Genomic DNA, 72,089 nt, shown 5'->3' with positions numbered 1-72,089 from the left:
CATTGGCTATAGTTTTAAACTAAAGAGAAAACACATCCACATGTTATGGATTGATATTTTGCCTCTCACCATAATTAATAAACTATGTACGAGGCTGTGATCTCAGAAAACTAGACTGAGACCAAGGAAGTATTACCCTTATGCAGCCTACCGCTAAGTGCCTCGTGTACAGTTTATAAATGATGCTGAGAAGCAATAGATCAATGCATGTACATGTAGGATCCATACTGTTAACTGAATATCGTGGCTCGTCAAGTCCCCAATATACTCAGAGGTTCACACTCCATATCATAAATACTTTTCTAATTTCTAATCTATTTCTATTTTATGTCTAAAAACTTCTAAAATAGCATTACTGTAATATTGTCATAAAAACCACAGTCCATGTGATTTGCCAAGCGACCAAGATCCTTACAATTATATGGCGGCATTCTCGGGCATTCTCCGTGCACTCCACTTGTCGTCTCCATCTCAGGACATGTTCTCAAGCTCAAGCACCACCACTCAACGTTCCGAGGGCACATCCTCTTTCTCAAATGTTTTGTGCCCTTGAAAAACAATGAATTTGCATGAGGACTATCGATAGCAGTAGCCATCAGTCCTCATACAGTGGAGGTGATTACTTTATGTAAATGCAGCTCTTCACCTTCACTAATGAGCAGGCAATTGTCCGGAAGGAATCACTCTTTGCCTTGCCAATTATTGTTTTATAGTCGGCACAGTGCAAATGCGTCCTTAAGCCACCCTATAATCTCGGTTGGTTTATCTTACGGTAATTAGACAGCTCCTAAATACTAATCACGTTACCTTCACACATTCCTGCAGCATCCATCTACCGTATGATGTTCAGAAGACAACATACAGTACTTTATAGACAAGAAAGCCCCCTCTGAATTACAGGCCATGACTGTGTCACTGTCTCTGAGGGAAATCTGCACACATTCAAGTCAGAAACTTTAAGCTGTCTTAAAAAGTTAAAGAGAAAACTTTAAATTGTCAAGGGAGTTTCAGATTTTACAGTACAGTATCTAATCCTTACTTTAGAAAAATAGATTTATTGCTTTTATTCCTTTCTATTTTAAACATCTCTATTAGTGGCTGTGAACACAGGGGGTCATTTATTAAGGCCTCATTTACACGGGCAAGATTTTCGCGCTGGTGCAATGCATGAGGTGAACGCATTGCACCCGCATTGAATACTGACCCATTCATTTCTATGGGGCTGTGCACATAAGCGGTGATTTTCACGTATCACTTGTGCGTTGCGTGAAAATTGCAGCATGCTCTACTTTGTGCGTTTTTCACGCAACGCAGGCCCCATAGAAGTGAATGGGGCTGTGTGAAAATCGCAAGCAAGTCCGCAGATGCAGGTGCGATTTTCACGCACGGTTGCTATGAGACGATCGGGATGGGGACCCGATCATTATTATTTTCCCTTATAACATGGTTATAAGGAAAAATAATAGCATTCTTAATACAGAATGCTTAGTAAAGTAGGGCTGGAGGGGTTAAAAAAAAAAAAAAATTATTTAATTCACCTTAATCCACTTATTCACGCAGCCCGGCTTCTCTTCTGTCTTCATCTTTGCTGTGCAGTAGGAAAAGGACCTGTGGTGACATCACTGCGCTCATCACATTGTCCGTCACATGATCCATCACTATGGTGATGGATCATGTGATGGACCATGTTATGAGCGCAGTGATGTCATCAAAGGTTCTTTACCCAGGTCCTGAAGAGAGAATAGAAGCCGGACTGTGCGAACAAATGGATTAAGGTGAGTTAAATTTTTTAATTTTTTTTAACCCCTCCAGCCCTATTGTACTATGCATTCTGTATTAAGAATGCTACTATTTTCCCTTATAACCATGTTATAAGGGAAAATAATACAATCTACACAACACCGATCCCAAACCCGAAGTTCTGTGAAGAAGTTTGGGTTTGGATACCAAACAGTGCGATTTTTCTCACGCGCGTGCAAAACGCATTTTCCCGCGACGCACCCACATCTTATCCGACCCAAAAACCATGACGCCCGTGTGAAAGAGGCCTTAAGACCGGCGTTTTAGATTCTGGTTTTAATAACCCAATAACCCCTATAGCTGGCAGTGGATCCGCTCAAGTCGTGAAGAGGCGCCGGCTTCAACATAACTTTGACACACCCAGCGCCAGTTCTTAATGTAAAACAGTTTCCTTGCTGTCTTACATTTAGACCTTTTTTTACGCCTAAAACAGAAAATGATGAATAAGACGGGCCTGCCGGCCCTTCCACGCCACGCCCACATCTTTAGACCTGTTGTGAGCGGGGAGAAGTCGTAGATATTGGCATAATGGCGCAATGATATCTACGCCTAATTTAGGAGTATTTCAGTATAAAAAATGACCCCCAAAATGTGTAAAGGCACATTCTACCATTATCCAAAAAAAAAAGAAACTAAATGGATCCTGCACTTCAGTTATGCACATTTGACATCTGTTTTAGCCATTTCCGCCTGAGATCCATTCTTTTAGATGTCCTGCATGCAGTATTTTTTTTTCCTTGTAAATTTTTTTTAATCTCAGACAGAAATGACTAAAACGGATGTCAAATGCCCATAACTGATGCACAGGGTCTGTTTTTAAAAAAAAAAAATTTTTGTTGCAGGATCCGTTGTTTTTTTTTTTTTTAAAGGATCCTGTTTTTTTTTCTTTTCTTTTGATGCTCAGAATAGCAGAAAATGAAACGGGATGAAAACTCTCCCTTAGGGCTCATTCAGACAGCCGTATTCTGTCTGCAAAAATGCAGATCCGTTTTTTTGTGGACCCATAGACTTCAATGGGGCCACTTCCTGTTTTTCAAGTATAGGACATGTTTTATTTGTTTTGCGGAGCCACAGAACAGAAGAAAAGGACTCCATAGAAGTGAATGGGTCCGCATCTAAGGCTACTTTCACACTTGCGTTCGGAGCGGATCCGTCTGGTATTTGTACAGACGGATCCGCTCCTATAATGCAAACGATGGTATCCGTTCAGACGGAACCGTCTGCATTATATTTTACTAAAAAAGTCTAAGTACAATTTGTATTCAGACGGATCCGTCCAGACTTTACATTGAAAGTCAATGGGGGGCGGATCCGTTTGAAAAATGCACCATATTGTGTCACCTTCGAACGGATCAGCCCCCATTGACTTCCATTGTAACTCTGGACGGATCCGTTTGCCTCCGCACGGCCAGGCGGACACCCGAACGCTGCAAGCAGCGCTCGGGTGTCCGCCTGCTGAGTGGAGCGGAGGACAGACGGTGCCAGACTGAGGCATTCTGAGCGGATCCGCATCCACTCAGAATGCATTAGGGCTGGACGGATCCGTTCGGGCCGCTTGTGAGAGCCTTCAAACGGAACTCACAAGCGGAGCCCCGAACACTAGTGTGAAAGTAGCCTAATCCGCAAAGAAACGGATCCGCAAGTCAAATTCTCAAGTCGCATGAGCAGGATTCAGATGCTTTATTACATTTAGAAAGGGATTTGTGATATACAGTACGGGGACGAGCAATGGCTACTGTCACATTTAGGCCTCTTGCACACGACTGTATGCCCTCCGAGACATACGGTCTGTGAGCGGGCCATATGTCCCAAAGCGGCATTGATCGTGTGCACGGGAGTACACAGCCTCATAAATGCTGTGCACGTCGGGCCGCCCGCGGGGCTATTGTTCCGTACTCATATTATCTTATGAGTGTGGGACAATAGAAAATTTGTCAGAGTATTCCGACAGGTCTTTGAGTATTATGCCTCATTCACATGTCAGTGTTCGGTCAGTGATTTCCATCAGTGATTTTGAGCCAAAACCAAGTGCAGCTCTAAACTCAGAACAGGTGCAGTTCTTTCCCTTATACCTTATGTCTGTGGAGGCTCCAGTCCTGGTTTTGGCTCCCAATCAGTGGCGTACCTAGAGAAGTAAGGGCCCCATAGCAAGAATCAAACCAGGCCCCCCACACAGGACAGAAGGGTTTCTGTCTAAACCCTTTTCAATGACTCTTGGGCCATTTTCCCACTGCCTCATTTGCTAAAAGTTGATCCTTTAGAGGGTAGAGTGCTGACCAACTAAGACTGGTCTCCCTCTTGCCCTGGGCCCCATAGCAGTCGCATGGTCTGCTGCTATGGCAGTTACGCCCCTGCTCACAATCACTGATGGAAATCACTGATCACAACACTGATGTGTGAATGAGCCTTTTATCATGTTGAGATTTTAATCAAGCCTTTACCTATGCCTCCAGAGATGTTGTTGCAGTGAGCACAGGTATGTTGCATGTGGGATGCTATATGGGTGTGGTACTACAGTTCTGCTTAGCACTATTACTATTGTCATTATGTGGCACTATTCCTTTTTTATCAGACTTTTTGCAGCAGACGTGTTTATATTTACTTGAAGCGTTGTCTGACTTCTTAGTTATACAGAGGTTCAAGAGCATGAGGACAGAAAAGCAAAAAGAGGAAGAAGTATAATCAGGCTTGTTTATACTGGTTTATAACATTAACCCTTCCTCTTCCTTTTTTTCCATTCTTCTCTGTGAATATGTGTAATTTTAATTTCCAGCAAAGCAGATACTCAATGAAGTCTGATGTTTCTATTAACACAAGTGCACATATAAATGTGTTCAATAATTTTATACTGTAGAAAGTGTGTGCGTGTGCTTAATGGAGACTGTGATCCTGCTTTCATTTACACCTTACCCGGCTGCTCTCTGCCCCCTGCAGAGACATTGAAGCTGGTGTAAATTAGAACTGACTTAGTTGACCATAGCAACCAATCAGATTCCACCTTTCATTTTTCAAAGCTCCAGTGTAAAATCAAAGGTGGACTCTGATTGGTTGCTATGGGCAACTAAGCCAGTTCTACTTTACACCAGATAAATGACCCCCTTAGTGGAAAATTTTGGTGGGTAAAATGGAACCCATGGCTCTTTGACATGTCAATCTAACTCTTCCCTATTCACTGTCCCCGCTAATTCAGAATCATTCCTGTGAACCTGATCTATCAGTATCCACCACACCCCAAACACTCAGAAGAACTACAGATATCGGCTGATGACTGTCTCATGCAGTCTTATATCTACTCCCCTATTGTGTTAAGAAGGCCGGGCCATTGTACAAAACAAGCACTTGTTACCTTTTGCCTTACCCCTACTCCTCATAGATTGTAAGCTCTTGCAAGCAGGGCTCTCATTCCTCTTGTTTTAATTGTCAATCTGTTTGCTGCTATGTTATTTATGACCCTGTTTGTACTTCAACCTCCTGATTGTAAAGAGCTGCTAAATATGTTGGTGCTATAAATATATATATATATATATATATATATATATATATAGTACAGACCAAAAGTTTGGACACACCTTCTCATTCAAAGAGTTTTATTTATTTTCATGAATCTGAAAATTGTAGATTCACACTGAAGGCATCAAAACTATGAATTAACACATGTGGAATTATATACATAACAAAAAAGTGTGAAACAACTGAAAATATGTCATATTCTAGGTTCTTCAAAGTATCCACCTTTTGCTTTGATTACTGCTTTGCACACTCTTGGCATTCTCTTGATGAGCTTCAAGAGGTAGTCACCTGAAATGGTCTTCCAACAGTCTTGAAGGAGTTCCCAGAGATGCTTAGCACTTGTTGGCCCTTTTGCCTTCACTCTGCGGTCCAGCTCACCCCAAACCATCTTGATTGGGTTCAGGTCCGGTGACTGTGGAGGCCAGGTCATCTGGCGCAGCACCCCATCACTCTCCTTCATGGTCAAATAGCCCTTACACAGCCTGGAGGTGTGTTTGGGGTCATTGTCCTGTTGAAAAATAAATGATGGTCCAACTAAACGCAAACTGGATGGAATAGCATGCCGCTGCAAGATGCTGTGGTAGCCATGCTGGTTCAGTATGCCTTCAATTTTGAATAAATCCCCAACAGTGTCACCAGCAAAGCACCCCCACACCATCACACCTCCTCCTCCATGCTTCACGGTGGGAACCAGGCATGTAGAGTCCATCCATTCACCTTTTCTGCGTCGCACAAAGACACGGTGGTTGGAACCAAAGATCTCAAATTTGGACTCATCAGACCAAAGCACAGATTTCCACTGGTCTAATGTCCATTCCTTGTGTTCTTTAGCCCAAACAAGTCTCTTCTGCTTGTTGCCTGTCCTTAGCAGTGGTTTCCTAGCAGATATTCTACTATGAAGGCCTGATTCACAGTCTCCTCTTAACAGTTGCTTTAGAGATGTGTCTGCTGCTAGAACTCTGTGTGGCATAGACCTGGTCTCTAATCTGAGCTGCTGTTAACCTGCGATTTCTGAGGCTGGTGACTCGGATGAACTTATCCTCCGAAGCCCGGATGACTCTTGGTCTTCCTTTCCTGGGGCGGTCCGCATGTGAGCCAGTTTCTTTGTAGCGCTTGATGTTTTTTTTGAAGAACCTAGAAAATGACATATTTTCAGTTGTTTCACACTTTTTTGTTATGTATATAATTCCACATGTGTTAATTCATAGTTGTGATGCCTTCAGTGTGAATCTACAATTTTCATAGTCATGAAAATAAAGAAAACTCTTTGAATGAGAAGGTATGTCCAAACTTTTGGTCTGTACTGTATATATATACAGTACAGACCAAAAGTTTGGACACACCTTCTCATTCAAAGAGTTTTCTTTATTTTTTTATGACTATGCACATTGTAGATTCACACTGAAGGCATCAAAACTATGAATTAACACATGTAGAATTATATACATAACAAAAAAGTGTGAAACAACTGAAAATATGTCATTTTCTAGGTTCTTCAAAGTAGCCACCTTTTGCTTTTATTACTGCTTTGCACACTCTTGGCATTCTCTTGATGAGCTTCAAGAGGTAGTCACCTGAAATGGTTTTCACTTCACAGGTGTGCCCTGTCAGGTTTAATAAGTGGGATTTCTTACCTTATAAATGGGGTTGGGACCATCAGTTGCGTTGTGGAGAAGTCAGGTGGATACACAGCTGATAGTCCTACTGAATAGACTGTTAGAATTTGTATTATGGCAAGAAAAAAGCAGCTAAGTAAAGAAAAACGAGTGGCCATCATTACTTTAAGAAATGAAGGTCAGTCAGTCCGAAAAATTGGGAAAACTTTGAAAGTGTCCCCAAGTGCAGTCACAAAAACCATCAAGCGCAACTAAGAAACTGGCTCAAATGCGGACTGCCCCAGGAAAGGAAGACCAAGAGTCACCTCTGCTGCAGAGGATAAGTTCATCCGAGTCACCAGCCTCAGAAATCGCAGGTTAACAGCAGCTCAGATTAACCAGGTCAATGCCACACAGAGTTCTAGCAGCAGACACATCTCTAGAACAACTGTTAAGAGGAGACTGTGTGAATCAGGCCTTCATGGTAGAATATCTGCTAGGAAACCACTGCTAAGGACAGGCAACAAGCAGAAGAGACTTGTTTGGGCTAAAGAACACAAGGAATGGACATTAGACCAGTGGAAATCTGTGCTTTGGTCTGATGAGTCCAAATTTGAGATCTTTGGTTCCAACCACTGTGTCTTTGTGCGACGCAGAAAAGGTGAACAGATGGACTCTATATGCCTGGTTCCCACCGTGAAGCATGGAGGAGGAGGTGTGATGGTGTGGGGGTGCTTTGCTGGTGACACTGTTGGCGATTTATTCAAAATTGAAGGCATACTGAACCAGCATGGCTACCACAGCATCTTGCAGCGGCATGCTTTTCCATCCGGTTTGCGTTTAGTTGGACCATCATTTATTTTTCAACAGGACAATGACCCCAAACACACCTCCAGGCTGTGTAAGGGCTATTTGACCATGAAGGAGAGTGATGGGGTGCTGCGCCAGATGACCTAAACTTCACAGTCACTGGACCTGAAACCAATCGAGATGGTTTGGGGTGAGCTGGACCGCAGAGTGAAGGCAAAAGGGCCAATAAGTGCTAAGCATCTCTGGGAACTCCTTCAAGACTATTGGAAGACCATTTCAGGTGACTACCTCCTAAAGCTCATCAAGAGAATGCCAAGAGTGTGCAAAGCAGTAATCAAAGCAAAAGGTGGCTACTTTGAAGAACCTAGAATATGACATATTTTCAGTTGTTTCACACTTTTTTGTTATGTATATAATTCCACATGTGTTAATTCATAGTGTTTATGCCTTCAGTTGGATTCTACAATTTTCATAGTCATTAAAATAAAGAAAACTCTTTGAATGAGAAGGTGTGTCCAAACTTTTGGTCTGTACTGTATATATATATATATATAGATAGATAGAAAATCGGACTGCACTCCAAACGGTTCTTCAGTAAAACAATGTGTTTTTATTCACCCATGTGGTGGCAAAGAGCGACGTTTCGGCTCGTACATGAGCCTTTCTCAAGCTTGAGAAAGGCTCATGTACGAGCCGAAACGTCGCTCTTTGCCACCACATGGGTGAATAAAAACACATTGTTTTACTGAAGAACCGTTTGGAGTGCAGTCCGATTTTCTTGCTTTTTATAAGTGGGTAAGCACCAGTTACCATATATGGACATTGCACCAGTTTTTTCCTTTATACTCTGTTTTGGGTGGTGCTGCTAATGTTTTTTTCTATCGTGTATATATATATATATATATATATATATATATATATATATATATTTATTATTAGGCCTGTTTTCAAATCCCCTTCTCTGTTCTCTGCAACACAGGTCAGCAAGATGATTACATTTCATCTTACTTTCCTATACCAGGCTAAATGCCTCCCAAGCCCTAGGCCTATACCTCCAAGCGGGCTGCAGTGGTGAGAACAGGTAAGTTAAATGGCCCAAACTGGAGTGTAACTTATAAAAGGGGATACAAGAAAGGGGTTGACAGTTTCTGGAAGAACTTGACGGGATTGAAAGGAAGGGATTGTGAATTTGTTGAGAGACGGGTAGTTTAGTTTATGTAGTTGGGGGCGGTGTGTGGAGCACAGAAGCAGAGAGCTAGGTGCAGAGTCTGTGGAAAAGGCAGTCAGAACAGTGAACTGCCCCAAGGTGACCAAGGGGAGGAATGGGAAAGCAGCTTTAGCCTTCCAACCATTTAGCAGCTACCCACAGAGTAGCGTATCCCCTGATATGTTGGCTACTATCCCGGGGCAGGGTGAGAGTTGGCAAGGTGAGTGGTGCAGTAAAAAAGAGGACTGGGAGAGGAAAAAACGAAGAATTCCTGATGTACCACTAACAAGTAGAGAACAGAACTGATCCAGCAGAGCATATAACTATGTTGACACTCAGAGACTGAGTATTTTTACATTGGTTCATTTTTATATATATTCAAGGGAAATGTCGCACCAAGATGAAAAGGGGATCCAAACAGAGGTGCACCCACTAACAGACAGCACCCAGTCTGATAGAGATAAATAGATAAAAAAGTAGAAGTGGGGCACTCACTTTAAGTATAGGGATCTTGTATTTATTAAGGTAATAACAATAATAGTGAAGCAATAAAATATCATATAGCAATATTAGGGTATCAGAATAATCATAAAAGTGGAGCAAAATAAAATGTGGTACTATCGACGATTAGCAATAAAATATAGCTATAATAAATACAGTAAAAAACGTTAATGCAATGCTAGGATATATTGATGAATATAGATCCCGATAAATAGATAAAATTGTGAGTTCATATGTCAGCCATAGGGACATTCACTGAATAAATCCTGAGGGATAGTTCCATATGGGGTAATCCGTTCCAATAACCAGTCTTTCAAGGGTACTCTCAAAATGAATAGGTCACAGTCCCAAGCGTATGCAGCCAAAAAGTTTTTACTGTGTATCAGTTTGGCTGCTAATACGCACAGCGGCGTCCCGCTGTAATTGCGATCGCTTGTGAGTGGGATATACAAGTGCTTACCCGAGGCTCCTGGATAACGATTCCTCGACACGGTGCGTTGGTGTACTGCTCCGGTCTCAAGGATAGATGTCCTGTTTTGAAATTAGCGCCAGTTGAAATGTTTGTTGCACGCGGTATGAGTGACCTGCGTGATGCAACACCGATGGTTCCGGTAATAGCTCTGGCGCACAGGTGATGACTTCCAGGTTTCTCGGACTTGTAGACCCACTCGTCCTGATAGGGGGGAGATACCAGACGCGTTTCGGGGATTTACAAAACAGACCCCTTCTTCAGTGGTTGACAATCCCCTGTTCATGTCTCGTTTTTATAGGGCATGAGAGATAGGAAAGAGCTGGTTCGGAATCCGAAATTTTAAGGATTGGGGTCATTTGAGAATGACTGTTGCTTTATGTTCGGCTTATCTTCAGATATATCATTCCCATAAACAAGTAGATAATATTGATTCATCGTATAGATAAAGGATATCGAAACGAAATAAGAATATCATTATAGATCCATATAAACATATGTGCAATTACGGGATCTCCATCCATAAATACTTACATAGTTTGTTAAAATGCATACTATGACAGTTTCTTTAAAACACAACAAGTAAAAACAAAAGCAAATCAGAACAGTGTCATTCTTGCAAATAAATCCGTGCGGTTCTGTTGCGTTTTAATATGCTACGGGTATTCTATAGGAAAATAAAATATGGTCCTTTCATTATGTATTAATTATTTAAATACAATCGATACTGATCTGGTTGTAGAGGAAAGCGATACCTAAATATGACAGTCTCCAATTAAAGAGGTTACATTGTAGTTAAATCTAGTCTTTATAATAGTAAAATTCTCATTAGAGGCACATAAAATCATCCAGGGACCATGTGAAATGTCTGTATAAAGACAATAGAATGATAATAATTTCCATATATATATACAGAGCTGTCATGTATGGTTCCAACGATAATTTTACAAAAAAGCGCACCGATGGAGATCTTAAATGTGGCATTTAACAAAGTTAAAGAAATGAACAGGGAGGAATTTTTTATAGATAAGAAAGTCTTAAATGAAAAGGTTGAACCTACTGATTTTAATTTACGTCTGATTTTACCATTTAATGGGGAGTTTAGGAAAATCCAAAACATTGTTAATAAACATTGGCATCTACTGAAAAACGATAAGACATTAAATACTGTGATACCAGCAAAACCTAAAATTGTGTTTACCAAGGCCCCTAATTTGAGTATTAAAATTGCACCAACAATTCAGAATAAGAAAAATCGTACCTCAAATATTCAATCTTGGGCGAACATTCAAGGTTTCTATCGCTGTGGCAAATGTGGCAATTGCAAAGTAACCTCATTCCCTAAAAAAACAACGGAAATTAGATCAATGACAAATAAACATTGCCACAAAATAAATGAATTTCTTACATGCAGCACAGAGGATGTAATTTACGTAATAGAATGTCCCTGTAAACTCCAATACATAGGAAGAACCAAAAGAACTTTAAAAAAACGTATCGCGGAGCATATTGGCAATATAAAGAAGGGTTTTGAAACCCACTCCCTGTCACAGCATTTTAAAACCACACACAATCAAGATCCCTCGTGTATGACCTTTTCAGCGATTGATAAGGTACATAAAGACTGGAGAGGAGGTAATCACGTGGAAAAAATGTCACGTCTAGAAACCAAGCGAATTTTCGAACTAAACACATTACAACCGTCAGGCTTAAATGCCGACTTCGAATTGTTTGGTTTCTTATAGGATGGGTGCCATCTGTCGATGACCAACAGCACGATATTTGAAGTCGTGCTGTTCCTCCTCTACAGTTGGTCCCCATCCATTATACCATCATAAACCTCTTTGAAGACAGTCTTGAACATAATGACATATCAGTGAGGAATATGGGACCTATTCTGAGGAACCTGTTTTAAAAAAAACCTTCTTTATAAAAAACCTTTCAAAATTAAAATAAAAATGTCTATTAAAAAACGCACCATAGACGCTTAAAAACATCTGCGACTATCGGTGCGCTTTTTTGTAAAATTATCGTTGGAACCATACATGACAGCTCTGTATATATATATGGAAATTATTATCATTCTATTGTCTTTATACAGACATTTCACATGGTCCCTGGATGATTTTATGTGCCTCTAATGAGAATTTTACTATTATAAAGACTAGATTTAACTACAATGTAACCTCTTTAATTGGAGACTGTCATATTTAGGTATCGCTTTCCTCTACAACCAGATCAGTATCGATTGTATTTAAATAATTAATACATAATGAAAGGACCATATTTTATTTTCCTATAGAATACCCGTAGCATATTAAAACGCAACAGAACCGCACGGATTTATTTGCAAGAATGACACTGTTCTGATTTGCTTTTGTTTTTACTTGTTGTGTTTTAAAGAAACTGTCATAGTATGCATTTTAACAAACTATGTAAGTATTTATGGATGGAGATCCCGTAATTGCACATATGTTTATATGGATCTATAATGATATTCTTATTTCGTTTCGATATCCTTTATCTATACGATGAATCAATATTATCTACTTGTTTATGGGAATGATATATCTGAAGATAAGCCGAACATAAAGCAACAGTCATTCTCAAATGACCCCAATCCTTAAAATTTCGGATTCCGAACCAGCTCTTTCCTATCTCTCATGCCCTATAAAAACGAGACATGAACAGGGGATTGTCAACCACTGAAGAAGGGGTCTGTTTTGTAAATCCCCGAAACGCGTCTGGTATCTCCCCCCTATCAGGACGAGTGGGTCTACAAGTCCGAGAAACCTGGAAGTCATCACCTGTGCGCCAGAGCTATTACCGGAACCATCGGTGTTGCATCACGCAGGTCACTCATACCGCGTGCAACAAACATTTCAACTGGCGCTAATTTCAAAACAGGACATCTATCCTTGAGACCGGAGCAGTACACCAACGCACCGTGTCGAGGAATCGTTATCCAGGAGCCTCGGGTAAGCACTTGTATATCCCACTCACAAGCGATCGCAATTACAGCGGGACGCCGCTGTGCGTATTAGCAGCCAAACTGATACACAGTAAAAACTTTTTGGCTGCATACGCTTGGGACTGTGACCTATTCATTTTGAGAGTACCCTTGAAAGACTGGTTATTGGAACGGATTACCCCATATGGAACTATCCCTCAGGATTTATTCAGTGAATGTCCCTATGGCTGACATATGAACTCACAATTTTATCTATTTATCGGGATCTATATTCATCAATATATCCTAGCATTGCATTAACGTTTTTTACTGTATTTATTATAGCTATATTTTATTGCTAATCGTCGATAGTACCACATTTTATTTTGCTCCACTTTTATGATTATTCTGATACCCTAATATTGCTATATGATATTTTATTGCTTCACTATTATTGTTATTACCTTAATAAATACAAGATCCCTATACTTAAAGTGAGTGCCCCACTTCTACTTTTTTATCATTTTTATATATATATATATAATTAAAAAGTAAGATGGAACAAGCTAGTACCTGGAGAAAGGGTGGGTATCAGAGTTATACAGAGAAAGTGCAAGAAAGCGAATGTGGATCTGCAGTGTCACTTCAACAGATTTAAATCCTAAGGGCATTATCTAGGTGCCCCTCACTCATTTTCAGCCTTTCACCTTTGTACAGGCATCTGGACTCTGCTGCAGGGAAACCACCAGGACAATCAGAGTAGTCTCTGTTCAAGTGACTGCTGACCCACAGACGTCAAGGGACACCAGTGCACAGCACAGAGTGGCCAGGCAAAATCAGTGCAGGCAGAGTTAGTGCAATCCAAAGTCGGCCCGAGGGTCAGAACAGGCATGTCTGAGTCAGTATAGAGATCAGGTAGAGTTCAAGTCAGGCAGTGAAGAGTCAAATCCCTTCAGGAGGAAGTTGGTACACAGACAGACAAATATGGAAACAGCACACCATTGCAGGAAAGTATAACACTAGAGGAAGGTGCCTTAAACACTCAAAGGAGGCCAGCCATTGGCTGGGGAGGACCCATGCCATAAGGGCTGCAGGAGAATGGGCAGAGCCAGCAGGAAGCTTTTGTATTATAATATTCCTTACATTTGTCAAAGTCTGTCAAATAATTTGTTGCACAAAAACTTCAGTAAAAGTCATTTTTACTCCTTGTAGTGTACTGTGTACAAATCGCATCACAATACAGGGACATGTTGTATGCTATATGGGTATGGTACTGCTATACTAGTATTGCCATGGGCATTATGCGCCACCAGTCCTTTGATGCAAGAAATAAAATTAGACCAGCATCTCCAAACAATATGAAATAAAGTACAGGTGCACGCTACCATAGCTGTCATGTAAAAGCAAACAAACACTATACGTAGCAGCACACTGCTCCATAGGCAAGACATATGCAAATGCACTATATGGAAAATTGAATCACTTTATGCACATTTTTGAAATGGGAATTTTTTCGGACGAATCTACCAACGACAAGGTGGCTTCTGCAGATGGGAACCTAACGCTATCAGAATTGCCTCTCTGGGACATGAAGCCTCCAACATTCAGGACAGTGTAGGATCCAGCTATTGTATACGCTATCTAAAAGCCTTGGGCAGATAGGCAGGTCTAAACTGAGACAGCCCATCCCCTATATATATAATGCACAAAATAATATTAGACCAGCACCTCCAAACAATGGGTAATTACGTCCAGGTGCTCACTATGATTCTTTCGAGAACTGTATGGCACATTTTTAAGAACACTGCCTGTGTGACACTATTTATATTCAGCTTTAATTGAAGATGTGTTACCCAGACATGAACTGATTTAACAGCAAGAAGATAGGAAACCAAAAGAGGAAGCAAAACACACAAGTCTCTTTATATGAGTTTATAAAATTAACCCTTCTCCTTACTCAAAGTTTCTCTTTAAAAAAATTTACTTTAATTTCAAGCAAAGCAAATGCAGTTTGCACGGCAACCAACCTGAATAGCTAAATGTGTTCAGTAATAGTTAGAAACAGGGTTTTGCTATCAGTGCTTGGTGGGACTAACCGAACTCCACAATTCAGAGATTGTGATCCTGCTTATCTCTATCTTACTGCACCATCCCCTGTCCACTATATAGACAACCAAGTAAGAAGCTTCAGTTTGATGTGGTTCATATATCATGCCTATATGGTTTCACTTTAAAGAGCAAACTCTTGGCTTTAATAAGATACCTACACCGTTTCTCTAGTCATTATTAGCGAGTCACAGCACTCATACATTATTACCATAAAGTAATATTGTTCTGCTTCTCGATTTTTGTTGAAGAGTATTCCCCATAAGACTTTTTTTATCTAAAATCCATCCAGTTTGCATTATAAAATCATTTAGCAATCATCAGTAACCTGTTATTGAGCAGAAAGCTTCTCACCACAAGACGCGTCAGGTGCGTAATCAGGAAGTTTGAATGGAATACCAGTTATTAATATCACTAAGATGTTCTCATGCTTGGCCGTGAAGTCAACTCTTCAGTTCCTCTAACAATGGGTGAAGAGATAACATATGCTGACCTTAGATTTCATGATTCCAAACATGCATCTACTAGCCATACAGTGGAGAAGAACCCAGAAGGTAAGAGCTCACAATCAAGTAACATTATATTAATATGTCTATATTTTATAGAAATCATCTGTCAATTTTATGAAAATTAGTTATATGAAATGGTGGCGAGGAGAGAGCGACGTAAAATGACATTTGCAACTAGAAAAGTCGCAATGGCATTGCCTCTTCTATGCCAAAAAAAGGTGTAGAGGGGAAATTGTCACTGACAGTGAAAAAGGTGTAAATAGCTCCAGATTTATTAAAATGGGGCAGTTTCTTTTTCTTTATGCCACCTTATGTTTGGACTCGGCAGTATGTTACTTTACAACAATATTTTACGCAAGAAGAAATTGCATATGACTTAAACCCTGCCCTTGCCAATTTCATTCCAGCGCACGTACTGCTGGAGGAGCCATGTCATTTATTATAAGGCATGTAGTTTACGATGACACCGATCTTGATGAACCTGGGCCTATGATTTATTTTTGCTATATTATGCTGTTCTAGGTTAAATATGCACTCTGTTTGCACAGCAAATAATAAACTTGAAAATGGTTTTCTGCAGTAATTACAGTATATATCACAGCCCACAAACAGAGGCATAACTACAAGCTCTTTGGCCCCCACCCACCAAGTGCTAATTTTAATACTGATGTTTTCTTGAGGTATGAAAGGCCTTAAGGCACAGGACGCTGGATGCCAATTCAAACTGTCCATTCCCTATAGCAGTGATGGCTAACCTTGGCACTCCAGCTATGGTAAAGCTACAACTCCCAAGATGCCCCGCTTGCTGGGAGTCGTAGTTTCACCACAGCTGGAGTGCCAAGGTTCATCCATCACTGCTATAGCTACACGCTGCACAAAAAAGTCCACTTACCTTCACCCGAAAAAGGCACAGCTAATTATATGTGTATTATGAAGTATTACTTCCTTTTTGTCATGAAATAAAATACATATCTAATCCACTGTGCTGTGGTGTGAAGGGGTAAATGAATTAAGAAGTCTTGGGCATGTGACAAGAAATTTCTCTACGAGACTGAGAATTCACCATGATTCATTTTTCTTTATTTCCTTGCAGTCGCTTCCTTTGAACATAATGCTATTCCCTCCAGATATCAGAAGAAAATGTACATTATAATAGGGCTACTGGTCTCCATTCTTCTTCTTGCCGTTTTAGCAATTGCTATTTCATGTAAGTCTCCCTGTGTGAAGGTATTTTCAAAATAAACTTTCGCTAAATATTAATATGGATGAGAAAAAGCAAATTGTATGCTAAGGCCAAGACATATGTCCAAGTAGACCGGGGATGCACAACCTGCCACCCAAGCATCTGGTCATAAGACATGTTTGTCCATCTTTGGAGGCTACTCACATGTATGTTTTGTGTCAGAGAAAAGAGAAGAGGCCCACAGCATAGGAGCAGAGTGATGGAAGTACTAATGGTGAACTGTGTGGCCATTTCAGTGACCCACATAGATTATCAGAATGAGGGCCTCCTGACGTCAGTGTGGCACTCCAAAATGGAGTAGATGAGGTGAAGTGGTGGCCATTTATTTGTACTGCTATCTTCATTATTGTCTATGGGAGTAATACAATATGTGACTAACGTGATGCCATCCTCAGGTCATAATACCCCATGTAAGTTTTTTTTTTTTTTTTTATAAACAATTTTTTATTGTTTTGTATTTTTTCCATACATAAATAGTCCGTACATACGGATAATGTAAAATATCACAGTATAGTGCAAAGACATTATAAGGCTTGGGTTACAATCGTAGCATTTGTATAGAGACCGTATGTAGATCTCAAGTACAGACATTTTTGTATACATATGTCAGAAAAACCTGAGAGTAGAACAAAGAACTACGGAACAAAGAACTTCGGAACACCTGGATATAGCGTATGAGATATTAAGTAAGGTTTCTATATGACTTCCATAAAGACCAGATACTAAGGAAGGTACTTCTAGATTTCAATTCCCAGTGTGAGAGTTCTTCCAGGCGGTAGAACTGATCAACTTTGGCTGTCCAATGGTCTATGGTTGGAATGACTGAACTGCGCCAATTGATGGGGATAAGTAGTCGTGCAGCTGAGATCAGAAAGGAAAAGAGGGTTTTTTTGTGGACGTCCCCATCCTTTATGCCAAAGGACAATAGTGCGATCTCTGGGGAAGCGGGGAAGTTGGTCTTGCATATGCTATTACTTAGGTTGAATATCTTCTCCCACCAGGGTTTTAGCAGGGGGCATTCCCACCAGATATGGAAAAAAGAACCTTTATTTTTGTCACATCTCCAGCATGTGTCTGGGACATTTGGGTAGTATGAGGAGATCTTGTCTGGGGTTCTGTACCACCTAGCTAGTACCTTGTAACCGTTCTCCTGCACTCACACACATGTGGAGTACAGAAGAGTCTAGTCATTTCAGAATGAGAGAATTGTCTTCCCAGGTCCTTTTCCCATTGTACTATTGCTGTCGGTTTAATATTTGAAGAGGAGAGGGAAAGCTTTTTATAAAGAACGGAAATTAACTTAGATGGGTAGTTTGTAGACTTCAATAGATTTTCAAACCAATCTAGGGGTTTTTGCATGTTTAGGGATTTAGCTCTAAGGCTGATTTCTTTACTCATATAAGTAAGGAGTAAGGTATGTGAGGGAGTCGCTTCCAGTTTGTTTAAAAGAGACTCCCCTGTGAGGACACACCCGTTAACGTCCAGAAGATCAGTCATTAATTTAGTGGAGGATCTGATCCTTAAAGGGCACGAATCTTTCAGCTTTTTTGGAGCTAATGAGATAATATCTCCTATCTGGAGGAGAGGAGAGGGCAGAGGTAGGGCGCAGCTATTGGCGGTAAACCACTTCCATACCTTTAATGAGGTGCGAACTATGGGATTTGGAATAGAGGAGAAGGCAGGAAGTGGGCTGTCCGCCAGCAGCAGGGCTCTAATAGTAGAAGGAAAGAAAATATTTTCTAACGGTAACCATTGTTTATGATTTGTGGGCCGAAGCCAATCAATCTCTCTAGTTAAATGAATAGCCTTCATATAAAGCTCAGGGTCGGGCAAACCTATCCCACCTAGATGTTTAGGTTTTGTTAGAGTAGCAAAGGAAATTCTAGGTTTTTTACCTTGCCAGATAAACTTCCGTATCTGGGAGTTCAAAGACCTAAAAAAGGACCTGGGGATGGCAATTGGGAGGACCTGCAGGAGGTAAGTGAGTCTTGGAATCACCAGGGACATTACCAGGTTCTTTCTACCAAACCAGGACAAGTAAGGGTGGTCCAGGGAATCAAGCTGAGCAACAATGGCCTTCAGGAGGGGGGCATAGTTGAGCTGAAATAGTTCTGAGAGATGAGAAGTTAATTTAATGCCCAAGTATGTCAAATGTCTATTAGACCAGTTAAAGGGGGAGTTTACTTGAAGAGCAGAGATTTGAGTCGGGGATAGTCCAATATGAAGGATCTGGGATTTATTGGGATTAACTTTAAAGTTGGAGAGGAGACCAAATCTATTTAGAAGGGATACTATTAGGGGCATTGATTTAGTGGGATTTGTTGTAGTGATAAGCAGGTCATCTGCAAAAGCCGCTAATTTAAATTCCTTCAGGCCTAATTTTAGTCCCATAATGTCCTCATCTTGTCTCAATGCCTGCAGAAGAGTCTCCATCACTAGAACAAATATAAGGGGGGAGAGAGGGCATCCCTGGCGTGTACCGTTTTTAATTAAGAAGCGGGTAGAAATAAGGTTGTTGACCAGGACTGAGGCAGAGGAATTAGTATACATTGCAAAAACCGCATTGATGTAGGGGCAAGGGATATGAAATTTAAGTAGGGTATGTCTAATGAATGACCAGTCTATTCGGTCAAACGCTTTTTCAGCGTCGGTGCCGAGTAATACTAAGGGTCTTTTTTTATAAGAAGCATAAAAGAGAGCATCAAGAACTTTAGTGGTGTTTTCCTTTCCCTCCCGACCTTTCACAAATCCCACTTGATCTGGGTGGATTAGATTGGGGAGAAAAGACTGAAGTCTTGTGGCTAACATTTTCGCCAAAATTTTCAGGTCTGTATTTAGTAAGGATATCGGGCGATAATTAGCGCAAGAGGTAGGGTCCTTACCTTCTTTAGGTATTATAGTTATTAGGGCGTTAGTCATATCAGCTGATAAAGGTTGGTTGCAGAGAGAGAGGTTACAGACCGGGAGGAAGTAGGGGATCAGAGAGTCTTGGAAGGTGGTATAATAAGTGGAGGGAAAACCATCCGGGCCTGGGGAGGCTTTAAGGGCTGCCGCTAGTTCAGATGAGGTAAAGGGTTTTTCTAGGGCTTTTTGTTGATCTGGGGATAATATAGGCAGATTTAATGTGTCTAGAAAGGCCTTAACTGAAATTTCTCTATTCTGGGAAGTAGAGTCTTCTACAGGAGGGGGTAAGTTATACAGAGTTTCGTAAAAAATCCTAAATTGCTCCGCTATAGCCTCAGAGGAGAAGAGCTGTTGGCCTTGGGAAGTTTTGATGGAAGATACATGTCTAGCTAGTTTTCTACGTTTGATTTGTTGCATCATAAACTTAGAGGCCTTATTGCCATGGGCAAAAAATTTATGTTGGGAAGATAAATAGTATTTAGCGGCTTTGGCGTTTAGTAGATTCTTAAGCTCTGTTCTAAGGGTGGTCAATTTTTCTAAGTGATGGATTGCAAGGGATCTCTTGTGGAGAGATTCCAATATGTGAATCTGGTCCAAAAGAGAGGATAGGTGTTTTTCTGCTTGTTTCTTCAGATATGAACATTTACTAATAAAGTATCCTCGTATATATACTTTATGGGCATCCCAAAGGGTCTGTGGGGAAATATCTGTAGTGTTATTAAAGGAAAAATATTCCTCTATAAGGGATTTAAAGTACTTTCTAAGGCCATCGTTGCTCAGCACGGATTCATTAAGTCTCCAAATAGGAGTCCTACCTGGTTCAGATGTCGGTCTTATAGTACAAAATATAGGGGAGTGATCTGATATGGTGATGTTACCAATTTTTGCATCCAAAAAGAAAGGTATCTGGTCCTTCGGTACAAGTATGTAGTCTATCCTGCTATAGGAATGACCTGGAGCGGAATAAAAAGTATAGTCAGTATGATTAGGATTATGACAACGCCATATATCTATAAGTCCTAGATCATATAACCTAGAATTCAACTTTTTGAGAGATTTAGCTGAGAAGGAAGACTTTTTGGAGGACGTATCAACAAGGGGCTGTAGGGCGACGTTAAAGTCACCTGCCAAGACGAGGGTTCCCTCCTGCAAGTCCTCTACCAGGGTCAAAAGGGAGAGGAGCCAATCAATCTGATCAATGTTAGGGGCGTAAACATTGACAAAGGTGTACATTTTACTACCAATAGTACCCTTGAGTATTATGTATCTGCCATCTGGGTCTTGCGTATGTGCAGTATAAGTGAAAGGAACATTTCCCTTGAAACCTATGCTCACTCCCCTGGAGGCCGCTCCTCCCGCTCCACAATGATGCCAATTTGGATATTTTGAAAAGGAAAGGTCAGGATATTTGCCATGTTTATAATGGGTTTCCTGTAAAAACACGACTGAACATCTTTCCTTCCAAAGGAGGGAGAAAATTTGTGATCTCTTAGATGGGGATCTTAAGCCCTTCACATTGAAGGACGCTAGTTTGAGGTCATTCATGGATAAGCAATTGGGCCATTGTAGCGGCCCCCAGAGAAGCGAGCACACCTTCCCCTCTCAACAGACATATAAGTGACAAATATCCAGGGGTTCCACAAATTTAAAAACTAAAATAAAAAACATAAACGATAATAGAACAATAACGCGGCGTTAGAACATCTAGTTGCCGCCTTAATAACAATATGAAGCTAGATGGCTTCATCAGTAAAGGGGGGAAATGTGGGTTCAACCCAATTTTAGGATCCTGCTATCAAAGGGGACAAATGAGGCATTTGAATATACACTCCAGATACAGAAAAGGGGGGGGGGGGGGAGAAGGGGGAGGGGGGGAGAGAAGGGGGGGGGAGAGAATGGGAAAAAAAAAAAAAAACATGTTAAAGGGGGGGGGGGGGGGGAATGAGAGAGGGGTAGAAAGGTGGGTTCATTGGAGAGCAAAGACAGAGACATTACTTATATTGTGTCAATATTATCCGAATGGAAGAGCTATGACACAGTCTCAGTTATCCTCCTTGGGGTCAGATGTCCGCTGCGATGCTTCGTTCGTTGTCTTTTAGGAGTAGCAAACTTCTCCCAAGGGGTCAGCTTCGGAAGCTCAGGCAAAATGGAGATCTCAGACACTGCGTCCCAGCATGTTATGTCCATTGGGGGAATGTCCATGAAAGAAAGAGCATCCTGAAGGTCCGTGTGGGATGAAATCTTGATCTGCTTTCCTGCATATTTAAAGGACAGACCAAAGGGGAAAGTCCATCTATATAAGATATTCTTGTTGCGCAGATGGTCTGTGAGGGGTTTCAGGATCTTCCTCTTGTTCAAGGTGACTGGGGAAAGGTCTTGAAATATCTTGATAGAAGAATCACCAAAAGATATGGCATTTGAGGCTCTGGCTGCAATAAAGATTTTCTCTTTGTCAGCATAATTCAAGAAACGGCAAATAATGTCTCTGGGAGGTTCTGTGTCCTTAGGCTTCTGTCTGAGGGCTCTGTGAGCTCTTTCTATAATCATGCCAGACAAGTCTTCCCTTCCCAGGAGAGTTGCAGCTATTTGTTTAATGACAGAGATAAGATCCTCATTAGGCACAGATTCTGGTATGCCTCTGAATCGAAGGTTATTCCTCCTCCCCCTGTTTTCTTGGTCCTCCATGGCTGCGTGCAGCTGATTTATATGTTGCTGACAGGAGGAGAGGGATTGGGAGACTGCAGCGCTATGCTCCAGCGTGGCCTGGCTGATATTCTCCAGAGATTCAACCCGGTGACCTATGTGCTGAATCTCCTGGGTGAGTACAGAGATTTCCTGCCTTAGAGGAGATAAGGCTTCAGCAAGGGCTTGTTTGATGAAACGCCGTGACACAGGCAGGGAGCGGGAGCTAAGAGACTCACCCCCGTCGCTTTCTCCCTCAGACATGCCACCTTCAGCTCCAGCTTCAGAGCGCTCGTCAGCCGGCGCCATCTTGGATTCTTTGACTGCAGGCGAAGCGGTCTGTTTTTTAAGATATTTCACCATTCCCGAACCTGGATTAGGGCATTTCGGGATCACAGCTTGATCTAAGTTCTTCTGCCCTCCGATTTTTCACCATTTTTGAAGTGTTCAGGCTAGCATAAGCTGGTCCCTTTGGCAGGCAGATAACGGAGCTCAGCAGAGCATGTCTTCACAGCTCAGCCGTTAGCTCCGCCCCCCACCCCATGTAAGTTTTATTATGATTCTATGAATTGGCCCTCGGACCAGAAAATGTGCATTCCTGAAGTAGACTGAGCAAATAGGCAAACAATTACAGACTATTTTGGTGCTAAAGTACGGAATTTACCTGACCTTATTAAAATTTAAATCCTCAAAGATCTTTGCCAAACTGATGACTGAGAAAGGCTACCATTTAGGAGGATGAAATGTACGGTAAATGTTAGCCCTATTTACATCATGGTCGCGATGTACACTTAGCAGGTACCATATGCCCGATAAGCTCCCAGCGTACACGCTACCTATATCCTTAAGGTTCCATTCACTCAACAGTGGCCAAATAAGTATCCTTTGGCCAGGTCAGTATATGGCCACCACAAAAAAGTATGGAATAATGTAGTCGACTATGCTATTCCATCAAATGGCATCCCATAAAGCAGTAAACCATTTGTCTTACAATGGGAGCGCATAGGTGACGTATCCCACTGTATGCCTATACAGTGGGATATACTACAACCTTCCATTGGAGGTTTTCGTCTGGAGTCCTCCAGACATAATTTAACCCCTTAAGGACTCGGCCCTATTTCACCTTCTGGACTTGGCCATTTTTTGCAAATCTGACCAGTGTCAATTTAAGTGCTGATAACTTTAAAACGCTTTGACTTATCCAGGCCATTCTGAGATAGTTTTTTCGTCACATATTGTACTTCATGACACTGGTAAAATGAAGTAAAAAAAAAATCATTTTTATTTATAAAAAAAATACCAAATTTACCTAAAATTTGAAAAAAATAGAAAATTTCCAAGTTTCAATTTCTCTACTTCTATAATACATAGTAATACCTCCAAAAATAATTAGTACTTTACATTCCCCATATGTCTACTTCATGTTTGGATCATTTTGGGAATGATATTTTATTTTTTGGAGATGTTACAAGGCTTAGAAGTTTATCTTAAATCTTGAAATTTTTCAGAAATGTTCAAAAACCCAATTTTTAGGGACCAGTTTAGGTCTGAAGTCACTTTGCGACGCTTATTAGAAACCACCAAAAAATGACCACATTCTATAAACTACACCCCTCAAGGTATTCAAAACTGATTTTACAAACTTTTGTTAACCCTTTATGTGTTCCACAAGAATTAATGGAAAATAGAGATACAATTTCAAGATTTCACTTTTTTGGCAGATTTTCCATTTTAATAATTTTTTTCCAGTTACAAAGCAAGGGTTAGCAGCCAAACTAAACTCAATATTTATGGCCCTGATTCTGTAGTTTACAGAAACACCCCATATGTGGTCGTAAACTACTGTACGGGCACACGGCAGGGAGCAGAAGGAAAGGAATACCATACGGTTTTTGGAAGGCAGATTTTGCTGGACTGGTTTTTTTGACACCATGTCCCATTTGAAGCCTCCCTGATGCACCCCTAGAGTAGAAACTCCATAAAAGTGACCCCATCTAAGAAACTACACCCCTTAAGGTATTCAAAACTGATTTTACAAACGTCGTTAACCCTTTAGGTGTTCCACAAGAATTAATGGCAAATAGAGATACAATTTCTAAATTTCACTTTTTGGGCAGATTTTCCATTTTAATATTTTTTTTACTTTTACAAAGTAAGGGTTAACAGCCAAACAAAACTCAATATTTATGGCCCTGATTCTGTAGTTTACAGAAACACCCCATATGTGGTCTAAAACCCCTGTACGGGCACACGGCAGGGCGCAGAAGGAAATGAATGCCATACGATTTTTGGAAGGCAGATTTTGCTGGACTGTTTTTTTTGACACCATGTTCCATTTGAAGCTCCCTTGATGCACCAATAGAGTAGAAACTCCAAAAAAGTAGGGTGGCATCATTGTTGGTACTAGTTTAGGGTACATATGATTTTTGGTTGCTCTATATTACACTATTTGTGAGGCAAGATAACAAGAAATAGCTGTTTTGGCACCGTTTTTATTTTTTGTTATTTACAACATTCATCTGACAGGTTAGATCATGTGATATTTTTTATAGACCAGGTTGTCATGGATGCAGCAATACCTAACATGTATACTTTTTTTTTATGTAAGTTTTACACAATGATTTCATTTTTGAAGCAAAATAAATCATGTTTTAGTGTTTCCATAGTCTGAGAGCCATAATTTTTTCATTTTTTGGGCGATTGCCTTGGGTAAGGTATGATTTTTGCGGGATGAGATGACGGTTTTATTGGCACTATATTGGGGTGCGTGTGACTTTTTGATCGCTTGCTATTACACTTTTTGTGATATAAGGTGACAAAAAATGGTTTATTTAGCACAGTTTTTATTTTTTACGGTGTTCATCTGAGGGGTTAGGTCATGTTATATTTTTATATAGCCGGTCGATACGAACGCGGCGATACCAAATATGTATACTTTTTTATTTATTTATGTAAGTTTTACACAATAACAGCTTTAAAAAAATAAATAAATGATGTTTTAGTGTCACCATATTCTGAGCCATATTTTTTTTATTTTTTGAGTGATTGTCTCAAGTAGGGGCTCATTTTTTAAAGGGATGAGGTGACGGTTAGATTTGGTACTATTTTGGTGGGCAAACGCCTTTTTGATCGCTTGCTGTTGTACTTTTTGTGATGTAAGGTGACAAAAAAACGGTTTATTTAGCACAGTTTTTATTTTTTATTTTTTACAGTGTTCATCTGAGGGGTTAGTTTATGTGATATGTTTATAGAGCCCGGTCGATACGGACGCGGCGATACCTAATATGTATACTTTTTTTTTTTCCCCTATTTTTTACCAATTTTTTTTTTAACTTTATTTGGGGAAAATTACGTTTTTGTTTATTTTTACTTGAAACTTTAAATTTTTTGGCGGGGGAAACTAAATTTTTTCAACTTTTCTTTCACTTTATTTTTTGTCCCACTTTGGGACTTGAACTTTTGGGGGTCTAATCCTTTACAATGCATTCCAATACTTCTGTATTGGAATGCATTGGCTGTATGAGTAATACAGTGTGTATTACTCATACAGCTTCCGGCCTGTGAGATCCAGGGGGCTGGATCTCACAGGCTCGTCATCGGAAGGCAGCGCAGATGCCTCAGGAAGGCATCGCGCTGCCTTGCATGCCATCAGGTCCCCCCCACAGCACCATGGGGACCCGATGGCAGCACCGCCACCGCACCAGGTAAAAGCCGCAAACCGCAGGTCTGAATTGACCTGCGGTTTGCGGCGATCGCCGACACGGGGGGTCACGGGATTCCCCCGCGCATTTAGCTGAGATGCTTGCTCAATGATTTGAGCAGGCACCTTGTTCCGATCACCGCCCGTTGGGCGGCGGTGATCGGAACAACACATGACGTACCGGTACGTCATGGATCCTTAAGGACTCGGGAACCATGCCGTACCGATACGTCACGGGTCCCTAAGGGGTTAAACAAAGAATGTGAACAGGGCCATATAGGGGAAGCTGGACACTTGGTTATGTTAGACAGTAAATTACAGAGTTTGGCCTCCTTAATGAAAGAGCATAATTTCTGAAAGGCAATTTGTCAGCTCCAAAATATCCCCCAAACTAGAGTATGACGCAGGTACCTGCAAGTCCGGGTATGTAATTTTTATTTTCATACTTACTTGCATTCCGATACTGTGCTCCCACAAACCAGCTGTAAAATGCATTTCACTGCTGGACTTAGCGTTACTTAAACTATAGACCTTTTACTCTAGTTTGGGAACTGACAGATTCCCTTCAAAGATAATAGGCACATCACAATTAACCCTGTCGCAGAACCCTTTTAAAATAAGGCATTTGTTTTGTTGCCCTTATAAAGACCAGCACCCCTAACCTCAAATAATACTTACAATATCTGTGCCATGATAAGTCAAGTCCTTCTGCTCCCGTATAGGCAATGTTTTACTTAGCAATCATATAAAGAATATAACTATATTTATATATAAATCGTAATAAGTTGTTCTCCATATACTGGAAAAGTGTAAAGCTAAGTGTATGATGCCAAAATTATTCATAATCAGCAAAAATATTATACCCCAATGCTACGGAAAATGCATTTACACTGGGATACCATTTTTAAACAATAAGAAAGACCCATATATCCCCTACAAAAAGAAAGAAGACATTTAGAGAAGACTAGAAAATTACTGTTAGGTAAAATAGTGGAATACATTTGCATTTTTACTCGCATATTATATCTGCAAATTCTGTCCTGCCTGCTGGTCTCATCTAGAGATGAGCAAATTTCATATTTTGAAATTCGGTCACACTTCGTTTGGTGGTAAAATCAGAATTGCATTAAGGAGTCCGTTACCATGGACCATAACGCAATTCTATGACGGAATGCCTAATGGAATGCCTTTAGAGGCATTCCATTATTCATTCCGTCATAATAGAAGTTTATGGGCAGCAAAACAGATGCATCCCGTTTCCGTTATGCAGGGGAGTCCAATTATGACGGAATGAATAACGGAATGCCTCTAAAGGCATTCCGTTATGCATTCTGTCATAGAATTACGTTATGGTCCATGGTAAGGGAATCCATAATGGAATTCTGCTTTTACCACCAAACAAAGCGTGAACGAGTTTCATAACATGAAATTCCCTCATCTCTAGTCTAATCCCCTATGCTAACAGCATTTTAGGTCTCTGACACTTTATTATCATTGCTAGTTTGACCTGCCTTCGGGCTTCCATTTGCATATGTAATACAAATGAAGAATTTTGCCCATACTGCATATGTACAGTATATGGAAACATGGTGAAATGATCATCTTTACAGCATACTATACTGATAGTATATAGACTGATATATTATTGGAAAGTATTTGCATGTGTGTTTGCCATGTATTTGCGAGCTGCTTTTCCTGGAAAATTTACATACTTTTGAGGTTTGTAAAAGCAAATTTGTTTCAAAGTATTTCAGGCTTATGAGAAGCAAAATTATTACCGTGGTAGAATTCAAAGTATCTCACAAACACTGGCAAATTTGAGAAATGACCTGTGCATGAGAAATGAAGAGGAACAAAAAGGTAAAACATTTAAACATAATCCTGGTGTGAAAACCATCATAGATTTTCTTTCATGAGAAGTTGGATGATTATCGATAAATGTTTCTTTGATAAATGGTATTTGTTGTACAATATGGACAATTCTCTTTATTGTGATACGTCAATTCTGCAGTTCTGATGGCTGCTTCTTGAAAGTTTCCATTTTTCTGCTACTTTTCAATTAGTGGATCCTTAGTAGTAACCCCTATTAAACCGACACAGTCTACCGTGGTGTATGGAGTGTACCCAAGGTTGATGTGCTCCATGAAGTATGGGCTCAATGGTAACTCTCAGTGGTAGCAGCAATGAAATTATCAACAAATGGCATTTTCAAGGTCAGGTCTACTTAGAACATGAGATCAAAATACAGAAGTAAATCAGAGCATCAACAGACCAACGGGAAACATAGTCAAAGAACGAGATAATGCATCAGAAGCTAAAAAATACAAACCAAAGAGAAATGCACAGGAACAGGTAAGGTTACTTTCACACTAGCGTTTTTGCTGGATCCGGCAGGGTTCAGCAAATAAAGGCTTCAATTACTGATAATACAACCATCTACATACATTATGAACAGATACGGTTGTATTATCTTTAACATAGCAAGGACGGATCCGTCATGAACTCCATTGAAAGTCCATGGGGGACGGATCAGTTTTCTATTGTGTCAGAGGAAATGGATCTGTCCCCATTGACTTGCATTGTGGGTCATGCCGGATCTGTTTTGCTTCGTATCCCATGACGGAAAGAAAACAGCAGCTTGTTGCGGTTTGCTCTCCGGTATGGGAACTCAACCAAACGGAACAGAATGCATTTTGGAGGATTCCATTCTGTTCAGTTGCGTTTTGTCCCCATTGACAATGAATAGGGGCAAAACAGAAGCGTTTTTCACCGGTATTGAGATCCTGTGACTGATCTCATTACCAGAAAATAGAAACGCTAGTGTGAATGTAGCCTAACAACTCATAAAAATTAGAGCCTAGAGAGCAGGGGTGGACAACCTTACAGACACAAAGAGCCAAAAAAAAATCTTATGACTGCCAAGAGCCACAAGCTATCCGTTTACACAAATATGCGTGCACACGACAGTATTACTGCAATTGAGTTATCAAACATTTAAAAGTGCATTTAAACCACCTTTCCTACCTGTAGTGTAGACAGCTTTAGTGAGACTTCTGGCAATCTTTGTTTTTCACAATGTGTTTTAAGATTTCTCAGATGACCGCCCATGCTCAGATGACCGCCTTATGCTCAGATGACCGCCTTATGCTCAGATGACCGCCCTACGCTCAGATGACCGCCCATGCACAGGTGACACCCTTACGCACAGATGACACCCTTACGCACAGATGACACCCTTACGCACAGATGACATCCTTACGCACAGATGACCGCCCATGCTCAGATGACACCCCATGTACAGATGGCATCCTTATGCACAGATGACCGCCTTATGCTCAGATGACGCCCCATGCTCAGATGACGCCCCATGCTCAGATGACCGCCTTATGCTCAGATGACCGCCTCATGCTCAGATGACACCCCATGCTCAGATGACGCCCCATGCTCATATGACGCCCCATGTACAGATGACCGCCCCATGCTCAGATGACCGCCCCATGCTCAGATGACCACCCCATGCTCAGATGACCGCCCCATGCTTAGATGACCGCCCCATGCTCAGGGGTGATTTGACATAGGGGAGATGTGAGCATGGGGTGTCTGATTTTTAGTGTCTTATGTGAGCACTGGAGAGGCTTATTTTTTGGGTCTGATGAGGATTTGGGGGTCTTATCTGAGCTCATACTACCCCCATGTCAGATAAGACCCCCAGATCAGTACTTTAATAAAATAAAACTGTGGAGGCTTATCCTACCTCTGCTGCCACTGTTCTGAAGACTGTGGCGATCTCTCCATAGTGACCTGACGTACACAGCGTCAGGTCAGAGCGCAGGCCTGCATGTATTAAGGGGGGGGTGTACTGCGCCACCAATGACAACCTTTAATACAGATATGGGGGCGGGTGCCGGCAGAATCTCATAGCCGACACCTGGCCTCTATGCTGCGTTCCCCGGCACTTAACCTCTCAGGTGCGGGCTATATGATTTTGCAGCCAGAACCCGCCTCCTGTATTTGAATAAATGAGTGACTTAACATCATTGGTGGCAGTGGAAACAGCCCCTCCCCTCCTCTTCCCCTCTTCATTCTCATTGGTGGCAGCGGCAGCAGCGCAGGGAGAAGGAGGGGACTGCTTTCTTCTTCCTTCTCCCGTGCTGCTAATATTTTGAAAACCTGCGACATCCCTGGCCCGCTCCCCTGAGAGCCGCATATGTAGAGGAGACCGCACTCCTCTGAAAGCCGCAAGTAAAGGTCCGAGGTGCCGCATGCGGCTCGCGAGCCGCGGGTTTGCCACCCCTGGCCTAGAGCATCAAAAACAGAATGTCAAAGCAATAGTCAGGTGAAGTTGGTAACTTTTTCTGCTCTCTCGATGTAGAGTTTTACTCTGTGATTTATATTCTTAAATTATAATGCTTTGTTAAATAATGTTTATGTGTAATTTATGTTTTAAATAATATTTAACACCTTTTTAATTCATGGAATTTTTATTTAAAACTTCATGGTCCTAGACTCTTGTCTGCTCTGTCCAATGAACTGGGTTCCAATAAAGAAGAAATGTTACTCTATGTCTGATGAAATGCTGTCATGGCAAAAATCGCAGAGGTTTTGCTCAGCTCAAAACGCTAGTCTTATAATGCCAAAAACATCACAGGAAGGGGTAAGAAAAAAAATTGTTGAAAAAATAGCAAAACTAATAACAATAATAGGGGGGCATTTATCAAACTGGTGTAAAGGGAAACTGCCTTAGTTGCACATAGCAACCAATCAGATTCCACCTTTCATATTCCAAAGAAGCTTAAATTGTCTTAAATTATGTCATCCTGGGGGGAAAATTTATCACAATTGGTGCTAAGGAAACCTGGCTTAGTTGCCCATAGCAACCAGATTCCACCTTTCATTTTTCAGAGCTCCTTTTCAAAATGAAGGTGGAATCTGATTGTTTGTTTTGGGCAGCTAAGCCAGTTTTCCTGTACATCAGTTTTGATAAAGCTACCCCATAGTGTTTGTCATATGATTTTAGTACTATATTTCCTATATAAAATGCTAAAAATCAACTTGAATAAAAGAACATAAAACCATGTACCTTAAGAGGATTTAAGGCCTTAGTTCACACTGGCCCCCTGCATTCTCCATGGTGTAGAATTTGTCAAGTTTTCTCCATTTCTGCCTATCCTGTTGTTAAAGTCTCAACCCGATTCCAGAACTGGAAGAAGTAAAATCCTAACCTGGGCCTCGATACTGCTATGCTGTTGCAGTTAGTGCTACTGCTGCACTGTTACATTCAGCCCCTTTAATCAGTTCTGCATTAATGGACAGCAGAGACGAGTAGCAGTTAAATATAAATGGGTTCAGACACGACAGGAATTAACCTGCTAGAAGCCAGGTCAGGAAAGTGTGGACAAAGAAGAAGAGCTGGTCCCAGTGGTGATTTGATAGACAACATCCATTTCAGGTGAACTGCTGAAATCCATACACATGTAGCAAGGCTGGTCTTTGAGAGATGTGCACAGTTTGTCACTTACTCCAAGACCACGACTAATGAAATAGTGAGCAGGCAGAAGTTCCCAGATAAGCAACTGCTTAAAGACGGAGACAAGGCTCTCTGTAAGAACATTAGAAGTGTTCTGATTGGAAAGCAGACAGTTTTGTCCAACCAGCAGGTTTACCGATCAATTTTACTCAAAATCAGGACTGACTTTGGTTAGACAATTGGATCAAATTTCTACAACTCCCATGCCTAATTTATGATGAGGTGCATTCCTCGTCAAATATTAGACACATAATCCAGGAGTCTATGCACCTAAACAGATAGGGCCAGATTTATCATTGGTTCAAGTCAGAATAATGGAGTGAAAAGGTCGCAAAGTTTTGCGCAATTGCTTAAACTGCATAAAAATTTGCGACTTTTATTAGCTCTGCGCTATGCTCTCCAGTTTTCTGAGAGTGGGCATGTTTTCTTATGTAAATGAAACGCTAGACTAATTTATTATTGTGACAATTTAAAAAGTCACAAATAAATGCGCAAAATCACTTCAGTGCGGACCATGCTTATCTTATGCAACATTTTAAAAGAACATGCAACTTTTTGTAAAGACGTGCAACTTTTGTAAAGCCGCTTACTGACAGATAAACTGCTACCGTCAAACCACATGACTTTAGCTATATGTGAAAGTGGAGTGACCTGTCAGAGTAATGATAAATCTGGCCCATAGTATCTACAACAGCTCAGAACTGCCATAGATCTCTGGCTTCTTTTGCACCAGAAAGCTGGTGTAAATAAAGAGATGATAAAGGGAGATGATACATTTCTGAAAAATGTGCATTATATAAAAAATATAATTTGGCTCCACATTTTTATTTATTTTTTAAATATATTTTATTTTCCAAAAAATAATTTATAACATTCTTCTATTTCAATATCACAAAGCAGTAAAATGAGAGTGCATTAATAATAATTCCATCTAAACCTGTGCTGAGTTTCTATTTTATTTATAAGCCCCCCCTATCCCTCCCTCCACCCCCCCCCCTTTTTTTTTCTTTTGGCTCCACATTAAAGGGGTTCTGTAGTTTGTTTAAACTGATGATCTATCCTCTAGATAGATCATCAGAAGCTGATCGGCGGGGGTCCAACACCTGGACTGAGCTTAGCCCCGCCCAGGCCATTGATACTAGCCGTGATGTCACTGGGCCTGCGGTAAACAGTGAGAAGGCTGCGACTCTCCTGGAGCGCCGCTGCCTTCTCAAACAGCTGATCGGAGGGTGTCCCGGGTGTTGGACCCCCGCCGATCAGATGCTGATGATCTATCCAGAGTATAGATCATCAGTTTAAACAAACTGCAGAACCCCTTTAAGATATAGTTTATTTGAAATATTTCACTTGTTCTATTTTATCTATTTGTATGGAATTAAATTATTTTTTCACATTCCTAGAACATACAACGCATGCTTGCTTTTTCTCTTACTTTGAGATATCCCAAGACAAGTGATGCCTGATGACCAGGTTTAAAAATAATTTTGCATTATTCTGTGGATAACACAAACTTTTTTTTTCAAAGCTGGTCATCTGGTACCATCACCTTGGGATTTCAAACCAAGAGGGAAGGGAAGGAATGACATATCTGCAAAATGTAAATCTCACCCATACTTCTCTATATAAGTAAATGGTCCTGTGTAGGTCTTCTCCTCCCTGTCACTGTAATAATATTAGTACACAACTTCTCTCCTTCTCATTTCAGATTTTTACATTTAGTGTATTAAATTAAGACATATTTTTATATTTATAACAAATTTATAATATACCCTGAAATAATTAAATATAATTGAAGTTATTTTTAGGACTTCATCAGTTCTAAGTTTTGGACGTCGAATAAACTTCTATGGATAGGTCTTTCATGTTCCTCAAATACAAATGAGAGATGGCTGTGGTTAGATAACACAACATATGTGACTAGGTGAGTAAGTAACATCAGTATATTTTTATTTTTATTTGAATGCAGTTATTGAAGCCAGTTATTATGTTCAAACAGTAGTAGTAGAGAAGTACCTGTCCTTAAAATGTAATTGCCATTTCACTACCAAAAATGAAATTCCTAACATATGTGCTGAAGGGAAGATATTTATGAAGCTTTATTTTTCAGTTAATTTTACCTTCCTGGTGTCTGCATTCAGCCCTTAGCAACCCTAGTTCTCTGTGCCTCTATTTCAGCATCTTCCTCTGCTGCACTTCCTGTGATGATCTTTGCCCTGTCCTTGGGGCCATCCTGTATTTCCATCACTTCCCAAACCCCTTGCTCTCCTCACATGAACTAGCAGGACCAATCAGAATGCAGATAACTTCCCCCACTACCCCAGAGCAGTGTGTATCCTCTCACATACAGTTAACCAGAGACAAGCCCTGCAATTACATATATTCAGTAAGCATTTATTTTAGCCTCTGAATAGTCACATTAAAAGTTTTTTTCAGAATCATTGTGGGGTATATATAGTGCATTAAATAACTTTTATTTTATTTTTAGGGGAAAATTTTTTTTTTTTATGATGTTCACTGTGTGGTAAAAAAAAACATAATTTTTTTATGTGGGTCACTACACTGATGATAATGTCACATTTCTACATTTAGTTTCTACTATCTTTCTCCCCTCCTATCAGCTCTGCAGCTGCTCCCTCATTCACCTCCACACTGACAGGGAGGGGGGTGGCTGATTTAGCTGCTCATATGTCTGTTTTGTATTGTCTGAAAGCTGACATTCCAATCTTTCAGACAATACCAGAATGACAGCAGTACGATCAGTACAGGGGAAGATATCACTGATAGAAATCGTCATGCAGTGAACACTGCTGAAAGTGAAAATAACTCCCGACTCGATTTCTAACAGTGATTTATCCTCTGGGGCTTTAGCTGTCATTGTTGGTCTTGTATGAAAGCCTTGGATGTCAGCTGCCAAACAAGATCAGTTGCATGTTTCTAGCGGCTACCATTTAGGAGAAAGCAGCATCTAAAGCAGCCCTCCTTCTCCACTTTCTGCCGGAGCCCAGAGAGGACACGGCTGCACATGACAACTGTTTGAGAAGAGGCTGCTCGATGTGAAAGTGACACACACATTTCTGGGTGTTATTATGAGGTGAAACTGAAAAAGATAAAATTATAAAGCACAAAAGCATTTATACAGCAGGGTGTACTGTACCATTAGGGTATAAAAAATGAAGTGACAGTTACACTTTAATACGTTCTCTCCTTTTTTTTTATCCCTTTTTAATTTTGGCTTCTAAACCTGCATCAAAACCTGCTTGGCTATACAATGAGTGCTTACATATATGATTACCCTGCACTGTAAAATTGGTTTCACTGCTTTTATGTATGACACATGCTAAGGGTCCATTCACACGTCCGTATGTGTTTTGCGTATCCATGGATCCGCAAAACACGGACAGCGGCAATGTGCATACCGCATTTTGCGGACCGCACTTAATAGAAAATCCCTAATATTGTCCGCAATTGCGGACAAGAATAGGACATGTTCTATTTTTTTCCGGAACGGAATTGCGGACCCGGAAGTGCGGGTCTGCATTTCCGGATCCGGGCAGCATATCGTGCGGCCCCATAGAAATGAATAGGTCCACAAATCCATTCCGCAAAATGCGGAACAGAATTGTAGACGTGTGAATGGAGCCTAAACGTCTGTCCTTGTCCATCACGTGCAGATTTTCAATTTCACAACTTGCTTAATATGACTTTCACAGCAAATTTCTATGTTTTGGGTTGTAATTAGAGTTTAATGAATCAATTCTAAACATGTTGAATTTGACCCAAAGTTTCCAAAAATTCAGGTTATATCTGAATCAGAACTTTTAGTGTTTTTCTATTTGGGCAAATTTCTCAAATTGGCATTAGCCATTTCTCATTTCAGAAAACAGGAAAGGAGAAGAAGTAAAGTCACATGACCCCCAGATGGTGTGTGTGCACCTCTCCTAGTCATAATGTTTGTGTACATACATAGATGTGGTTCACCCGACTAAAATGCCATTTTTCTTTTGGTGTTCTGAGGCTCCTTTCTTAAGTTATGATACTTGTTTCTGAATATGAAATTTAGGCCTTTAGTGCAATGGGTTTGTAACCCAAGATCCACTCCTTTCTGTGGCCAGCCCCTCACTGGATGCTTAGATTAAAGTGGCTTAGATTGCAGTGGCAATACAGCCAGAGAGGGGCCGGCCAAAGAGAGGAGTGGAGCTTGGGTGCAACAAGAGCAATGGTGGCACTCTTATTGCGCCAATAACCTAATTAGCATATTAGGAAAAAGTATCATAAATGAGTTTCATAACTCATTTAGAATTATGACAATCGGGTGAAGAACAGCTAAGTGTCTATACAGTTAGAAAGGGAGGTCACTGGTGACAGATTCTCCTTAAGATCACTAATGCTGGCTTGGCACTAAAGAGTTTGAAATTAGTCACATATAGTTCAAGGAGACCTAAGAATGTCATGTAAAACTTTTAAGGCACATTGGAGCACTTACAATTCAGGTCAAATATATTCAGACTGGAATGGAACTGCCCTACTGATTCGGCTAAATCCAATTTCAAGAAAACATATGACGAGAGCAGATTTTTATTGCCTGCAAACAGGGACCTTGAAAACCATTAGAAATTGATATAAAAAAGAATGTTGGAAAATTGTTTAATGTTTCATTATATAATGAATATCAATCAGTTGCTATAAACTTGAATACCCCTTTAAGTATCATAAATCTAATCTAATCTAACCAGTCTTAAAAATGTGGGCAGGACTGGTTGGCTCCACTTGCAGAGCTGCCTAGAGCAGTGATGGGCAAATTGCGGCTCTCCAGCTGTTGTAAAACTACAAAACCCATCATGCCCTGCTGTAGGCTGATAGTTGTAGGCAGACTGGGCATACTGGGAGTTGTAGTTTTACAACAGCTGGAGAGCCACAGTTTGCCCATCTCTGGCCTAGAGAAGTGAGGTATCAGGGTCCCACTACACACTACTGCTCTACAATACATGGTAATGATGCGATCCTGTCTATGATATGCCATCATGGCTGAGCAGCTTGACAGCAAAACTCACTAATGTATAGTATATACCTTCTCACCCCCTATCCCCTAGGACGTTCTGAATGTTGTGGCAACTAATCCTTCTCACATTGAAGGACAAGTTGCTGGTGGCCATTTAAAATCATTCTTATCGAACACCAAAAGAATCTGGCACAAAAAATCTACAAAAAAAAAAACATTTTTTTAACATTCTCAAAGAATAAGAGGCCCATAAAAGAAAGAAAAAAACGTAACCCGCCTGCTAAAGTTTTCTCTGTTTCAACACTTTTCGACTTGATGAAGTTATCTTTCCAGATGTTCAGTTCATATCAAGACCTGAAGCACCTGATTTGAAACAAACAAATAAAAAATCAGCTAGATGAGCACTGAGGAGATGACAGAAGGTGCTGGAGACTGAGCCACCAGAGAGCTTGTATAACTGAATTCACAGTGAAGGGCATTCTGCAGCTTGCTGTGTATTAGAATACATGCAAACTACAAAAGCCAAATGGAGCTCAATTCTGAATGCAAACAGTTGTAAATATTTATCCCACAATACAGTCAATGCAATAAAAATGCCCAAAATGTATTAATAGCCTTTAAGGAGCCATCAAAATGTATGTGAATGGAATGAGCCGGGCCTAGCATTCACTTATTGGCCTCCATTATATTTACTGCTAATTTGCATGCCAGGCACATGTAATCTAGAACCTGGTATTGTGCCTTTGCACAAATATATGCTTTACATCAGGAATGCCCAACCTGTGGCCCTCCAGCTGTTGCAAAATTCTCAGCATGCCTGCACATCAGGGCATGCTGAGAGTTGTAGTTTTGCAACATCTAGAGGGCCACAGGTTGAGCATCCCTGCTTTACATGAAAGATAATAATGTGTTGTTTTCTTTGAATGTTTATGTGGGAGTGACATCATGGGTCACTTTTCCCCATTCCTATTCATCCCATCTTATGGACTTTAAAGAATCTATAAAGAGAAAAGCAGGCATTCCTTAAATTTATATCTAGTGTTGAGCGAATTTACTAGATCTGAATTTCAGGAAAAATGTAATTCGCCACAAAGCCGAATTTCCTTGTGCTTCGTAGTAATGAATCAATTTTCCCGGAAATGACCGAAAAGGGGTCTGAGGGGTTCAATGACAGATTTGGCACGATCACCGTTCCCCATCATTGTGCCCCCTATTTACAAAGAAATGTGCTTCATGACTAAGTAATTTGTTACGAAGCAAATTTCTTTGTGGTATTGGATGAAGCATCCGAATGGAATTTTTGATAACTTTCCTCATGTCTATTTATATTCTTTGAAATTTGTATTCAGATGATCAGTTTACATATTAGATTGCAAGGACCTTTCTGTTTACACTGGAACACAGAATAAAATAGAGGATTTTTAATTATTTAGTTTTTTGTTTAACTGTGATAATTTTATAATTTACATTTACATTGCAGCTCATACTGGTCATCACAGTGCAGAGAAATGAAATGTGCCTCTTCTGACTTCAGATCAAGCAATCCACATTTGTATAAATCATGCAGTACTCCGCTGAAATTCATTTGTGAACGGTTGCCTGTAAACCTTCTGCCAAATCTTTCCTTTATAGTCATGTAATAAAGGTTATATACACATTTGAAAATATTTTTTCCTTGTTCACTTGTTTCATATTGTAAGTTCAATTAAGAAATCTCCTAAATAGTCTTTTATTGTTTGCTGAAGAGACTGGGTTACTCCTTTACATGGCTAGCTGTGATGCTGCCTCTAACACAGTAACATTGTTCCTGGGTGCTTTTTATCTACTTCATGGAGAGCCTGTCCTCTCTGCTCTACCCTTTCCTCCTCTCAGAGTAGAGCATTGTATAATTACAGGGTGGGCCATTTATATGGATACACCTTAATAAAATGGGAATGGTTCTATAAGTGGTCAGAAACTTGTAAATAACTCATGAAATAATAAAGTGTTGTTAAAACCAAGCACACCATTGTTTTTCTTGTGAAATTCCCAATACGTTTGATGTGTCACATGACCCTCTTCCTATTGAAAAAACAAAAGTTGGATTCAAAATGTCCGACTTCAAAATGGCCGCCATGGTTACCACCCATCTTGAAAAGTTTCCCCCCTCACATATACTAATGTGCCACAAACAGGAAGTTAATATCACCAACCATTCCCATTTTATTAAGGTGGATCCATATAAATGGCCCACCCTGTAGCTTTAGATACTAGCAGTGAGCAGAGGCAGTTGTGTATAACAAAACTGGCCGTATCAGAGTTTAGAGGAAATCACCCATGATACTGTTTTCTGGGGAGGTAGATCACACAGACCGCATCAGAATATTGAGCCGGAGGAGTGCGCTCACCTAGAAGAGATTGCATTTAGAAGAGAGAATCAATCTAGCTGTTTTACAGTATATAGGGGAAGTAGAGCTCTCATGGTCTGCAGGGGGAATGGGGAAGGAATCATATACTCCTCAGGATTAGGGATGAGCGAACTCGAACTGTATAGTTCGGGTTCGTACCGAATTTTGGGGTGTCCGTGACACGGACCCGAACCCGGACATTTTCGTAAAAGTCCGGGTTCGGGTTCGGTGTTCGTCGCTTTCTTCGCGCTTTTGTGACGCTTTCTTGGCGCTTTTTGAAAGGCTGCAAAGCAGCCAATCAACAAGCGTCATACTACTTGCCCCAAGAGGCCATCACAGCCATGCCTACTATTGGCATGGCTGTGATTGGCCAGAGCACCATGTGACCCAGCCTCTATTTAAGCTGGAGTCACATAGCGCCGCCCGTCACTCTGCTCTGATTAGCGTAGGGAGAGGTTGCGGCTGCGACAGTAGGGCGAGATTAGGCAGATTAACTCCTCCAAAGGACTTGATTAACTGATCGATCTGCAGCTGTGGATCATTGAGCTGCTGATCCTCAATTGCTCACTGTTTTTAGGCTGCACAGACCGTTTGTCAGTCTCATTTTTCTGGGGTGATCGGCGGCCATTTTGTGTCTTGTGGTGCGCCAGCACAAGCTGCGACCAAGTGCATTTAACCCTCAATGGTGTGGTTGTTTTTTGGCTAAAGCCTACATCAGGGTGAAGCTGTCACACCAAGTGCATTTATCCAGCAATAGTCTGTTCATTTTTTGGCCATATACAAAATCAGGGGCAAGCTGCGCCTGTCACCAAGTGCATTTAACCCTCAATGGTGTGGTTGTTTTTTGGCTAAAGCCTACATCAGGGTGAAGCTGTGACACCAAGTGCATTTAACCAGCAATAGTCTGTTCATTTTTTGGCCATATACAAAATCAGGGGCAAGCTGCGCCTGTCACCAAGTGCATTTAACCCTCAATGGTGTGGTTGTTTTTTGGCTAAAGCCTACATCAGGGTGAAGCTGTCACACCAAGTGCATTTAACCAGCAATAGTCTGTTCATTTTTTGGCCATATACAAAATCAGGGGCAAGCTGCGCCTGTCACCAAGTGCATTTAACCCTCAATGGTGTGGTTGTTTTTTGGCTAAAGCCTACATCAGGGTGAAGCTGTCACACCAAGTGCATTTAACCAGCAATAGTCTGTTTATTTTTTGGCCATATCCCAGTCTAATTCTGTCACTAAATCCATACCGGTCACCCAGCGCCTAAATACTAGGCCTCAAATTTATATCCAGCTAAATCTGTCCCTAGTGCTGTAGCTGGGCGAGTTATTTAGTGTCCGTTCAAGCACATTTCTTGTTCTGGGTTGAAATACAATTCCCAATTTAGCAATTTCATAATTTAGTGGTTCCTGCTATATCAGAGCTATTTGAAATCTATCCCAAAAAGGGTATATAATATTGAAGGTGCACATTGGGTCATTCAGAATAACTTCACACACACCCGCTACTGTGTATTTCCAAGTCTAATTCTGTCACTAAACCCATACCTGTCACCCAGCGCCTAAATACTAGGCCTCAAATTTAAATCCCTCTAAATCTCTCGTTACCCACCGCTGTACTGTTGTTGCTGGGCAAGATATTTAGTGTCCGTCAAAGCACATTTTTTGTTCTGGGTTGAAGTACAATTCCCAATTTAGCAATTTCATAATTTAGTGGTTTCTGCTATATCAGAGCTATTTGAAATCTATCCCTAAAAGGGTATATAATATTGAAGGTGCACATAGGGTCATTCAGAATAACTTCACACACACGCTTCTGTGCATTTCCAAGTCTAATTCTGTCACTAAATCCATACCGGTGACCCAGCGCCTAAATACTAGGCCTCAAATTTAAATCCCTCTAAATCTCTCGTTACCCACCGCTGTACTGTTGTTGCTGGGCAAGATATTTAGTGTCCGTCAAAGCACATTTTTTGTTCTGGGTTGAAGTACAATTCCCAATTTAGCAATTTCATAATTTAGTGGTTTCTGCTATATCAGAGCTATTTGAAATCTATCCCTAAAAGGGTATATAATATTGAAGGTGCACATAGGGTCATTCAGAATAACTTCACACACACGCTTCTGTGCATTTCCAAGTCTAATTCTGTCACTAAATCCATACCGGTGACCCAGCGCCTAAATACTAGGCCTCAAATTTAAATCCCTCTAAATCTCTCGTTACCCACCGCTGTACTGTTGTTGCTGGGCAAGATATTTAGTGTCCGTCAAAGCACATTTTTTGTTCTGGGTTGAAGTACAATTCCCAATTTAGCAATTTCATAATTTAGTGGTTTCTGCTATATCAGAGCTATTTGAAATCTATCCCTAAAAGGGTATATAATATTGAAGGTGCACATAGGGTCATTCAGAATAACTTCACACACACGCTTCTGTGCATTTCCAAGTCTAATTCTGTCACTAAATCCATACCGGTCACCCAGCGCCTAAATACTAGGCCTCAAATTTAAATCCCTCTAAATCTCTCGTTACCCACCGCTGTACTGTTGTTGCTGGGCAAGATATTTAGTGTCCGTCAAAGCACATTTTTTGTTCTGGGTTGAAGTACAATTCCCAATTTAGCAATTTCATAATTTAGTGGTTTCTGCTATATCAGAGCTATTTGAAATCTATCCCAAAAAGGGTATATAATATTGAAGGTGCACATTGGGTCATTCAGAATAACTTCACACACACCCGCTACTGTGTATTTCCAAGTCTAATTCTGTCACTAAACCCATACCTGTCACCCAGCGCCTAAATACTAGGCCTCAAATTTAAATCCCTCTAAATCTCTCGTTACCGCTGTCCTGTTGTAGCTGGGAAAGTTATTTAGTGCCCGTCAAAGCACATTTTTTGTTCTGGGTTGAAGTACAATTCCCAATTTAGCAATTTCATAATTTAGTGGTTCCTGCTATATCAGAGCTATTTGAAATCTATCCCAAAAAGGGTATATAATATTCAAGGTGCACATTGGGTCATTCAGAATAACTTCACACACACGCTTCTGTGCATTTCCAAGTCTAATTCTGTCACTAAATCCATACCGGTCACCCAGCGCCTAAATACTAGGCCTCAAATTTATATCCCGCTGAATTTGAATACAATACATTGGGCCAAATAATATATTTGTTGTTGTGGTGAACCATAACAATGAGAAAAACATCTAGTAAGGGACGCGGACGTGGACATGGTCGTGGTGGTGTTAGTGGACCCTCTGGTGCTGGGAGAGGACGTGGCCGTTCTGCCACATCCACACGTCCTAGTGTACCAACTACCTCAGGTCCCAGTAGCCGCCAGAATTTACAGCGATATATGGTGGGGCCCAATGCCGTTCTAAGGATGGTAAGGCCTGAGCAGGTACAGGCATTAGTCAATTGGGTGGCCGACAGTGGATCCAGCACGTTCACATTATCTCCCACCCAGTCTTCTGCAGAAAGCGCACAGATGGCGCCTGAAAACCAACCCCATCAGTCTGTCACATCACCCCCATGCATACCAGGGAAACTGTCTCAGCCTCAAGTTATGCAGCAGTCTCTTATGCTGTTTGAAGACTCCGCTGGCAGGGTTTCCCAAGGGCATCCACCTAGCCCTTCCCCAGCGGTGAAAGACATAGAATGCACTGACGCACAACCACTTATGTTTCCTGATGATGAGGACATGGGAATACCACCTCAGCATGTCTCTGATGATGACGAAACACAGGTGCCAACTGCTGCGTCTTTCTGCAGTGTGCAGACTGAACAGGAGGTCAGGGATCAAGACTGGGTGGAAGACGATGCAGGGGACGATGAGGTCCTAGACCCCACATGGAATGAAGGTCGTGCCACTGACTTTCACAGTTCGGAGGAAGAGGCAGTGGTGAGACCGAGCCAACAGCGTAGCAAAAGAGGGAGCAGTGGGCAAAAGCAGAACACCCGCCGCCAAGAGACTCCGCCTGCTACTGACCGCCGCCATCTGGGACCGAGCACCCCAAAGGCAGCTTCAAGGAGTTCCCTGGCATGGCACTTCTTCAAACAATGTGCTGACGACAAGACCCGAGTGGTTTGCACGCTGTGCCATCAGAGCCTGAAGCGAGGCATTAACGTTCTGAACCTGAGCACAACCTGCATGACCAGGCACCTGCATGCAAAGCATGAACTGCAGTGGAGTAAACACCTTAAAACCAAGGAAGTCACTCAGGCTCCCCCTGCTACCTCTTCTGCTGCTGCCGCCTCGGCCTATTCTGCTGCTGCCGCCTCGGCCTCTTCCTCCGCCTCTGGAGGAACGTTGGCACCTGCCGCCCAGCAAACAGGGGATGTACCACCAACACCACCACCACCACCTCCGTCACCAAGCGTCTCAACCATGTCACACGCCAGCGTTCAGCTCTCCATCTCACAAACATTTGATAGAAAGCGTAAATTCCCACCTAGCCACCCTCGATCCCTGGCCCTGAATGCCAGCATTTCTAAACTACTGGCCTATGAAATGCTGTCATTTAGGCTGGTGGACACAGACAGCTTCAAACAGCTCATGTCGCTTGCTGTCCCACAGTATGTTGTTCCCAGCCGGCACTACTTCTCCAAGAGAGCCGTGCCTTCCCTGCACAACCAAGTATCCGATAAAATCAAGTGTGCACTGCGCAACGCCATCTGTGGCAAGGTCCACCTAACCACAGATACGTGGACCAGTAAGCACGGCCAGGGACGCTATATCTCCCTAACTGCACACTGGGTAAATGTAGTGGCAGCTGGGCCCCAGGCGGAGAGCTGTTTGGCGCACGTCCTTCCGCCGCCAAGGATCGCAGGGCAACATTCTTTGCCTCCTGTTGCCACCTCCTCCTTCTCGGCTTCCTCCTCCTCTTCTTCCACCTGCTCATCCAGTCAGCCACACACCTTCACCACCAACTTCAGCACAGCCCGGGGTAAACGTCAGCAGGCCATTCTGAAACTCATATGTTTGGGGGACAGGCCCCACACCGCACAGGAGTTGTGGCGGGGTATAGAACAACAGACCGACGAGTGGTTGCTGCCGGTGAGCCTCAAGCCCGGCCTGGTGGTGTGTGATAATGGGCGAAATCTCGTTGCAGCTCTGGGACTAGCCAATTTGACGCACATCCCTTGCTTGGCGCATGTGCTGAATTTGGTGGTGCAGAAGTTCATTCACAACTACCCCGACATGTCAGAGCTGCTGCATAAAGTGCGGGCCGTCTGTTCGCGCTTCCGGCGTTCACATCCTGCCGCTGCTCGCCTGTCTGCGCTACAGCGTAACTTCGGCCTTCCCGCTCACCGCCTCATATGCGACGTGCCCACCAGGTGGAACTCCACCTTGCACATGCTGGACAGACTGTGCGAGCAGCAGCAGGCCATAGTGGAGTTTCAGCTGCAGCACGCACGGGTCAGTCGCACTACAGAACAGCACCACTTCACCACCAATGACTGGGCCTCCATGCGAGACCTGTGTGCCCTGTTGCGCTGTTTCGAGTACTCCACCAACATGGCCAGTGGCGATGACACCGTTATCAGCGTTACAATACCACTTCTATGTCTCCTTGAGAAAACACTTAGGGCGATGATGGAACAGGAGGTGGCCCAGGAGGAGGAGGAGGAGGATGAGGAAGAGGGGTCATTTTTAGCACTTTCAGGCCAGTCTCTTCGAAGTGACTCAGAGGGAGGTTTTTTGCAACAGCAGAGGCCAGGTACAAATGTGGCCAGCCAGGGCCCACTACTGGAGGACGAGGAGGACGAGGATGAGGAGGAGGTGGAGGAGGATGAGGATGAAGCATGGTCACAGCGGGGTGGCACCCAACGCAGCTCGGGTCCATCACTGGTGCGTGGCTGGGGGGAAAGGCAGGACGATGACGATACGCCTCCCACAGAGGACAGCTTGTCCTTACCCCTGGGCAGCCTGGCACACATGAGCGACTACATGCTGCAGTGCCTGCGCAACGACAGCAGAGTTGCCCACATTTTAACCTGTGCGGACTACTGGGTTGCCACCCTGCTGGATCCACGCTACAAAGACAATGTGCCCACCTTACTTCCTGCACTGGAGCGTGATAGGAAGATGCGCGAGTACAAGCGCACGTTGGTAGACGCGCTACTGAGAGCATTCCCAAATGTCACAGGGGAACAAGTGGAAGCCCAAGGCCAAGGCAGAGGAGGAGCAAGAGGTCGCCAAGGCAGCTGTGTCACGGCCAGCTCCTCTGAGGGCAGGGTTAGCATGGCAGAGATGTGGAAAACTTTTGTCAACACGCCACAGCTAACTGCACCACCACCTGATACGCAACGTGTTAGCAGGAGGCAACATTTCACTAACATGGTGGAACAGTACGTGTGCACACCCCTCCACGTACTGACTGATGGTTCGGCCCCATTCAACTTCTGGGTCTCTAAATTGTCCACGTGGCCAGAGCTAGCCTTTTATGCCTTGGAGGTGCTGGCCTGCCCGGCAGCCAGCGTTTTGTCTGAACGTGTATTCAGCACGGCAGGGGGCGTCATTACAGACAAACGCAGCCGCCTGTCTACAGCCAATGTGGACAAGCTGACGTTCATAAAAATGAACCAGGCATGGATCCCACAGGACCTGTCCGTCCCTTGTCCAGATTAGACATTAACTACCTCCCCATAACCATATATTATTGGACTCCAGGGCACTTCCTCATTCAATCCTATTTTTATTTTCATTTTACCATTATATTGCGATGCTACCCAAAGTTGAATGAACCTCTCCTCTGCCTGTGTGCTAGGCCTAAATATATGCCAATGGACTGTTGCAGTGGTGGCTGACATGAAGCCTGATTCTCTGCTATGACATGCAGACTAATTCTCTGCTGACATGAAGCCAGATTGTCTGTTACGGGACCTCTCTCCTCTGCCTGGGTGCTGGGCCTAAATTTATGACAATGGACTGTTGCAGTGGTGGCTGACGTGAAGCCTGATTCTCTGCTATGACATGCAGACTGATTCTCTGCTGACATGAAGCCAGATCCTCTGTTACGGGACCTCTCTCCTCTGCCTGGGTGCTGGGCCTAAATTTATGACAATGGACTGTTGCAGTGGTGGCTGACGTGAAGCCTGATTCTCTGCTATGACATGCAGACTGATTCTCTGCTGACATGAAGCCAGATCCTCTGTTACGGGACCTCTCTCCTCTGCCTGGGTGCTGGGCCTGAATATATTCCAATGGACTGTTGCAGTGGTGGGTGACGTGAAGCCTCATTCTCTGCTATGACATGCAGACTAATTCTCTGCTGACATGAAGCCAGATTGTCTGTTACGGGACCTCTCTCCTCTGCCTGTGTGTGTGCTGGGCCTAAATATATGCCAATGGACTGTTGCAGTGGTGGCTGACGTGAAGCCTCATTCTCTGCTATGACATGCAGACTGATTCTCTGCTGACATGAAGCCAGATCCTCTGTTACGGGACCTCTCTCCTCTGCCTGGGTGCTGGGCCTAAATTTATGACAATGGACTGTTGCAGTGGTGGCTGACGTGAAGCCTGATTCTCTGCTATGACATGCAGACTGATTCTCTGCTGTCATGAAGCCAGATTGTCTGTTACGGGACCTTTCTCCTCTACCTGGGTTCTGGGCCTAAATTTATGAAAATTGACTCTTACAGTGGTGGGTGACGTGAAGCCTGATTCTCTGCTATGATATGAAGACTGATTCTCTGCTGACATGAAGCCAGATTGTCTGTTACGGGACCTTTCTCCTCTGCCTGGGTTCTGGGCCTAAATTTATGAAAATTGACTCTTACAGTGGTGGGTGACGTGAAGCCTGATTCTCTGCTATGATATGAAGACTGATTCTCTGCTGACATGAAGCCAGATTGTCTGTTACGGGACCTTTCTCCTCTGCCTGGGTTCTGGGCCTAAATTTATGAAAATTGACTCTTACAGTGGTGGGTGACGTGAAGCCTGATTCTCTGCTATGATATGAAGACTGATTCTCTGCTGACATGAAGCCAGATTGTCTGTTACGGGACCTTTCTCCTCTGCCTGGGTTCTGGGCCTAAATTTATGAAAATTGACTCTTACAGTGGTGGGTGACGTGAAGCCTGATTCTCTGCTATGATATGAAGACTGATTCTCTGCTGACATGAAGCCAGATTGTCTGTTACGGGACCTTTCTCCTCTGCCTGGGTTCTGGGCCTAAATTTATGAAAATTGACTCTTACAGTGGTGGGTGACGTGAAGCCTGATTCTCTGCTATGATATGAAGACTGATTCTCTGCTGACATGAAGCCAGATTGTCTGTTACGGGACCTTTCTCCTCTGCCTGGGTTCTGGGCCTAAATTTATGAAAATTGACTCTTACAGTGGTGGGTGACGTGAAGCCTGATTCTCTGCTATGATATGAAGACTGATTCTCTGCTGACATGAAGCCAGATTGTCTGTTACGGGACCTTTCTCCTCTGCCTGGGTTCTGGGCCTAAATTTATGAAAATTGACTCTTACAGTGGTGGGTGACGTGAAGCCTGATTCTCTGCTATGATATGAAGACTGATTCTCTGCTGACATGAAGACAGATTCTCTGTTACGGGACCTCTCTCCTCTGCCTGTGTGTGTGCTGGGCCTAAATATATGCCAATGGACTGTTGCAGTGGTGGCTGACGTGAAGCCTCATTCTCTGCTATGACATGCAGACTAATTCTCTGCTGACATGAAGACAGATTCTCTGTTACGGGACCTCTCTCCTCTGCCTGTGTGTGTGCTGGGCCTAAATATATGCCAATGGACTGTTGCAGTGGTGGCTGACGTGAAGCCTCATTCTCTGCTATGACATGCAGACTAATTCTCTGCTGACATGAAGCCAGATTGTCTGTTACGGGACCTCTCTCCTCTGCCTGTGTGTGTGCTGGGCCTAAATATATGCCAATGGACTGTTGCAGTGGTGGCTGACGTGAAGCCTCATTCTCTGCTATGACATGCAGACTAATTCTCTGCTGACATGAAGACAGATTCTCTGTTACGGGACCTCCCTCCTCTGCCTGGGTGCTGGGCCTAAATATATGCCAATGGACTGTTGCAGTGGTGGCTGACGTGAAGCCTCATTCTCTGCTATGACATGCAGACTAATTCTCTGCTGACATGAAGACAGATTCTCTGTTACGGGACCTCTCTCCTCTGCCTGGGTGCCGGGGCCTAAATATCTGAGAATGGACTGTTCCAGTGGTGGGTGACGGGAAGCCAGATTCTCTGCTATGGAACCTCTCTCCAATTGATTTTGGTTAATTTTTATTTATTTAATTTTTATTTTAATTCATTTCCCTATCCACATTTGTTTGCAGGGGATTTACCTACATGTTGCTGCCTTTTGCAGCCCTCTAGCTCTTTCCTGGGCTGTTTTACAGCCTTTTTAGTGCCGAAAAGTTCGGGTCCCCATTGACTTCAATGGGGTTCGGGTTCGGGACGAAGTTCGGATCGGGTTCGGATCCCGAACCCGAACATTTCCGGGATGTTCGGCCGAACTTCTCGAACCCGAACATCCAGGTGTTCGCTCAACTCTACTCAGGATCAGTTTTTTGCAAAGAGAAGAGGAGGTCGAAAAGGGATTGAATCAATAAAGACAGCCAAAAGGAATTTCTAGGCCACATACAAATAGTTTCTGTTACAAGGAGTAGGGTCAGGGTGGAGACACACATTAGCAGGTGATCTGTGTATTAATAAGGAGCGCTTAGTAGGGTGAGTAGGGTGGGCAGAAGAGATACAAGGGTAGAAGGGCTTTGATGAGCAATGGGGTATAGAAAAGAAAGTAATAAGGGCTAAAAAAGAATAGGGGGGACACAAAGTTGCAGTGGCAATGTGGAGGTAAGCAGGAGAACAGAAGCTGTTAGGGACTTTGTAAGGATGAAAAAGGGATAAGAAGGTAGAGAAGACACACAATGGCAAGGACTTTGGAGCACACTTATTAAGGCCAACATTTTAGATGCTGGTCTTAATAAACCCCTAAGCTGGTGGTGGTTCCGCCAAAGTTATGAAGAGGCCGGCACCTCTTCATAACTTCAGCGGATCCTCTGCCAGTTCTAGCTGTCTTACAGATAGACCTTTTTCTACGCCTGAAACAGGAGTACAAAATGGTAAATCAGATGGACCTGCCTGATATTTAATATTTCAGCATAATAAATGACCCCCTTTATATATAGGGAGGGGGAAGGGGGCAGAATGAGGCAGGAGAAGAAGGAGGAAGAAGGCACAAAATAGGGAACAAGGAGGAACACAAAATAGAGTGGACCCTGAGGGGGGACAGAAGTAAAAACAATGAAAAAACCAAATACAGATTAAACTAGGGCTGTGATGTGATCTCTTTCCAACAGTTTGCCATTTAAGAGCTTTTCTTTTTATTTAAAGGGATTCTGTCACCTCCCCTCAGCCAAAAAACGATTTAAAAGCAGCCATGCAGCACAGCTTACCTGGATTAAGCTGTGCTCTTTTATCTTGAAATCCGTCCAGCAGTTACTGCAAAAAACGACTTTGATCGATATGTAAATGTGTCCTGAAGGTGCCCAGAGGGGCGTTTTTTTCTTCTTAGTGAGCCCAGTACCGCCCCTCTTTCAGTGCCCAGCCCGCCTTCCTTGTACTTTCTAACCGCCGCCCCCAGCCTGCCACAGCCTCCCCTCCCTCTCCTCCCCCTCCCTCACGCCGAACGAAGTCTCGCACAGGCGCAGTACCCACTGAGGGCTGTGACTGTGCGATCATCAGGAGACTGAGGGCGGCAGCTTCATCTTCGTCACTGGGCATGCGCCGAGCCCAGTGACGTCCGATGTTAGCTCTTTCCCTCAGTCAGCCTGGTAGGAAGCGCAGAGGATTGCCGATCGGCTGCTGCACCCTGCGCTTTCTCCAGTCTGCCTGCCACAGTGAAGACGGCCAGCGATTTCTTTCCCCACCCTCCCTTCAGGAAAGAAATAAGTATTTGTTTTTGCTCAGTGAAAATGTATAAATTCAGTAAAGCTTTACTTAATATAATAATACCTAATTCGCCCCAACAAATACTTATTTCTTTCCTGAAGGGAGGGTGGGGAAAGAAATCGCTGGCCGTCTTCACTGTGGCAGGCAGACTGGAGAAAGCGCAGGGTGCAGCAGCCGATCGGCAATCCTCTGCGCATCCTACCAGGCTGACTGAGGGAAAGAGCTAACATCGGACGTCACTGGGCTCGGCGCATGCCCAGTGACGAAGATGAAGCTGCCGCTCTCAGTCTCCTGATGATCGCACAGGCGCAGCCCTCAGTGGGTACTGCGCCTGTGCGAGACTTCGTTCGGCGTGAGGGAGGGGGAGGAGAGGGAGGGGAGGCTGTGGCAGGCTGGGGGCGGCGGTTAGAAAGTACAAGGAAGGCGGGCTGGGCACTGAAAGAGGGGCGGTACTGGGCTCACTAAGAAGAAAAAACGCCCCTCTGGGCACCTTCAGGACACATTTACATATCGATCAAAGTCGTTTTTTGCAGTAACTGCTGGACGGATTTCAAGATAAAAGAGCACAGCTTAATCCAGGTAAGCTGTGCTGCATGGCTGCTTTTAAATCGTTTTTTGGGGAGGTGACAGAATCCCTTTAACACTACAACACGCTACAACATGTACAAATCATTTTAACCTTTTTAAAGGTGCACATACCCTTAAAGCCTCCTTTTAACTGGTGTTCAATATACTATAGACGTGTATACAAATCAGGTTATAAATATACATGGTATTTGCATTCTGGAACCAGAAAAGTCAAATAAGCTGTTTATTTGCAATTGTTTCTCTTCACAATTAGCATGAGAAGGAGGACATGACTATTTTGCACATAAAAAAAAAAAAGCGCCAAGAAGTTGTTGCAATGTAATGATGATATGTGCACAGTATTACAATATTAGAGCGAAAGGATACGATTATTGAGAAAAACTGTACAATTGAAAGGAGTTTCTAGGTCCCTGTTGGGCCACCTCTAGCCTGGATACAGGATGAGATATGGTTAGATAGGTTGCTGGTAGATGGGTTGCTGAAGCTGGTGCACCAGCAGGACTCGTAAATGCTCAATTGGCGCTATATCTGGAGACCGGGCAGGACAAGTAAATGTTACAATCTGGTGGAGACATCCAGTGGACACATACCCTTGCTGTATCCTACAGAAAAATACTCGTAGGAAGCCCTGCCATGAGAGACGACAACACATGTGGCCACAGGATGTCCTGCACATATCACTGAGCTGCTAGTGTCCTTCCTATCACTACTAGGGGTAACCGACTGTCGTGTGTGATGTCTCCCCAAACCACTCCAATAGTTGGTGTAGTCACTTCACAGCAAAGGCAGGATTGAAGTGTTCACCACCAGATCTCCATAGTCAAACCAGACCGTTGTCAGATCCCAAACAGAACCTGGATTAGTCGCAAAGACAATACAATTACAGTCCATAGCACTCCACGTTTCTCATTCACAACAACACTGCAAACGAAGGCGACGTTGGCTGGATGTCAATGCCAGGACACATAATGGGCACCGTGACACCAATTTTTCTAAGTGCCTCAAAATGTTTGGAGCAGAGACAGGGGTGTGTAATAAAGGTGTCTGGATAGTGGACCAGTGCTAGTGCTTGTTGGTAGGTCAAAAATGTCTCTCTACTTGCGATATGCCTGGGCCACCTGGAGCCAGTTTACTGTGTGCGTGCGATTTATATCTGTGTGCGTGCGATTTATATATATATATATATATATATATATATACACTCACCTAAAGAATTATTAGGAACACCATACTTATACGGTGTTGGACCCCCTTTTGCCTTCAGAACTGCCTTAATTCTACGTGGTATTGATTCAACAAGGTGCTGATAGCATTCTTTAGAAATGTTGTCCCATATTGATAGGATAGCATCTTGCAGTTGATGGAGATTTGAGGGATGCACATCCAGGGCACGAAGCATCCCAAAGATGCTCTATTGGGTTGAGATCTGGTGACTGTGGGGGCCATTTTAGTACAGTGAACTCATTGTCATGTTCAAGAAACCAATTTGAAATGATTTGAGCCTTGTGACATGGTGCATTATCCTGCTGGAAGTAGCCATCAGAGGATGGGTACATAGTGGTCATGAAGGGATGGACATGGTCAGAAACAATGCTCAGGTAGCCCGTGGCATTTAAACGATGGCCAATTGGCACTAAGGGGCCTAAAGTGTGCCCAGAAAACATCCCCCACACAATTACACCACCACCACCAGCCTGCACAGTGGTAACAAGGCATAATGGATACATGTTCTCAACTTGAATCAGTCGGCCCATTCTCCTCTGACCTCTAGCATCAACAAGGCCATTTTTGCCCACAGGACTGCCGCATACTAGATGTTTTTCCCTTTTCACACCATTCTTTGTAAACCCTAGAAATGGTTGTGCGTGAAAATCCCAGTAAGGCCTCATGCACACGACAGTACTGTTTCACTGTCCGCAAAACGGGGTTCCGTTGGTCCATGATCCGTGACCGTTTTTTCGTCCGTGGGTCTTCCTTGATTTTTGGAGGATCCACGGACATGAAAAAAAAGTCGTTTTGGTGTCCGCCTGGCCGTGCGGAGCCAAACGGATCCGTCCTGAATTACAATGCAAGTCAATGGGGACGGATCCGTTTGACGTTGACACAATATGGTGCAATTGCAAACGGATCCATCCCCATTGACTTTCAATGTAAAGTCTGGAGTCCCTTTATACCATCTGATCTGAGTTTTCTCCAATCCGATGGTATATTTTAACTTGAAGCGTCCCCATCACCATGGGAACGCCTCTATGTTAGAATATACTGTCGGATATGAGTTACATCGTGAAAACTCATATCCGACAGTATATTCTACCACAGAGGCGTTCCCATGGTGATGGGGACGCTTCTAGTTAGAATATACTACAAACTGTGTACATGACTGCCCCCTGCTGCCTGGCAGCACCCGATCTCTTACAGGGGGCCGTGATCAGCACAATTAACCCCTCAGGTGCCGCTCCTGAAGGGGTTAATTGTGCGTATCATAGCCCCCTGTAAGAGATCAGGGGCTGCCAGGCAGCAGGGGGCAGACCCCCCTCCCTCCCCAGTTTAAATTTCATTGGTGGCCCAGTGCGGCCCCCCCCGGGCCCCCCCTCCCTCCCTCTATTGTAATAATAGCATTGGTGGCACAGTGTGCGGCCCCCCCTCCCTCCCTCTATTGCATTAACATTGGTGGCAGTGTGTGCCCCCCCTGCCCCCCCTTCTTCCCTCTATTGTTTTAATACATTGGTGGCAGTGTGCGTTTCCCCCCCCCGCCCCCCCCTTCCTCCCTCTATTCTTTTAATACATTGGTGGCAGTGTGCGTTTCCCCCCCCCGCCCCCCCTTCCTCCCTCTATTCTTTTAATACATTGGTGGCAGTGTGCGGCCTCCCATCCCCCCCCCCCCCCGATCATTGGTGGCAGCGGAGTTACGATCGGAGTCCCAGTTTAATCGCTGGGGCACCGATCGGTAACCATGGCAACGAGGACGCTACCGCAGTCCTGGTTGCCATGGTTACTTAGCCTTAGCAATAGTAGAAGCATCATACTTACCTGCTGGCTGCTGCGATGTCTATGTCCGGCCGGGAGCACCTCCTACTGGTAAGTGACAGCAATGCGCCGCACAGACCTGTCACTTACCAGTAGGAGGAGCTCCCGGCCGGACACAGACATCGCAGCAGCCAGTAGCCAGCTAAGTATGATGCTTCTACTCCGCTGCCACCAATGATATGGGGGGGGGGGGAGGGGAGTCCGCACACTGCCACCAATGTATTGAAACAATAGAGGGAGGGAGGAGAGGGGCGGGGGGGGCGCACACTGCCACCAATGTTAATGCAATAGAGGGAGGGGGGGGGCACTGGCCACCAATGATATTCAAACTGGGGAGGGGGGGTCTGCCCCCTGCTGTCTGGCAGCCCCTGATCTCTTACAGGGGGCTATGATACGCACAATTAACCCCTTCAGGTGCAGCACCTGAGGGGTTAATTGTATGGATCACGGCCCCCTGTAAGAGATCGGGTGCTGCCAGGCAGCAGGGGGCAGTCATGTACACAGTTCGTTGTATATTCTAACTAGAAGCGTCCCCATCACCATGGGAACGCCTCTGTGTTAGAATATACTGTCGGATCTGAGTTTTCACGAAGTGAAAACTCAGCTATGAAAAAGCTTTTATGCAGACGGATCTTCTGATCCGTCAGTATGAAAGTAACCTACGGCCACGGATCACGGACACGGATGCCAATCTTGTGTGCATCCGTGTTCTTTCACGGACCCATTGACTTGAATGGGTCCGTGAACCGTTGTCCATCAAAAAAATAGGATAGGTCATATTTTTTTGACGGACAGGATACACGGATCACGGTCTCGGCTGCAAAACGGTGCATTTTCCGATTTTTCCACGGACCCATTGAAACTCAATGGGTACGCGAAAAAAAAAGGAAAACGGCACAACGGCCACGGATGCACACAACGGTCGTGTGCATGAGGCCTTACTGAGCAGATTGTGAAATACTCAGACCGGCCCGTCTGGCACCAACAACCATGCCACGCTCAAAATTGCCTTAATCACCTTTCTTTCCCATTCTGAGATTCAGTTTAGAGTTCAGGAGATTGTCTTGACCAGGACCACAACCCTACATGCATTGAAGCAACTGCCATGTGATTGGTTGACTACATAATCGCATTAATGAGAAATAAAACAGGTGTTCCTAATAAATCTTTAGGTGAGTGTATAAATATATTTATACACAGTATATATACAGGGTGAGTCAAAAATGAAAGAAAAAATGAAATATCTGAATACCCAAGCAAGTAATGGGTGAGGCGTCCTATCTTTTAGGCTATGCCGGAAACATGACCGCCATCTTGAAAGCCGCCATATTGGATGAAGGGCAAATTTTCCAATGAGAAGGGGGTCATGTAGCATATCAAAAAAGACCAGAATGTTCTCAGAAAGTGATTGCCTTACAAAGAAATGTAAAAACTTCCAAGTTCAAAGTTATGTGTTCTGCACCAGGGACAATACATTGAACACATCAAATAGCTGTGCATTACAGGGAATGTTCTCAGTTGTTGTTGCAACTTTCTGTGATGATAACTTTTGAGCCACAATAGATATTGCAAATCTGATTGCCTGAAAGATAGGCTCCCCTCACCCATTAATTTCTGGGGTATTCAGATATAAAATTTTCCCTTTTCTGAAATAAAAAGGTGTACTGCACTGTTCTAGTTCTGTAGTTCTGGCATTCGATTTATGATCGAAGAAACCGATGGGAAGAACTATAAGCATTTAAGAATTTTGAGACAGTAGAAGAATATTTTCTTGAGGATGGAATCATACATGTACAATTAAAGTAAATCCAAAAAAGAAGAAAAAGTATAACTGCAAGATACTCTTCTGTATCCACTCCTGTGCATGGATAAAAAAGCTGCATCCAAAATTGCCACAAAAACTATGTGTGACTCTAGCCTTAAACCATGGGAACAGTGTCACTAATCCTAGCGCTGCTGTGACGGGGACCTGATGGCAGGGAAGGCAGCCCTTAGGCATCGTGGCTGCCTTATGTGACAGCCTGTGAGAGCCAGCCTCCTGGATATCACAGGCAGGAAGTTGTAAGTGTATTACAGTGTGTAATACACTTACAGCAAATGCATTACAATACAGAAGTATTGTAACGCGTTGTAAAGGGGATTAGACCCCCAAAAGTTGAAGTCTCAGAGTGTGACAAAATAATAAAGTAAAAAAAGAAGTTTTACAAAAAAATTAAAGTTTTAAGTAAAAAAAAGCTCCCTTTTCCCAAAATAAAAAAAATTGAAAAAAAATGGGAAAAAAAGAAAAGTAGACATATTAGGTATCGCCGCATCCACATCGACCAGCTGTATAAAAATATCATGTGATCCACCTGTCAGGTTAACGCTGTAAAAAAAGAAATAAAAACTGTGTCAAAAAAACATTTTCTGGCCACCTTGCCTCACAAAGTGTAATATAAAGGTATATTTAGCCCAAAATGGTACTAATCAAACCGTCATCTCATCCCGCAAAAACCTAAGACAATCACCCAAAAATAAAAAAATAGGGCTCTTAGAAAATGGCAACACAAAAACAAGATTTTATTCTGTTCAAATATGATTTCACTGTGTAAAACTTAACATAAATTAAAAATAATAGACATATTAGGTATCGCCGCGTCCGTAACAACCTGCTCTATAACAATATCGCATTATATGCCCCGTCAGAGGAATGCTGTAAAAAATATTTTAAAAAAAGTTGCCAAGATGCAATTTTTTTCACCTTGCCTCACAAAAAGTTTAATACCAAGCGATCAAAAAGTCTTATGTACCCCAAAATCGTACCAATCAAACTGTCGCCTCACCCTGAAAAAAATGAGACCCTACCTAAGACAATCACTTAAAAAATAAAAACCAATGGCACGCGCAAACCAATCCATCAAAATCTGGATCCTGCCATGTGCCCCCACAGCAGTTTACCACCACATATGCAGTGTTGCAATATTTAGGAAAAAATGGGTAACAAATTATGGGGTGCTTTTTCTCCTGTTACCCCTTGCGAAAAAAAAATTGGGGCTAAAGCAACACTTTATTGAAAGAAATGACACCTTTAAGTTTTACAGCCAAGTGTTTCCAACTTCCGTAAAACGCTTAGGGGGTCAAAGTGGTCAGTACCCCCTTTAATATATTCTTTGAAGGATGCAGTTTCCAAAATGGGGTCACTTTTAGAGGGTTTCCACTTTAGGGGTATGTCTGGGTCTCTTCAAATACAGAATGGTGCATAAAAACCATTTAGCAAAATCTGCCTTCAAAATACATATGGCGCTACTTTCCTTCTGACCACTGCCATGGGCCATAGAGCACTTTACCGCCACATATGGTGTATTTCTGTAAATTGGAGAATCAGAGTAATGTATATTGAGGTTGTGACAGAGTGTCTGGAGAAGTAGTGGACGGGGTCTATGTGTGCCCAAGATTCCTCACTTCTGTCATTTAAAAACAACCAGGGAAATGTTCAGGAGATGTCTCTGCAACTCGGGGTTGCATAAAACCTGTTCTTAGGGCCTGTGTTGCTGGAGTGCGGAGAGAAGGTGGGCCCCACTCCATCCGGACAGTCCGGGTTTTGGGCTGTCAGGTAATTACTCCTAAGGTGTGCTAGTCTGATATAAGGCTGAGAATGCAGACACAGCTCTCTCAGCCTGGGAACAGGGAGCGTTCATGCTGTATAGTTAGAGCCAGACAGGCTTAGGATTTTAGTTTGTTATGTTTTATGTTCTGTACCTCAACCTGACAATAAAACTGGCTGAGGTCAGTTAGACAAAGTTCCTGCCGTGTGGACTGCAATTTCTTTGGTGTGCCTGCTAAACTGTGCCTGTCTACCCAGGAGACAACAGCCCTGCTACCTAATCCCTTACATGTGGTGGAGGATGCCGGAAGACCAAATTCTGGCATAAAAAAAAAGAATAAAGAAAAAAAAAGCTGAACATTTAAAGGGACAGAGTCCATTTTTGTGCGGTGCACCAATGACGCCTCTTGGAAAATGGAGGATGTGGTTAAAGCTATGTTGCAAGCTGTTGCATCTCAACAGGAGGCTACCCGAGTGCAGAAGGAGGCTACCCGAGTACAGCAAAAGGCGCTTGAGGAAACCAGCCGCAGGCTGATGGCCCAACTGGAGGCTGCACAAGAGGCACAAAGAAAAGACAGGGAGACCTTAGCAGTTGTGGTGCAGCAGCTTGCCAGTGTCGCTGGACGGGTCCTAGGTATGGCAGAGGCCCCTCATGCAGCCATAAGGGCTAGTCACTTTCTGCAAAAGATGACAACCGCAGATGACGTGAAGGCCTACCTGACCACCTCCGAAAGGACTGCCAAGCGAGATTGTTGGCCAAAGGCACAATGGGCCAGACTGTTGGCCCCCTTCCTTTCAGGAGAACCCCAAAAGGCATATTTTGACCTGGAGAATCAGGATGCTATGGACTATGTTATGCTAAAAAGGAGATCCTTACACGCCTTGGGGTTACTCTACAGTATGGATAAACCTCCACATTCCCAAATGCACGACCTCATACACCTGACCAAGAAGTGGTTGCAGCCGGAGTTCCTGACAGGCCCTCAGATGGATGAACGGGTTGTGATAGACCGGTACTTAAGGGCCCTCTGTCATGGTCTTACCTCCTTGCTGTTCCCTTCGTTTGACATGTGCTGGCGGCCATCTTGGTTTCTGGGTTTTCTTGTAGCCTCCCACCCTGCGGCTCCTCCTTCCCACTGGGAGGAGCTGGATGCCCAGCTCATATATATAGGAGGTCTGTGGCTTCAGTTCCTTGCTTGGTCCTCCTGTGTTCACATGCTTCCAAGACTGCTGCTGCTTCTGGTTCCTGATCCTGGCCTCGTCTGACTACCCCGTTGGTTCCTGATTCCGGCTTCGTCTGACTACCCCGTTGGTTCCTGATTCCGGCTTCGTCTGACTACCCCGTTGGTTCCTGATTCCGGCTTCGTCTGACTACCCCGTTGGTTCCTGTTCCTGGCTTCGTCTGACTACCCTTCTGGTTCCTGACCTCTGTCTCCGCAAGACCCTGCTTCGGTTTAGCCATCCGTTCGGACTTTGCTTACGGCTTGCTCTTCAATAAAACCTTCTTATTTTCCACTTATCTCTTGTTGTACGTCTGGTTCATGGTTCCATGACATTAGGACCAAGCCATGAATTCTGACGGCACAGGGCCACCCTCGCTACCTACGCTGGTTGCCAGACTTGATCAGCAGGATCACCTGTTGGGTCGGTTCGCTGTGGCGTTGCAAACCCTGCTTGAACGCACAGCTCATTTAGCTTCCGTTGCCGATGGGTCGGTTGTCGCTCCTGGGCCCGCTCCTACTGCCGCTCCGGTTGTTGCGCCAGAGTCTACCCTGACACCTGTTGCTGCGCCTGTGGTGTTTCAGGGTATGACCGGTTCTGCCCCCCTTCCACAGCGCTTTGGGGGAGAGCCAACTCAGTGCCGAGGTTTCCTTAACCAGGTGGGCATTTACTTCGAGTTGCTGCCACATGCCTTTCCTACTGAGAGATCAAGGGTGGGCTTCTTGATCTCGCTGCTCTCGGACAAGGCCTTGGCCTGGGCCAGCCCTTTATGGGAGAACAACAATCCGGTGGTTGCCGAGTTTTCCGGTTTTGTTGCTTCTCTTCGGAAGGTATTCGATGTGCCGGCTCGTGCTGCCTCTGCTGCGAAGCTCCTTATGTCCATCAGACAGGGTTCACGATCCGTAGCTGAATACGCCATTGAGTTTCGTACCCTGGCAGCAGAGGTGGGCTGGAATAATGAGGCTCTGGTCGCTGCTTTCTCTCATGGTCTCTCGGATGCCTTGAAGGATGAGGTTGCAGCTAAGGACCTACCAGTGGAGCTCGAGTCTCTTATTTCTTTCCTGATTTTGATTGACACCAGACTCAGGGAGAGACCTTCCTTTAAGGAGAGCCTGCGGAGGTCTCCTAACAGATTGGCGCCTACGTTTGCAGTCCCACCCGTGCCTCCCTCTCCTCCCACGCCTCCTGGGGATGACTTGTCTGGGGGTGAACCCATGCAGCTGGGGTTTGCTCGCCTGTCTGAGGGGGAGAGGGTACTCCGGAGACGCGAGGGCCGATGCATGTACTGTGGTCTCGGTGGGCATTTTCGGTTGGCATGTCCGAACCGTCCGGGAGAACGCTCGCACCTGAGGTCCTGTCGGGGGCAGATCTTGGGTGGAGTCTCCTCGTCCCCGGTTTCCCGTGTTGACAAACCACTGATCACGGTTGTCCTCTCCTGGGTCGGGGGCTCGGTGACGACCCAGGCGTTGGTGGACTCTGGTGCTGGTGGTTTGTTCATTGATAGAGTGTTCGTTGCCGCCAATTCCATTCCTCTGCAGCCTCGAGGTTCCCCACTGGCTCTTGAGGCGATAGACGGCAGACCCCTTCTGCCGCCACACGTGACTCATGAGACCCTTCCAGTGGGGATAGCCATTGGTGCCGTTCACAGAGAGTCGGTCTGTCTCCAGGTTATTTCGTCTCCACACTACTCGGTGGTCTTGGGGTACCCCTGGCTCCAGAAGCATAATCCGACTTTCGATTGGAGATCGGTCGAGATCCTCTCGTGGTCACCGCAGTGTGGGGCTAGTTGCATCCATGGGCCTGTCAAGTTGCTGTGTACTTCCTCGGACTCTCTGTTGCCTCCTGAATACGAAGAGTACCGGGATGTATTCGATAAGGTGCGCGCGGTTGCCCTACCTCCGCACCGCCCATACGATTGTGCCATAGAGTTACAATCCGGTGCCGTTCCTCCTCGTGGCAAAGTCTATCCACTGTCGGTAGCGGAGAATGAGGCCATGGAGGAGTACGTGAGGGAGGCGCTTTCACGCGGACACATTCGCAAATCCTCGTCCCCGGCAGGGGCTGGATTTTTCTTTGTGAAAAAGAAGGGCGGCGAGTTGAGGCCTTGCATCGATTACAGGGGTCTCAATCGCATCACGATCAAGAACGCTTACCCGATACCCTTGATTTCCGAGCTGTTCGATCGCCTCAAAGGGGCCACGGTCTTTACCAAACTCGACCTGAGGGCGGCATATAACCTGGTAAGGATCAAGGCGGGCGATGAGTGGAAGACCGCGTTTAACACCAGGACCGGTCATTATGAATCCTTGGTTATGCCCTTTGGGTTGTGCAATGCGCCCGCAGTCTTCCAGGAATTCATCAACGATGTTTTCCGTGACCTGTTGCAGCAGTGTGTGGTGGTCTATTTGGATGACATCTTGGTATATTCTGCATCCATGGAGGCCCACATTCTGGATGTCAGACGAGTGTTGCAACGCTTACGAGAGAACAAGCTGTTCGGTAAGCTTGAGAAATGCGAATTTCACCGATCCCAGGTAACCTTCTTAGGTTACATCATTTCCGCTGAGGGGTTCTCCATGGATCCTGAGAAGGTTTCGGCTGTCTTACAGTGGCCCCAGCCCAGTGGGCTTCGTGCCCTGCAGCGCTTTTTGGGCTTCGCCAATTATTATCGGAAGTTCATCAGGGACTTTTCCATGCTAGCCAAGCCTCTCACGGATCTGACCAGGAAGGGCAGTAATCCTCAGGTCTGGCCGCTCGAGGCCATCCGAGCTTTTGAGGCTCTAAAGTCCGCCTTTGTGTCGGCTCCGATTCTGTCGCATCCCAACCCTGGGTTGCCTTTTGTCCTCGAGGTGGACGCGTCTGAGACGGGAGTAGGCGCCCTCCTGTCTCAGCGTAGAACACCAGAGGGTCCTCTGCTTCCTTGTGGGTTTTACTCCCGGAAACTGTCTTCCGCGGAGTGCAACTATCAGATTGGTGACAGGGAGTTATTGGCCATCGTGCAGGCCCTTAAAGAATGGAGGCACTTGCTCGAGGGCTCGGTGGTTCCGGTTCTCATCCTGACGGACCACAAGAATCTGACCTACCTCTCTGAGGCCAAGAGATTGACACCACGTCAGGCCAGATGGGCTCTGTTCTTGTCACGTTTTAATTACGTGGTCTCCTACCTACCCGGCTCCAAGAACATCAGAGCGGATGCCTTATCACGGCAGTACTCCGAGCTGTCCGGGGAGGAGTCGATTCCGACTACGGTCATACCCCCGAATCAGATCCTGGCCGCTATTCGCACCAGCCTGACTTCTCCTCTGGGTGAGCAGATTTTGGCGGCTCAATCTGGTGCTCCCTCTGGGAGACCCAACGGCAGATGTTTTGTGCCTGAGGAGTTGCGCACTCGGTTGTTGCGAACCTACCATAACTCCAAGGCCGCGGGGCACCCTGGAAAGAATCAGCTGTCCTGGGCGGTTTCACGTCTGTTCTGGTGGCCTTCTCTACGTTCCGACATCGCCGCATATGTAGCGGCATGCTCCGTTTGTGCCCAGAGTAAGTCCCCTCGGCACCTTCCGTTGGGCCTTTTGCAACCCATAGCCACCGGGGAGCGTCCATGGTCACACCTGGGGATGGATTTCATTGTGGACCTCCCTGCATCCCGAGGCCATACGGTCATTCTCATGATTGTGGATCGGTTTTCCAAAATGTGCCACTGTGTTCCTCTCAAGAAGTTACCCTCTGCACAAGAGTTGGCCTCGATTTTTGCCAGGGAGGTCTTCCGGTTGCACGGTTTGCCCAAGGAGATTGTGTCGGATCGGGGGAGTCAGTTTGTGTCCAGGTTCTGGCGCGCCTTTTGCTCCCAGTTGGGGATTCATCTCTCTTTCTCCTCGGCCTACCACCCTCAGTCCAATGGGGCCGCAGAACGATCCAATCAGGCCTTGGAGCAATTCCTTCGTTGCTATGTCTCCGATCACCAAGACAATTGGGTTGACCTCCTGCCTTGGGCTGAGTTTGCCAGGAACACGGCGGTGAACTCTTCCTCTGGGACGTCTCCCTTCATGGCCAATTATGGGTTCCAACCTGCCGTGTTACCGGAGGTATTCTCTCCCCAGGATATTCCGGCTGTGGAGGATCACCTTTCCGTCCTACGTGCTTCTTGGGTACGGATCCAGAGGTCCCTTGAGGTCTCTGCGCAGCGCCAGAAACTCCAGGCTGATCGCAGACGAGCGCCCGCTCCTTCCTACCAGGTCGGAGACCGCGTATGGTTGTCCACCCGCAACCTCAACCTTCGAGTGCCCACTCCCAAGCTGGCGCCTCGCTTTGTTGGTCCCTTCCGAGTGCTTCGCAGGGTAAACCCGGTAGCCTATGCCCTTGCGCTTCCTCCTGGCATGCGGATCTCCAACGTGTTTCATGTCTCCCTGTTGAAGCCACTGGTGTGTAATCGTTTCACTTCCTCGATTCCTCGGCCTCGTCCGGTCCAAGTGGGCAATCGTGAGGAGTATGAGGTGAGCAATATCCTGGACTCACGCCTGGTCCGCGGCCGGGTGCAGTTTTTGGTCCATTGGCGTGGTTATGGTCCAGAGGAGCGTTCCTGGGTTCCCTCCGCAGATGTCCATGCTCCTGTCTTGCTCCGAGCCTTCCACGCACGCTTCCCTCAGAAACCGTTCCTTACTCCGCGGAGGAGGGGCCCTTGAGGGGGAGGTACTGTCATGGTCTTACCTCCTTGCTGTTCCCTTCGTTTGACATGTGCTGGCGGCCATCTTGGTTTCTGGGTTTTCTTGTAGCCTCCCACCCTGCGGCTCCTCCTTCCCACTGGGAGGAGCTGGATGCCCAGCTCATATATATAGGAGGTCTGTGGCTTCAGTTCCTTGCTTGGTCCTCCTGTGTTCACATGCTTCCAAGACTGCTGCTGCTTCTGGTTCCTGATCCTGGCCTCGTCTGACTACCCCGTTGGTTCCTGATTCCGGCTTCGTCTGACTACCCCGTTGGTTCCTGATTCCGGCTTCGTCTGACTACCCCGTTGGTTCCTGATTCCGGCTTCGTCTGACTACCCCGTTGGTTCCTGTTCCTGGCTTCGTCTGACTACCCTTCTGGTTCCTGACCTCTGTCTCCGCAAGACCCTGCTTCGGTTTAGCCATCCGTTCGGACTTTGCTTACGGCTTGCTCTTCAATAAAACCTTCTTATTTTCCACTTATCTCTTGTTGTACGTCTGGTTCATGGTTCCATGACACCCTCCCCTTGCGCAAGTGGGTGAGCCATGGTGACCCAAAGAATGCTGACCAGATGGTGGAGATGATGGAGAGGTATACATCCGCAGAAGAGCTACTGAGTCTGCCGCAGCGCCCCCCAGCCCCGCAGCGGAGATCTCCGGGATTACCTGGTAAGACTGTTCTAAGGGAAAAGGGGGCTGGCAGAAGCGATGTATCTCTGGGTGCAAGTGGAGAGACTGGAGGCCCAGGCTCTAGAAGCTGGCAAGCCGTGCCAGGGAGGTCTGTGGCCTATAAGAGACTTAATAGGGACTTAATAAAATGTTTCAGATGTCAAATGCCATGTCATGTTGTTGCCAATTGCCCAATGTATGTTGAACCAATGCAATGTGATGCCTCATATATAAACCGCTGTTTATCACTGTATGCCCGCCTGCATGTGTAGCATTACTAAATACTGGGGGGGAGAAACAAATGTGTGTTATTACGGTTGAAAGTAAAGATGTGAGTGCCTTGTTGAACTCAGGCAGTCTGGTCACCCTAGTAAAAACCAGATTTGGTAAACCCCAGGAAATGGCAAACGAAAACCATTGCGGTAACCTGCATACATGGAGACACATGGAGTAATTATCACACTGCTGTGGTAGACGTAAATATCCGATTCGGGGCAGAAAAATTTATGGTTGGTTTAGTGCCTAGGTTAATGCATAATGTCATCATAGGGCGGGATTTTCAACATTTCTGGCAGCTATGGGAACATAAACTTTCAAATGCCTGTCAGGAAGGAGATGACCTACCACCGGGTACCGAAAGGTGTGGGTATTTAAGAGAGACTTCTGTTGATGGTGAATTGTTTCCCTTGTCTGTCATGGTAGGGGAGCCTGAGGTCTCTGACCATAGTGATAGGTTAGAAGAGGGTCAGAGCAGTCCGGAGAGGGAAGACTCCATTAATGACAATTTGCCAGACCTGGCAGTACGGAAAGAGCAATTTGGTGCTGAGTAGGGATGAGCGAACTCGAACTGTATAGTTCGGGTTCGTACCGAATTTTGGGGTGTCCGTGACACGGACCCGAACCCGGACATTTTCGTAAAAGTCCGGGTTCGGGTTCGGTGTTCGTCGCTTTCTTGGCGCTTTTGTGACGCTTTCTTGGCGCTTTTTGAAAGGCTGCAAAGCAGCCAATCAACAAGCGTCATACTACTTGCCCCAAGAGGCCGTCACAGCCATGCCTACTATTGGCATGGCTGTGATTGGCCAGAGCACCATGTGACCCAGCCTCTATTTAAGCTGGAGTCACATAGCGCCGCCCGTCACTCTGCTCTGATTAGCGTAGGGAGAGGTTAGGCTGATTAACTCCTCCAAAGCACTCGATTAATCGATCGATCTGCAGCTGTGGATCATTGAGCTGCTGATACTCAATTGCTCACTGTTTTTAGGCTGCCCAGACCGTTTGTCAGTCACTTTTTTCTGGGGTGATCGGCGGCCATTTTGTGTCTTGTGCGGTGCTGCGACCAAGTGCATCCAAGCTGCGACCAAGTGCATTTAACCCTCAATGGTGTGGTTGTTTTTTGGCTAAAGCCTACATCAGGGTGAAGCTGTCACACCAAGTGCATTTAACCAGCAATAGCCTGTTTATTTTTTGGCCATATACTACATCAGGGGCAAGCTGCGCCTGTTACGAAGTGCATTTAACCCTCAATGGTGTGGTTGTTTTTTGGCTAAAGCCTACATCAGGGTGAAGCTGTCACACCAAGTGCATTTAACCAGCAATAGTCTGTTTATTTTTTGGCCATATACTACATCAGGGGCAAGCTGCGCCCGTCACCAAGTGCGTTAAACCCTCAGTAGTGTGGTTGGTCAAGCTATCACACCAAGTGCATTTAACCAGCAATAGTCTGTTCATTTTTTAGCCATATATTAAATCAGGGGCAAGCTGCGCCCGTCACCAAGTGCATTTTACCAGCAATAGTCTGTTAATTTTTTGGCCATATACTACATCAGGGGCAAGCTGCGCCCGTCACCAAGTGCATTTAACCCTCAGTAGTGTGGTTGGTCAAGCTGTGACACCAAGTGCATTTAACCAGCAATAGTCTGTTCATTTTTTGGCCATATACTACATCAGGGGCAAGCTGTGTCGGGTATTTATTTTACATAAGATATGGAATCATAAAAATATGATTTTTATGAAAAATAAAAAAAATAAAAAAATGAAAATTTAATTGGCGGACATGTAAACGCCAGTTCTTTTATTGATGAGATCTAAAGTTAATTTGTGCAGCTAATGAAACAGGGTGCAATTAATTATACAAAATATAATTTATTATAAATACAAGCAGAAAACATGGCATACAAATGAATACAAAGATAATATTAAAATTGACCATAAGATGGTGTTCCACCGTTTACAGGCTGACTTAAGTACAATACAATACTACTTTTTCCTTTTATCAAATTATTACCGATTAATATACTGGTAATCAAAATATTATAATGTAACAACAACAACAAAAAAAACAATAGAAATGAATCTGTGGAAAATCCCTTATGCTCAATCAGAGAATATGGCAGTAAGAGACACCTTTATAAATACGCCCGTTGACCTAACTACGGATAATAAAATCCGATCAGAGATTTCACTCTGATAGCAATATTACAGAAATTCTAATGATGTGCACGTTCATTAAAATTTCCCATAAAATTATTGTTTTAACACTATAGACCCACTAATAATGGGGTCTCAACTATATGCCAATTGGAGCGATTTATAATTACTGCAAGTAAAATATATTATACATTACCCCTTGCTTTGGGATAAAGAGCTTTTAGAAGGGACCCAGCTTTCCAAGATTCAGATCTATCCCGTCCTGTGGTATGTTCCTGGTGTGTGAAGTGATGCTGATGTATCAATTCCCAAGTGTTCTCCCTGAAGAAGTTCCAAGTGATGTTTGGCTCCAGTCCTCTTTGCCTCAAGTGATTTTTCAAGTGATCTTAGTTTCTTCTTTTTTTCTCCAAAAACTGCCTTAGATATCCTCATCCTTATCTATGCCCATCCCCTCTTGGATTAGGGATTCCCAATTAGATAAGGTGGGTGTTACGTATGGTAATCATGGGGATGATGTCATTTAATTGACATTCTTTCTGCCCATCTACCACTTGATGGCACTGTTGTATCATATAGCAATTTTTAGAATTAACATATATATCTGGCTTTAGTACACCTCTTAACCTTTGGTCTCTCCCAACTTAAATCAATTAGGAGGTATTCTTTCTGACACTTTAGGATCACTTTCCCAGACATCACGGATCCATTTTGACAGTCAACAGACCATCTTATTTATGGTCAGATAAGAGAACCATAAACTTCTAGCTTTTGCCCTGGTTTGTATACACCTAATTGTCACAGCTATTGACTAATGATGTTTGAAATATCAGCTCCTCTGAATAGACCATTTTTAAGAGAAGAAAAACAACAACTTGCTATATCCCCTCAATGAGATCAGTGTTTTTAAGCAATAACCTCTCTTGACCCCGGTATTTGAGATAGTTCATGTGAGACCCATTACAATCTCTAAGATACCACATCTGTTGGCAATAACTTTTAAAACAATATACATTGTATGCCAGTGACCATTCCTTCTCTGGCTTATTCCAGCAGAGTTTTTGGCCTCTTAAAGGTAATGTGAATCTCCATTTTGGTTCTAATATTGTCAGACCTTAATGTGCAGATATGAATATGCCCGACAAATCCCCCTTCATTCCAAAATATTCCATAACATGTGAATGCATTTGGAATGTAATAAAGGGCTCTTCATATATTTTCTTCGATGCGTAGACTTGGCTTATAGTGTTCCAACCAGAGCTTGGTTAAAGTTCTTCTGGAGAACCTTATCTAACGCATGACTTGGATGGGACACAAATTCAAACATCCTATAGATCCTGCAAAACAGGATATAAGTTCGATAAAGGTTTGTTTTGATTCTCCATCTCCACATGAATGTTTAATAGGTTCCTTTTCAATGAACCAACTTCAAGTTCCAATGTCTTGATAGAGATGGAATCGGTAACTGTCACACCGGTAGTAATAACAGTGCCCACTATGCCAAAGATTATGGCGGCTACGATTGCAAAAATATGAATCGCTTTGGTCTGTAGAAAACTCTTCTTTGGTCAAGGTCTTCCTTGCTTGTTCCAGGATCTGCGTAATCCGTTCTTGGAAATATCCGATGTGCATCTGGTACCAGGATTGGAGCTCCGTCGACAGGATCTCAGACATGTTGAGTTGTTTTTCGACGAAGATGCGAGGATCCAGGCTGCTGTAGATCTTCTGGGATAATATCCTCTTGTTCGTCAATATGAACCCCGCGGTGTCTTGTAGCATGATTCCGGACGAAGGACCTGGCACAGCAATCGGCTCAGCGTGGAACTTCTTCCCCAAGATCAGGACGACGTAGATAATGGCAATCATCTTTGATGACATCTTACGCCCCTAAAATATTGTATGACACATATGAGTACATACACTTTTCAACTTTATCCTGCAAGAAAAGAGTTACTAATACCATATACCTCTGATTGGCATAAGTTCTTTTCTTGGACAAAGTAAGTTCTGGTTTCAGAGGTGAGTTAGGAGACATTTTGTTACAGAGGAAACATACATCAGGATGGGTTAGTATGAGTTAAAGATGTACAATAATAGATAACACTTTTTAGTTCATACGATACCAATCCTTATTTCCGTCTTTAGCTGGAACCATAAAGTCTCTTCACCTCTTTTCATCCAACTCCTTCAATCTCTCGAAGTCGTGCACTAGGGTGACAAACACGTAGCTGATTAATGTGCACCCATTTTTCAACAAACTCATCCCCCTTAGGGATTTTGATCTTATAGACCACTGGAGATAATTTGTCAGTGATGACATAGGGACCTTTCCAGGAAGGTAGGAATTTTCTCTCCTTCACTTGATCCCGAGCGAAGTTATAGAGATATACCCGATCAGAAATTTGATACTCCTTCTGTGTAGTCTTCAGATCGTAGTATGTCTTAGCACTCATTGCGGCTTTCTCTATATTCTTCTGTGCGAACGCAAAAGCATGCTGAAGGTGCTTGCGTAAATTTTCCACATACTGATGCGATGTTGTAGCATTGATCAAGTTATGGTCCGTTGTTCTGTAAAGTAAATGCTGGGGTAACACCATCTTCCTTCCCGTGATCATCTCAAAGGGAGAAAGCTTAGTTGCTGCGCTTGGGGTGGCTCTGATGGCCATAAGCACCAAAGGCAACTTGACATCCCAGTCCTTACCAGATTCATTGACAAACTTTTTCAGGATGTTTACAATGGACTGGTTGTAACGTTCTACTCCACCACTAGAGGCTGGTCGATAAGCTATATGTAGCTTCCTCTTTACCCCCAGGATTTCCCACATCTTTGTCATCACCTCACTGGTGAAGTGACTTCCACGATCGGATTCAATGCGCTGGGGAAGACCAAATCTAGAAAATACGTGGTTAATGAGCAGAGATGCACATACGCTTGAACTGCATGTTTTGCACGGCAAACATTCCACCCATTTGGTGAACAGACAAGTTACGGTTAACATATACTTGTTTCCTTTTGATGAGGTTGTTACTGGTCCAATGAAGTCAATTTGGATGTCTGACCATGGCATGGACATCCCCCTTTTCATCAGCGGTGCCCGATGAGTGGGTCCTTGTGGCTGGAATTGAGGGCAGATTAGACATCCGTGACAATATGTTCGCACATCTTGTAGCATATGTGGCCAGTAAGTGTAGTCCCGTAGTAACTCGTACGTTATTTTCTCACCTCGATGACCAGCGGTTGGGGCATCATGTGCATGTTGCAACATCAGACCTCGGTATGCTGCAGGTACTACCCATTGTGTGATACCGTTCTTCGAGGTCCTTATCAGTAATCCATCCTGTAATGAGAATTGGGACTTACCTTTCATCAAAATTCGTAACTCCTCGTTATCCATACAGTCTTCCGTGGTTATGGGACAGTTGTGTGGATCCTCAATGTATTTATAAAAGAGACCAATAATCGGATCCCCCTTTTGGCTCGCAATGAGATCTTCACTAGGGGAATCTTGGCTCCACTGTGCCACATTGGCTTCAGCTCCCTTTTGGGCCTGACTCCTTGTCATAGCATCCACTTGGACAGTTCCCATGAGGTCGTCAACATCAAAGACTTCTCCGTCAATGGCTGCTTGCTTGGCAAGGGAATCTGCTAGGTCATTCCCCTCTTTATCCATGCCTGGATATTTTGAATGACCTCTTACCTTCTTCCAATAAACGATAAGACTGTGGACGGTAACCATCTCATCAATTTTACAAAACATCTTACCATGCTTTACTGGCTTGTTGTTACTTCTCATCATGTCGGATCTTTTCCATCCGGGAAAGTACTCCACAAAGCTGTTACGAACATAATCAGAATCTGTGATGATTACAAACTCCTTAATATCATATTCGATAGCCATTTGTACGGCTTTGTACACAGCAGTAAGCTCTGCAACCTGGCTGCTTTTAGAACCAATTTTGTATCCAACGGATACATCTAGGAATGTATTATTCCACACGACTCCAATACCTGCAACCAATGTACGTTCGGATCCTTCATCAGCGTGGAAGGAACAGCCGTCTACATACACACATGGTAATGATTTGCAGTACTCCTCTTCATGAGATTTATATGGTGATGATGATTGTTCCTCCAGGAAATCATTTTCCGTTGTCTCACCTTTATGTTCCGTATTGGTACAGTCATGGAGTTCTGCTAATCCCTGAGCAACTGGGTTTTTATTATTTTGTTTGTACCTGATCTCCAATGGCCATCCCATTAAGGACATTGTCCAGGCGGTTATCCTGCTGTTTGACAAGTTTCCATCTCTTATACGATCACTCTGCAAGTATTGCAGTGGCTGGTGTGCGGTCTCCACAATGATCCTTTCGCCTTGGATAAAACTCCTAAAATATTGCAAAGCCCATACAGTTGACAATAATGCTTTTTCACAGCTATTGAATTTTACCTCTACTGGTGACAAGGACTTGCTGGCATAGGCGATGATCTTGTTTCGATTTTCCTGTTTTTGGAAAAGAACTGCACTTATGCTTTTATCAGTGAAACCTGTTTCCACAAAGAAAGGTTTTCCCCCTTCTGGATAAGCAAGGCATGGAGCCTGGATAAGTTTGGCCTTGAGCTCAGTTACAGCTTGCTCATGACGCTCACTCCATTCCTTTACTCCTTTCTTTAGCAACTGTAAAAGAGGTTTTGTAATTTCGGCATAATTATCTATGAACTTACGTGAGTAGTTCATCATACCCAGGAATGATCTCAACTCCTTGAGATTTGTAGGAGATTTTGTCTTGGTCACTGCTTCCACCTTCTTTTTCTGTGGGTTAATTCCATCCGCAGTGACTTCATGACCTAGGAAATTAACCTTGGTCCGACACCATTGAGCCTTCTGTAAAGAAAGTTTTACACCTGCTTTCCTCAGCTGGGTTAGTACATGCCTCAATTCCTGAATATGTTCCTCAAAAGTTGTACTTTTGATCAGGATGTCATCCACATAGGATAAGGTACCTCGTTCAGCGGCATCAGGCATTGCCTTATGCATGAACACTGCAAATTCATGGCCCGCATTTATGTACCCGAAGGGCAATCGGGTCCATGCATACTGTCGTTTGCCAAATGTAAAGGCCAGTTTGTACTGATCCCTTTCATCTATCTTAATCGTCCAATATCCTTGTGCACAGTCAAGGGCAGTGAAGATTTTGGATCCTTGTATTTGTGCCAAACTTTGGTCAATATATGGCACGGGCCATCCGGACATATAAACACGTTTGTTCAACTGTCTTAGGTCCGAGCAGAGACGAAATTGACCATTAGGTTTGAGGACTCCAAGTATCGGATGATTGAATGAACTGTGTACTGGACGGATGATACCCCTTTCCTCCAAGTTCTTGACGATTCCCGATAGTGACTCGTAAGCCGCCAGCGGAAGTCGGTATTGTTTGACAAAAACAGGGGGTGCATCGGGATCTGTTTGGATTCTTGTAACGTGTAGGTTTGTTTCCCCACAGTCATAAGAATCCTTGGCAAACATCTCCTGGAACTCTGCGAAGAGCTCCTTTAGCCGTTGACGCTTCGACTCGTCGGAGCATGCGTCAGCCATGGAGATTTGTTCTTCCACCCGCTCCTGAAATTCTGGGAAAATCTCAGGCTGACTTAACTCATAAGCTTCTTCAAGCTCACTAGTTAAATCGTTCTGGGTGTAGCGTACCTTATCCTTTCCTTGCTGGTATGATTCATACTCTTTTTCATCGATCTCATGGTTGAAAACTAATGATGACTCTTCGATGTGGCATGTACCTTCTTCAGAGCTGAAAGGATAAACAGAGTGTATGTTAAATAACCCCTCAGGGGTTGAGGAAAAATGTTGTTCCACTGTTTGTTCCTCTGTCAGGTATTCATCAGGAATTATTCCAATAACATCATTTTGGAATCCAAACGTGTAGTATTCCGAATCCATAGCTAAACCAATTACGGTGTCCTTTTGTAGGGATATGCTATGGGGAACCATATTATGAATTACCATGTGTAATTGATCCTGATGGATGTTTATCAGTGGAT

The 72,089-nt window shown here is 43.8% G+C and overlaps 1 protein-coding gene across 1 annotated transcript; it reads left to right on the top strand.

Moving 5' to 3' along the window:
- Positions 1-15,349: 15,349 nt before the first annotated feature.
- On the top strand, positions 15,350-38,444 carry LOC122942271 (C-type lectin domain family 12 member A-like). The gene is made up of 6 exons (XM_044299776.1): positions 15,350-15,502; positions 16,551-16,664; positions 27,733-27,846; positions 30,492-30,640; positions 33,319-33,434; positions 37,993-38,444. The coding sequence occupies exons 1-6, from the start codon at positions 15,376-15,378 to the stop codon at positions 38,150-38,152; spliced, it is 780 nt and encodes a 259-aa protein (XP_044155711.1). The 5' UTR covers positions 15,350-15,375; the 3' UTR covers positions 38,153-38,444.
- Positions 38,445-72,089: the final 33,645 nt, after the last annotated feature.

This window comes from Bufo gargarizans, chromosome 6 (genome assembly GCF_014858855.1).
Source record: "Bufo gargarizans isolate SCDJY-AF-19 chromosome 6, ASM1485885v1, whole genome shotgun sequence".
Taxonomy (NCBI): Eukaryota; Metazoa; Chordata; class Amphibia; order Anura; family Bufonidae; genus Bufo; species Bufo gargarizans.
Note: the sequence above shows the minus strand (reverse complement) of the source record. Positions and strands in the feature narration are given on the sequence as shown.

Coding starts and splice junctions, on each gene's coding strand:
- LOC122942271 (XM_044299776.1), top strand. CDS start 15,376: ATGCTTGGCCGTGAAGTCAACTCTTCAGTTCCTCTAACAATGGGTGAA. Junction 27,847..30,491: donor AAATGAAGAGGAACAAAAAG/GTAAAACATTTA, acceptor TCATGGTCCTAG/ACTCTTGTCTGCTCTGTCCA. Junction 33,435..37,992: donor AACACAACATATGTGACTAG/GTGAGTAAGTAA, acceptor TTTACATTGCAG/CTCATACTGGTCATCACAGT.